The following is a 64818-nucleotide window of genomic DNA, read 5'->3' as shown; positions in this document are numbered from 1 at the left end:
TGCTACGAACATATTTCGCTCTCTTTTAAATATATATATACTAGATTAGGACCCGCCCGATGTGCGGGTTTATAGTTTTTAAAATAAAATTAAATTTATCAAAGAATATAAAGTAAATATTTTTAGTAAGTAAATAGATACACCGATGTGTCCAATGTGATATTTGATGCAAAAGATGTGACTCTACGGTTGAAACTATTAATCACGTTTTTATTTTGAATGTCCTCGTTTGTGTGAAGTTTGGGATTTATCTCTGACTCCGGTCTTGTTAGAGGGTTTACCATATAAGTCGGTGTACTCGAATTTAGATTTTGTTTTCTGGAGGGTCGCCTCTCAACAGGGTGATCATGATCAACTCTTCAATTACCATGGATTTTATGGGCAATCTGGAAGACCATAAAAAAAATCAAGGTTAAGAGATAGAGGGGAATGATATAATTACTCAGATTTTGGCTGACAATTTAGCCTGGGAATAGGCGCTCTCTTTTACGGCAGTCATGTCAGCTCCATCTTCGTATTCAGATGTCCAGGTTTCTTCACCTCGTTGTCAGATTGATGGTTCTTGGAAAGCAACCAATGTGCATTCATGATTGGGCTGATGGTGTTGCATAAGTGAGGAGCCAATCTTGTTGTTGGAGGCCAAGTGTCTAAAACAGAGCCCCTCCCCCTGCATTCGGAGTTAAAAACGTTGTTGTGGGCCATTGAGCGGATACGTGTTGAAAGGATCGCTTGTCAACGTTTTGAGAATGATTGTGCTGAGTTACTCACTATTGGTGCAGTCTTCTGAATATTGGTCGTCCTTCTCCAACTTGCTCGATGAGTTTAACTCGCTGGAGTCTTTCCCATTATTCTCCATCTCTTGGATCCCGCGTGCGTCAAATACGAAGGGGGATTATCTTGTCTGTGCTTTGTGTTCTCTTATCTCTGAAGTTTCTTTTGTAAATCATTTCCCTCATGTTTGGGCAGCTAACCGAAAAATTTCCTTTTAATTGTTTGATTGAAAAAAAAACAGTAAATAGATACACTTTTAGTTAAAGAAAATAGATGTAGATGAGTTCAAAGTTATTAAAATAAAATTAAATGTTACAAAGAATATATATTTAGATATTTTCGTAAGTAAAAACAATATGTAAAAGTAAAGAGATAAACTTTTAATTACAGAAAATAGTTGTTTTTTTTTTGCTATAATACACTAATATATATCCATTTACAAATCTACTATCTACATCACCATTAAAAGTGTATTTGTACACACAAATATATTTTACTGTTAAAATATATTCTTTAGTCTTTACTATTACCAAAAAATTGTCTTTATAAACACATTAAAGAATATACTATATGTCTCTTTACTTTAACATTTGTGTAGTTACAAAAACGCATATGTTAATCTTACATACTCCTACCATATATATTACAATAGCAGTCTTTTTGAATAAATTATTTGATTGGTGAAAAAAATATGAGGCAATCTATTTTTCTATATGTTTTTTTTTCAACAATATTTTTTTTGTGTAAAGGTGAGTATTTACATTTTTTTTAGAAACAGTAATTAATTATATAATTTTCACAATCATTTATTCTTATATAAAAAAAATAATATTTTTTCTTGTAAAATTAGCAACTTAAAATTAAAATAAGTAAACAATATTATAATTTCGAATTTTAGGATATATATATATATATAATTTCCTTATAATGATTTTTCTAAATTTTAAAACTGTTTAAATATTTTAAAAAAAATTAGGGTTTTTTCTCTATTTTAATTTTATATAAAACCTTTTTATGGTAGGTTTTGAATTTTTACATTTTTATTTTTTATAACTTTAATAAATTTAAAATTGATATGTGTCAACATCTAAATGATACAATTGACACATGTCACGATCTTGTTAATGAGTAATTTTGACATCAAACTTTATATAATAATAAGATATATTTATATATATATATATATATATATATATATATATAAATTTATCAAACTTGAATTAACGTGAAGAAGATGAATGAACTAACAAGTGAAAGAAATTAGAGTAGTTGATGGAGAGGTAAAGAGCATGTCTAACAAGAAGAAACATAAAAAGGTGTTATAACAACAAGATCGAATATCAATATCCTCTCAAGAGATAGTAAACCTAAAATGACAAACTCAAACAAAAGATTATTTGAGAAGGTTGCGATAATAACCGGAGGAGCAAGAGGAATTGGAGCGGCCACGGCTAGATTGTTCACGGAGAACGGTGCGTATGTGATAGTTGCGGATATCCTTGAGAATGAAGGCATTCACGTGGCGGAATCGATCGGTGGGTGTTACGTTCATTGTGATGTGTCCAAGGAGGCTGACGTTGAGGCCGCGGTGGAGCTAGCTATGAGACGTAAGGGGAGGCTGGATGTGATGTTCAACAACGCCGGGATGACGTTTAACGAAGGTAGCATCATGGAGATGGACGTGGACATGGCTAACAAACTTGTCTCGGTCAATGTCAATGGTGTTTTGCATGGCATCAAACATGCCGCTAAGGCCATGATCAAAGGTTTGTTATTACTACCTTAGCTTAAACTCCACATTATGTAAGTGTTTTAATTATAATTAAGACAACTAATTAAGTTTAGCTGTCCGAGAAGGAGGAGGAGGAGGATCGATAATATGCACATCGAGCTCATCAGGGGTAATGGGAGGACTAGGAGGGCACGCATATACACTCTCCAAAGGAGCCATTAACGGGTTAGTGAGGACAACGGCGTGCGAGCTTGGGTCTCATGGCATCCGTGTGAACAGCATCTCTCCTCATGGAGTTCCCACTGACATCTTGGTTAATGCGTACCGTAAGTACCTTAACAATGACAAACTCGATGTTGCTGAGGTCACCGACATTGTGGCCGAGAAAGGGAGTTTGCTGACCGGTAGAGCCGGTACTGTGGAGGATGTGGCTCAAGCAGCTTTGTTTCTTGCAAGCCAAGAATCATCAGGGTTCATTACCGGACATAACCTGGTTGTTGATGGTGGTTACACGTCGGCCACTAGTACCATGAAATTTATCTACAACTAGTTTTCGTTCTGGTGAATTGATTGGAAATATCCTGGAGATGTTTCCTTTTCAAAGTTGTTCTTTAATTTTCATGTTTTTATTCTTAACATGAAACCAAGTATTCCTCTTCTTTCTCGTGGTTAAAAGAGTGGACTATGTTTTTCATTTTTCTTTTTGCCGTCTAAAATTATTAAAACTCTCAAAGAAACCCGTTCACGAGGAAACATAACATTGCAGCTCAAAACAGGGCACAAATGCTTATAACAAATAGAAGATGACTAAGATTATTAAAAAGATTACTAACCCAAAGAAATTATTCCGCGCTTTTTTTCTTCAATTAATACGCATATGTAACCAAGTAAGACCTCCACTAGCGCTTGATCAAAAGCGTCCATTTCTTGTAAATTGTTTGGCAATGTCTATTGCAATCAGCTGAATTTGTTTTTGTTGATGAGAGTTAAAGGTTACAATAAGAAAACCTATAACTAAGAGATGAATCTTGAAAAATACATTTAAAGAGTAGATGATGTTTAGAATTAACTAAGCTCATAGTTTCCATAAGATGGAGGTACCGTCTAGACGAATGACTTCGTTCTGGTATGATATATGGTGTCCGCTGGCGCTGGGGAAGCATTGTGGGTTCACGTGCCACCATTAATATGGGAACAGCTGTTCATGTCTCTGTTGCTGCTGCTGTCGCTCTGCATCGAAGACGGAAGCATTAAGTTGCAAAATAATTAAAAGTCAAAGTGTTAAAATTAATTAGTAACTCTTTAAGGCTTTCCAAATGAATGCTAAAACAATTCCCAGGTTCGTGGTTCTTGAACGTTGATCTTCTTCATGCTTTCCACCTACGTCTTGTGATTATGAATTCACTGTGTCCATAGGCTGCCATAAACTCTTACCAGGACTCAACACCCTCGGCCTCTCCATGTTCACCATCGATTACGCCCCAAACAGCCTAAACCCACCTCACGCATTTCGTCCGCCGGAAAACTTATCGCAGCATTCGATAGCCAATTGGCCGGAATACAATCAATTGTCGCCTCTCTCTTTGGAGTTCTTCCCGATGACATTCTCGTTAAGTCATTGCAGCTGGTCTCAAAATGTAAACACTAAGCAGAGTAGAATGAATGGAGACAAGTTTGCAACTTTAAGCTATAACGAGATTTAAAAAAAAATTAAGCAAACTGATAAAAGCTCTGTTTTTCATTGTCTTGAACCTAACGAGCAATTTCTCAACACAACGGGAAAATCAAAAATAGAGTTTTTTTCTTGTGTGCCACGTTCATTCATCACTTAGCCGCTCTACCATCTGGAATAGAGAACAGGACAATGGGCTTAGACGATTTGACAAAAGGCACATCACAACTGAAATAGCCTTTCCTCTCAAGCTGAATCACATCTCCACATTTCAGATTCCTCATATTCGAATCACCAAGTGCCAGTGTTTCCTTCTTCGTGTTAGGATTCACAAAATCAGCAACTTCATCATCATCTTCCAGCTGGGTTGCAGCAAACAAAAAAAAAAAAAAAAAAGAAAAGAGATGAGAGAGATAACGTATAATGTAGAGATGTATTGACAGAGTCTTACCTTCTTCTTGGTGATTAGATAATCAAACTCGGTTAGTGTGAGATTCACCAATTCATTGGTGTCAGGAAGCCATGTGAGCTTCAGCTTTGTAGTCTTTACAGATCCTTGGAGATTCAGAACGCCAGATAACGCAGTGACACAACCCTCCTCATCCTTTGTGATTTCCTTTACTATGGCATTTCCCCAATCCATCAAAGTTACTTCCTCACCAACGGATATCGCAATTGCATCAGCTTCCTCCATCCAAATGTTCTTGGTGAAAGTGGTTGCCTTTTCTCCAGCACCTTCAAATTTCTTGTGCTTTGGTATCAGGCGAACAAACGGCTCATCAGGTCCATCCGTTAAGGTAAATAGTACACGACGCTCTGCAATCACAGCCGTGTGTCTAGAGCACACAGGATCAATTATTCTCTTGTTAATAGACCAAAGTTTGTCCCATTCCATCAAATTTAGATTCTTTGAAGCCCCCTGGAAAAGTAAAAAACATCAACAGAATTACTATTACAGATCGTTCGAAAGAGACAAGCCTTTCCAAGTGTGATTTCTATATTATGTATGGCCGTGCCTAAGGGCATGTCGGTTGAAGTAGATTCTTCTTTTTGATCAATCAAAACCCAACAACACAAAAAAAAAAAAAAGGCTTACCTGCTCGAGAATGAATTGAATCAGAGCCTCGATTTTCAAACCTCTACGAACAATTCCTTGGACTGTCGGGAAGCGTGGATCATCCCAGCCATCAACCAATTTACTCTGGACAAACCAGAGAAGCTTACGCTTACTGAGAAGTGTAAAAACCAGATTTAACCGGCTGAATTCATAAAGCTGAACCTGTCGCATTCCCATGTCCTCCAGAACTTTAAAGTACTGAGCGTTCCGGTCATGATACTCACTAGACCGAAGGGCATGCGTTATACCTTCAAGGGAATCGACAAAAGGGCAAGCAAAGTCATATGTTGGATATATTTTATACTTATCCCCGATACGGTGGTGAGACATAGGATTGCATCGATAATAAACCGGGTCGCGCATGGCTTTGTTGGGATCTTGCATGTTGAATTTCCCGCGAACGCAGCATTGTAAGCCTCTCTCACTTCCCTTAATCATTTCCTTCCACAGCTTCAAATTCTCATCGACGCTATGATTCCTGCATTTCGAATCAATCCCATCCATCCTCTCTTTCTGCATCTGCTCCCTCGGTGTGTCGTCAACATATGCCTTGCCCTCACGCATAAGTTTTTCCGCCATTTCCATCAGTTCAGGAAAGTAGTCTGAAGTGTATGTCACTTTCTCATACTTGATCCCCAAGGTCCCAATATCTTTCACGAGATTATCCACAAACTCACTGCTTTCTTTAGCAGGGTTAGTATCATCAAAACGCACAATGACTTCTCCTTGGTAACGCTCAGCAAAATACTTGTTCAGCCTTGGCATGTCCAATGTGAAGGTAACCACTTGGCTCCGGAGCAAACCGAAGTCGAACATTTCCAATCTCTGCTTCTGGCAAGTCTACTTCAGGTTTGCCTTTATCCTGTGCATCTGCTTTCGTAGTAGCCTGTTGTTGGCTGTCTTTAGAAGACTTTGGTGCAGCCACAGGCTTCCCTGACCCCTTCTTCTTCACATATGTTTCTAAAACCTTATTAAGCATCTCGCTGTACTCGTCTAAAATCGAATTGAACCATCTAACCAAACTCTGATACTTTTTCGATTTCCTCAAACTTTCCCATCTTTGGCCAGTTCCTATCAAAACGTTTCAACTAAATCAGACAGAGAAACTCAAAACAAAGATAAATGAAATTTTATAATTTGTTACCTGCAAGAGCTGACCAAATAGCAACATCAGCAATGGAAAGAGAATGGGCAACAAGAAACGTGCGACCCTCAAGATACTTATCAACACGACCACAAGCATTCTCAAACTCTGAACCAGAGGAGAAGACAGAAGCGTAATCCACCCACTCATCAATCTGATTAATCAATCACACACAAGAAAGGATTTAAAGCCAATTTACACTAGAAGATGATTATTGATATATTAGATGACTTCCATGAATCGAGCGACCTGGGAAGAATCAAAAGCATCGTGGCCATAGAAATCAGGAAGCTTGTTAGCTGTTCGACCAACAAATCGAAGAAGAACAGTGGTTCCACTCAATTTCCTCCTAAAAATCAAAGAATTCGAAGAACTCTCAGCGAAAGAAAAAAAAATAAAAATAAAATAAAATCAGACAGTGAAAAAGGAAAAAGTACCCGTCGGAGAAGACAAAAGAAGCGACGGTGGCTGCGGAGAAATCAACAGTTACAGGAGAGGCTGAGAGAGAGAGAGCAACGATGACTGAAAGTGGTGGACTTTCCGGTGGGAACGAAAGCTTCATCCGATCCATATTTGGATCCAAGACTTGTGCAAATGGTTCAGGGGTTGAGAGTGTTGGAAATTGATCCTTTGCTTAATTTAAAAGTTGCAAAAGAGAAAGCAAGAAGAAGAGTGAGGGGAAGAGGTTGAAGAACCAAGGGTTTTTGCTAGCCCTAGGGCTTCGGAATTTTCGGTATGTTCGGAAGGGTTTATTCGGTTTTCAGGGTTATTCGGATTTTTCAAATTGGTTCCGAAATAATCCGATTAAAGATTTTGGTCGGTTTAAATGGTTCTCGGATAATTCGGGTCGGTTTGCTGCCTAAAATTCTTATCCGAATAAAACCGAAATACAATGTAATTCGGTTTTTCTAAACCGAAATAGCCAAAAAAAAATGAGACTTTGCTCATCAATGTACCATTACAGACCATATTTGCCATGATATACATCAGAAAGTATGAACCAAATGAAGCCTCAAGAACAGTTTAGAATTGAGACAATACCATCACACTGTTCAAAAGAGAGAGAGAGGGTATTGAATGAATACAATAAGGCTGTTGGCTGTTGGTCTTGGTCGCATGCTCCTTATCCTAGTCAAAATGTACTAATGAGGTATGAGGAGCTTCCATTTCCGCCAATAGTTAAGTTAAAGCTGCTAATCCACATCAAAAAGGACAAAAGAGCAGCCTATGATTACCTGTAAACATTGAAAACAAAGAAGCCTTAGAACTTATAATCGGTTTGTTCCAACAGTCAATAAATTATTAAGTAACAAACAAGAACACATAAATTGAAATACTCAACGTATATAAAGAATTTCATTGAGTCTGTGCATTCTGTGAATCTACACAATGAAAACAAACAAGTGTGAGAACTTATAAGTAATATGGTATGAAGAAATGTATATAAAAAGAAATGTTATACTTACCAAGGGATTCAAAGAATGCAACATCCTCCATCATTTGGGTTATGTTTGCAACTTCATCATCTGATTCTTTTAGCATTAGAGAAGTTTAAACAAATTTACCATCAATAAAAGTCTACTCAATTCAATCGACTAACAGCATCTCTAGGTTGTGGTTAATTTCAGCTTAAAACTTCAAAACTAAAAACAACAGTAGTACATTTAACAACCTAGAAGAAGAAATCAAGAAACTAGAACAAAATTTGGAAAATAAATCGATTTGGAAAAATTTAGGGTTAGGGTTTTTTTGTTGTAAATCAGAGATTAACGAGATTAGGGTACTACAAATAAACATAAACCCAAGGATTTCAAACCATTTCGATTATAACAACAGAGATTGAAAGGAATGAGAAGTTACCTTTTCGATTTGGGGATTAGGGTTCACCAAATCTAAAGAACCAACGCCTATATACTTGTTAGAAGACGAAGAAGAGTAACATAAGAAGAGATTAAGAGAAGGAGGGAAGAAATGATGAAGAAGAGTGAGTGAGTCGGACTTTGGTGTTCACGGCGAAAGAATCGCCGTCGCAGTCGCACACAAGGGTTTCAGAGAGTGATTAATGTTAGGGTTAATGAGATTACGAGAAAACTAAGCTTTTATACCTCGGTTTACAAAACTGATCGGAAATCAGATTCCGAACCGAATTTACCCGAAACCGAATTCCCAATTTTATTCAATCCGATCGGTTTACTCATTGTTGTTCTCTCGGACCCGAATTCCGAATGTTTCGGTTTACTGGGTTCAGTCCGAACAAACCGAACCGAAGACCCTTTGGGGTAGTTTTTGCATTAAGAGAGAAGAGGAGTCGTTGTAGAAAAAGAAGACAAGGGTCGTAGAACTAGAACGGATTTAAATTTCTATAGCCCCTTTTGCTCCAATTCCATTCTAAAAAACCCCTACTTATTCTCACTATCTCATCTTTAATGATAGGACGAAACTACCCCTCTAACAATTTTTGAATTAAAATTGAACATTCTAATTGTACTAGATATTCCCAGTTGCACCTAGTTGTACCTATTTGTACTCAGTTGTACTCCGCATAAAAGGATTCGAATTCTGGGCGCGCGCTTGTGCGCATGAAGCTCGCAACCACTGAGCTACTGTGTTTTTCGTTGAACACTTACTGGTTTAATTATATTTAATTTAAAATAGCCAAAAACAACCTTCATTAAAGATAATATTATCTTTTTACAAAATAAGTTTAGTCCAACTAGAACACATCAAGTAAAAAATGTGAAAGACAAAAAGGCCTCTAGGCCTTTTTCGTAAGGCCCCATAGCTAGATGGGCTCATTTTGTGTGTAATTTTGGTAAGTAAAAAACAGGACTATGTAAAGTGTTGTGTTGGTGGTGTAATATTACACTTTTAACAGATAGATGAGAGAAACAAGAGAATGAATGGAATTGGCGGCGAAGAACTGATAAAAAGAACGTAACTTTTGTGTCTCATCAGGTCTTGAATAATAACACCAAAAATGCGGATTTCAAAGCTCCATTTGCCAAACGGTTTTAGAGTTCCTGCCAAACGGGTCAGGTCATCGAAAAAACTTTTGACAAACGGTCAAAAACAAAAGCAATATCTCAGCTTCCCACCATAGCAATATACTCGAATTTCACTATTCCCATTTTATGTGTATAACAACAAAGCTAGAGAGAGAAGAACCCACTAGATACATAAGATTATCAATGCAAAAAATTCTTCTTTGTGAGAGCAAATAAAATTTAAAAATTCTTCTTTGTGAGAGCAAATAAAATTTAATCTGATTGTGACCGTGATGACCTGCTTCGATCGGTTTCCAAATTACCTCTGTATATGTACAAACTCCAATGAAACAAATTTGCTGCAGAGGCCAAACCCATTTCCGTTTTGCTCAGATCTCGTAGTCTATATCTGTTGCATTCTGGGAATCAGATTGCTTCACCAACCGTTCCTGCTCATCATACCGATCAAGGTTCTCACATGGAGCCGGGAAAATTGTGCCAATCACACGCCCCTCCACGTATGCACACTGGAATATGTGTTTTTTCTTGTACGTTATCCCCACTGACATGTCCCTGAAGGTTACATTTTTAACCGGAATCTCTTTACTACCTTGGATACGTACTGGTACACGTACTCCCTGCCCGTAAATCCCGGTGTAGTTTATGTTCTCGAGTACTGGGAAGGCTTGGGGATTGAATCCACCATCTGGGTGCTCGTTGTAGTCCGTTTTAATGACAATGCCAACTCTCAATTCATCCAATGTGACATTCCGGAATGTTATATCCCGGACATACCCACCTCGTCCTGGTGCGGTTTTAATCCTAACTCCACGCCGGGAGCTCCAAATCAGAATGTTCTCGACAGTGATATTCGAGACACCACCAGACATCTCACTTCCTATAGATATACCCGCGCTGTTTGTTTTGCACAGATGCTTTAGGTACAAGTCAATTATTAGATCAAAATTTGATTGGGGAAAGCAATACTCTCTTACCTAACCATGGAGCGGATGATGAGATTACGGATGAGTATGTTCTTTGATGGTCGTCCGTAGGTAGTTCCATACTGGTCCCAGCCACTCTTTATTGCAATTCCGTCATCCCCAACACTGATGTAAGAGTTCTCTATTAACATGTCCTCACACGAATCTGATGCACACAAGCAGATATTGTTAGTCTATTGAAACCAAGTAGTGCACCAGAAAGCCCAAGGGTCACACTCTGATCTATATCAGTAAGATTATGTGTAAGGTACCAGATGCTTATTAGCAACACTCATATACAACCAAAGACCTGTGTCTCTCTTCAGCATGTGAAATTTCTCAAATTTACATAATTAGTTGCGCTAATTTAGAGGCCTAGTGTTATCACTACTAGTCAAATTCATCTTCCCATCTTGTATGTTTCTGTTTCGTTATTATCGGTACCACATGCGATCAGAAATTCAATCCCTTATTAATTATCTGAGTTGCATCGTCCAACGCAAAGTGGAAATTACTTACCAGGATCAATACCATCAGTGTTTGGGGCTTCAAACACGGGTGCCAAAATGGTCATATTTGTGATGGTGACATTTTTGCAGTCATATGGGTGAAGTGTCCAAAATGGAGAATCACGCAAAGTGATGTTGGCGAAAACAATGTCACTTGACCACATTATCTGTACCAGTGGTCCTCTCGTGTGGTTAAGCAGCTTTTGGCGATACTTCTTCCACCACGTTTGCCCCTGCCCGTTGATGCTACCGTTATTCCCTGTTTCCATCATTAATTAGCTATACCAATCATACAGTTCACAGAATAAACTTCCAGGCTTCGTAAGACTGTTAGCCACATAAGTTGAGTAAATATGTGTCAACTGAAAGAAGGCTTTGATTATCTAACACATGAAAACTTAGTCAATTCTTGTCCCAAAACTACTACACTTATAGCTCTCTCTAGTCCAGTCCAGTCCAGCTAAGAGAGACATAACAACTTTCAACCAGCTTATAGATTTATCCTCTTTAGATTTTGCTTCTGCCTGGAAGTTCTTAATCTCAATTCAACTAGAGCTTAAACAGTAGATTTGTGGTCGGCCATCTAAATACGGGGAAAGCCCTCATTTCAGCCACTGCCTAAAAAGCTTAACGAAGATAGTGCAAGCACATTTTAAACAAATCACTGAATTAATAAAAATTACATGCATCCACAGGAAGAGTCACATATGAAACTCAGTTATTACGAGAGAAAACAGTCCCCACAAGCAAAATTTAGAAATCATCAATTGACCGACCTGTGATAACGACATCTCTAAGATTCTGTCCATGAATGAAACTTCCATAACGAGGTCCAGGATGCTCCCTTCCATAGCCATATGAAGGTAAAGGAGGAAGCAAAGGCCAATACTTTTCATCCTAAATATGTTTAACAAGAAAACCAATGTTAATATATATATATATAAAAAGAGAAAACAAAAACCGCCTCAACTAAAAAGCTTCTTGGAATCTATAAGACCAACTCAATAGTGAAGCAAATCAATGAAAATAGCACGCAATAACATTGTTGACTCTAAGTTGAACAAGAACAACGGAAACAAGCAACCTCAAGCTACTCTCTCTCTCTCTCTCTCTCTCTCTCTCTCTCTCTCTCTACCTCTCTACTAACCTTGCAACTTGAGGGCCCAACCAAAATCAACAGTAATAAACCATTCCAAAAACGAGAAAGATCCAAACAAAGGTAGAATTTGTCTCATTGTTGAAGTCACAAAACAAAAAACAAAAAAACTAATCTTTCCATAAACCCCATTCAGGCAGGTTAATAAAAAAGAACCACATCTTTGCCTGCAACAACTGAACCAATGATTTAGAAAAGATCTCTTCATATATAATCCCTAAAAACTCATCACAGATCACATATAAAAATGAGAAAGCAGAGCAAAACAAACCTGGAGAGCAAGAATCTCAGCGTCATGATGAAGGAAAAGCGTCAAGTAACTAGTGAGATTAAACGGCGCAGTGAGCCACCTACCAGGAGGAACATTAAGCTGTCCACCTCCTTTCTTGGAAAGCTTCGAGATCTTATAAACAGCTCTCTCAAAGGCCTCAGTGTTGATTGTGACACCATCACCAACCGCACCGAAGTCCGTCAAATTGAAAGCTACAGGTCTGAGCTTGGAAAATCCCCCGGCGGCGGCGGCGGCGGTTGAAGACCACCGGAAAAAGGAGAAACCAGTCCCGACGTTGTAGAGATTGGTCGAAACGCCGCCGAATTGCCAGATGAATAAGGAAGCGAAAGTTGCGATCCAGAAAACAGTGACGAGAGACTTGTGGGAAGAGAGGAAACGTCTCGGTAAGGGATCTACCATCATGGCTTTTGAGATTCAGAAGAACATTTGGGAGGATGTTTAAATTAAGAGATTGGGTGAGATGTTACGAGTCAGGATTTGTTTGTGTGTTGCGAGATTTGAGTGAATCTTAAGGGAACGAACGAATACACAGACTTTGTGTGTTTGTTCAACTTGAAACTAACGTCTTAGAGAAAGCGATTGAGTGAGAGAACTGTGTAACAAACATATCTTCTCTGATTTACTATAGATACAGGAAACAAACAATTTTTTTTTTTTTCCTCGCACTCCGGACCGGAAAACAACAAACACTCAACCGGAAAAATATTTTTTGTTAAATTGAATTCAAACCCAACCCAAACCTATTTATAAACCGTTTAGTTTATTATAAAGAAATTTTCACAAAATACACCCAACAAAACATTTTCGACTTAATAAAGGGAAAATTTCCCAAAAAAAAAAACCTCATGTTGTGGTGCAAATATCTTCAGATAGCGTGAATGGCGGGAATGGTTCAGAAGGACAAGGTCCGAGACAGGAAGAGCCAAGTCATAACAACGGGTACCTTTGGACTGAGTCAAATAGTACTCATGCGACGATAGACCCAAATAATTGGAGTTTTGATGGGTTGTTAGACAATTACGAGGAGGAGGTGGACTAATCTATTGAGTCTGATCCGTCCGAATGTTTGGAGGAGGATGAGAAAAAGGAGAATGGGAATGGTTGGGACGATCAGTCAGAATCCACGGAGTTCGAAGTACCGAGCCAGATCCAAATCACTATAGATGGACGTGGCATGACCGTGATCATACCGAACGAGGTGCTAGAAGGGGAAAGAGAGGAGACCAGGAATCAAGTCCTGAACATGGAGGATTCGGATGATGAGGAACATGTTGGAGTCAAGACCAACGATGGAGTCAAAACCAACGATGGAGCCGAGATCAATGTTGGAGGTGGAACCAATGTTAGAGCGGAGGAAGCTGAGGGTGATGGGGACCCTAGTTCGAGTGATAGTGATCAGGAGGAGTACTTGGAGATCCAAGATATTCTATCGAGCGATGAGGAGGGGATGCCGACTCTCATTGTGGAAATTAAAAGGAGACCAAGGGAGGCGTCTAGAGAAGAACGCCAACCTGAGCCAGTACCAGCACCGGTACCAGTACCAGACCAGGAGGAATCAGTGGTTAACCAAGTATCAAGGGTAAGCCGAGTTCGTGATGGACCAGACCAGGGTGAGGATGCGCGAGAGAATGAGAATCAAAGAAACGAAGCAAGGAGAATGGGCAAATGGGATATGATGTTACTCGAACTTCAATTAAACAATGAGGCATTACTAAGTTGGTTGAGGGAGGCAGACACTGAACCAGAGAACGAGAACGAGAACGTACGTATGGCCGAGACAGAACCGGAAAGTGATCCTGTGCATATGGCCGAAGCTGAAACAGAAAATGACCCTATGCCGATGGCTGAGACTGAACCAAGAGAGGACCCATAACAGGAGGAGGAAAATGAGAACATGGATGGTGGTACCAGAGAAGTCGGGGGTGAACCCAAAGTGGATCAAGAGATACCCACCAGAAGTGACCCAAGTGAAGGCTGTCTAAACATGGCCACTAACGAATCAAGGTATGACCAAGAAGTAGTACCAGACCAAGAATTGGGAGGTGAACAAGTAGAGGGAGTATACCAAGAACTAAAGGACTACATGATGAAGTTAGTTGAGAAGCTAGTCGAGGAGGGAAGGTTGAGGAAGGAGATTGTCCGACTAGAACACGAACAAGGGAGTGAGAAGCGTTTAAAGAACTTAAACAAAATCATGGAACCAATGAGACGCGAGGGCGACCATTGAGGGGAATTTCGAGAACTCGAGCATAGGCCAGGAAGCGAGTGACCTATCCTTCTCGAGTTCACTTGAGGAACACGACATATTGTGTGGCGTGCGGAGAAAACGAACATCAAATTCGTAACTGCTAGAGGGAATTGCTTTGTACTCTAGGACCGCAGGATGTTATCGTGTGTTGGGAGTATCGAGCGTATGGGCATCAAGGACACAACTGTCCAACCCAAACTGCGAGACTGGAAGAGAGTGGACCAAGCGAAAGTGAAGGTGCGGAGCCTGTGTCCTCGACCTTTGTGATTCCACCCGCTGAACCAAGTACCGACCAGCTGCCTGAGCAGTGTGAGTGTAACTGTAGGATGTGTAAGTTCCTAAGAGAACCCTAGGCACCTGTTAGCCTTTTATGTAGGGTTATTTGTAGATCTTTGGAAGAAGGTTGGAACTTAATTGGTTTGTAATATTTTATCTAGGTCTTTGCGACTAGATTTTGAACCCGGATAGCAAGCAAGTAGAACCCTTAATTCTTTTTGGTATATGATATTAAAGGGAGGTTGTGCTAAGTCTTTAGCCAAATTGTGTGTTGTGTGTTTGATTGCTAATCTTTTGTGTGATTGCTTGTGTGTAGTTGCTTGCTAATCCCATATTTGTGTGAATACATGTGTGATGGTTTAGATTGCATATAGGTTGCATAACTAACCATACGTTTGAGTTTGTGTTTGAATTTGTAACATCCGCGAACCGAATCCCGGTTTAGGCATTGCATCGGTTGATGCATTATGTGCATCGGTCGATGCAAAGTTGTTTTCTGCGGACGAGTTTATGTGAAACGCTGCGTTTTAGGCAAAAGAAAAGGGGAAAAACCCTTAAGTCGTTTCTTTTGTCTCATTAGTTGTTTTGGCCGCTTTTGAGAGAGAGAAAAGAGAGAAAGAGTGTTCTTGGTGTTCTTGGAGATTTCCTGGAGATTTGAGGCTGTTCCTGTAGAGATCTGTAGCTGGGATCGTTGTAGGAGCTTCCTAGGAGCGTTGTTTTGCTTGTTTGAGATTCAGATTCGTCTTGGCAAAGGTAAGTGCATGACCATGGCTTATCTAAACTGGAGATATCTCTGATTTGTTCGTTATGTGTTGTTAGGCTTGTTAGATTTTTGTTTGGGACGTTGGGAAGCTTTCTTGTGGCTTGGGATCGAGTTTTGTGGTTGTAGGAACAAAGATCCGGCGAGAAGCTTCGGGGGAAAACGATGCTCGGCATTGCATCGGTCGATGCACTTTGTGCGTCGGTCGATGCAAATGCGAGGACGGTGCGTAAATTCTAGGGTTTTCGTGCAATGTCGAGCATGCGTCGGTTGATGCAATGGGAGCATCGGTCGATGCAATTTAGCCTTGCATCGGTCGATGCAGATCTTGCGTTGGTCGACGCAACCTCCAACTGATGTCGGTCGATGCATGTTGGTATCGGTCGATGCTGAGTCCTGGTTTGTTATTGTTGATTGTTGATTGTTTATTGATGGTTAGAGATGTCTCTATTGCTTGTGTGTATAGCCCAGTAGATGGGAGGATTGTCTTACTGAGTGTTTATAAATACTCATGCATTGCAATTTGTGTTTATGATGTAGGTAAAAGCAAAGTGTGATCGTGGAATCAAGGCAATGAAGAGGAGGATGTTCTATTGGTTCGCTTGGTTGTCTGGCTTATGTTAGGTTGCTAGAGTTGAGTCCTAGAATGTTGTTTAGGATTGCTGGTTCTCTGGTTTATGTTGTTTGGATCATTAGTTTATGATTTGGAATTAATATTGGTTATTGCATTATGATTGGATTATTAATTGGTTATTGGTATCTGTGTTCCGTTGTTGGTTGTGTTTGTGGATAGGTGGCTAGTGGGTATGGGACCACTAGCTGTAGTGAATTTATTATTATTATTTATTATTTATTATTTTAAAAAAAAACGGGTGAGGTCGTTTCAGTTTGGTATCAGAGCCCTTACGGTTCTAGGTTTGGGTTCACTAGGTTTCTGTTGTTGATGTTGGGATTGCATGTCTTGATCGATTATGTGAGTTAATCAATTGTGTGTGGCATGCAGTCCTAGAACATCATCTTCGAGCCTAAAGTGTGATTCCACAGTGAGTTTTTGATTTATTTGTGTTATGTTAATTGGGTGCTTAGCCTTCTGTTCTCGGTAGTGCAAATGGCTAGAGAGGGTGCTGTTGCTGGTCGTGGACGCGGACGTGGTCGTGGTAGGGGCAGAGTCCCATCAGTTAGTGAGACTGCAGACCTGAGTGTGACAGTAGAGGGTGTCGGCGAGTTGCAGGGTGTCCAAGGGGATTCCGTGAGTGTCGCTGGAGGGGGCGGTGTTGATGCTCCAGTAGCCGGTGATGTTAGGACCCCAAGTGCGGGTGTCCCAATGGGTGGAGTCCCGGATGTCGACCTTGCGGGTTTGCTGGCACAGTTGATAGCGCGGTTGCCGCTAGTGGCACCGACTCAGGCTCAGGTAGTGCCACCAGTGGTGGCAGAGGAGCGACAGCCAGTGGCTGCGGATGTGGGGGTCCATTCTCGTTATATCAGCATGTTGACAGAGATGGGTTGTATTTGTACCGAGCGGTTTCCGGGAGGTACAGATCCTACCGCTGCGGAGGCGTGGAGGACAAGTGTGGAACGTAACTTCCATAGTCTGAGATGTCCTAAGGAGTATTGGGTGGACATTGGGGTTCACCATTTGACTGGTGATGCTCACTTGTGGTGGAGTATTGTGGCAGCCAGGAGAGTGCAGAGGGAGATGACTTGGGCTGACTTCATCTTTGAGTTGAACCGCAAGTATTTCCCTAGAGAGGCACTGGATAGGTTGGAGGTACAGTTCCTTCAGCTAGCTCAGGGAACTCGGTCAGTGCGGGAGCTTGACTTGGAGTTCAGTCGACTTCTGAGGTATGGGGGTCGGGATATGAAGTCTGAGAAGACTCAGATTAGGAGGTTTTGAGGGCCCTACGTGATGACTTGAGGGTTCACTGTAGAGGACGGAGTTACGCTACGCGTGCGGAGCTGGTTGACACTGCAGCAGGGATTGAGGAGGATATTCGGGCACAGTCAGTGGCGGCTAGCCCAGCAGTCCAACCTAGCAAGGCACAACATGAGGCAGGTTCTAGCAAGGGCGGCAAGCCTGCGCAGGGAACCAAGAGGAGATGGGAGGCTACGCAGAGGCCGGGTGGTCCGAGTTGCTTCGGGTGTGGAGGCAAGGATCACAAGATTGCTAGCTGTCCCAAGAGGAGTGCTCAGACGGCAGCAGATCGTGTGTGCTATCATTGCAGGGAGCCAGGGCACATCAGGCCCTATTGTCCCAAGTTGCAGTCGGTAGCAGTGGCAGCGTTGCAGCAGTTGCAGCCTGGAGGGCAGCAGGTGGCACGGATTGAGCAGGTGCCACGGGTTTACACGACTGTAGAGACTGGTGGAACCAGTGCCGGGGTGATCACAAGTATAATTTCTGGTACTTTGTTTTTGTGAATTCTTAGTAAGTTCAGATTTTATGTTGTCCTGTGATATAGTGTTAGGTTCTCAACATATGAGGTTTGTGTAGGGACCTTGTTGGTGGGAGGGTTTAAGTCCCACGTTATGTTTGATTCTGGAGCTTCTCATAGCTTCATTACCACCGGAGTGTGCAGAGAGTGCGGGTATCATGGGAGATACCGGAGAGTGTACGGGAGTTGTCAGAGTTGTTAGAGGCAAGTTTCTGAGGGTTATTGGTAGAGCGAGGGGTATCGATATTCAGATCGCGGGAGAGTCTTGGCCTGCGGATTTGCTTATCAGCCCAGTGGAGTTTGAGTGCTCAGGAGGGAAGTTGGTTTATCAGGGGATTAGACCGACTTCGGGGAGTCTTGTGATCTCGGCCATTCAGGCTGGGAAGATGATTGAGAAGGGCCGTGAGGCTTATTTGGTTACTATATCTATGCCAGAGTCAGTAGGGAAGTCTACCGTTAGCGGTATTCCGGTTGTGGAGGAGTTTGAGGATGTGTTCCAGTCATTGCAGGGATTACCACCTTCACGGTCTGATCCTTTTACGATTGAACTGGAACCAGGGACGACACCGTTATCCAAGGCTCCTTTGCAAGGCTGAAGGAGATGTTGACTACTGCTCCGGTGTTGGCTTTGCCTGAGCAGGGGGAACCCTATGTGGTTTATACAGATGCATCCAGAGTTGGTTTGGGGTGTGTGTTGATGCAGCATGGGAAGGTGATTGCCTATGCTTCGCGGCAATTGCGGAAGCATGAGGACAACTATCCTACTCATGACTTGGAGATGGGTGCTGTAGTTTTTGCCCTGAAGATTTGAAGATCTTATCTTTATGGTGCAAAGGTACATGTGTTTACAGATCATAAGAGCTTGAAGTATATATTCACTCAGCCCGAGCTGAACTTGAGGCAGAGGCGGTGGATGGAGCTGGTGGCGGATTATGATCTGGAGATAGCCTACCATCCTGGTAAGGCTAACTTGGTTGTAGATGCTTTGAGTCGGAAGCGGGCGGCTTCGGCTCAGGAGTAGGATATGGATTCTCTGGTAGGAGAGATTAGTGCGTTGAGCTTGTGTGCGGTTTCTCAAGAGCCGTTGGGATTGGTTGCAGCTGATAGAGCAGATCTGTTGAGCAGAGTGCGGTTGGCTCAGGAGAAGGATTTGGGGCTGGTGAATGCCTCAAAGGATGTTGATTCAGAGTATCAGGTTTCGGCTAATGGTACTATTCTGGTGCATGGGCGGATCTGTGTGCCTAAGTATGAGGAGTTGAGGCAGGAGATTCTAAGAGAGGTTCATGCGAGCATGTTCTCTATTCATCCAGGAGCGACTAAGATGTACCGTGATCTCAAGAGGTATTATCACTGGGTCGGGATGAAGAAGGACGTGGCGAGTTGGGTTGCGAAGTGCGATGTGTGTCAGCTAGTGAAGGCTGAGCATCAGGTACCAGGTGGTTTGCTGAAGAGTCTTCCCATTCCAGATTGGAAGTGGGATATGATTACTACGGACTTCGTGGTTGGTTTGCCAGTGTCCAGGACGTTTGATGCTATTTGGGTCATTGTGGACCGGTTGACTAAGTCGGCACATTTTCTGGCCATTAAGAAGACTGATGGAGTAGCGGTCTTGGCTAAGAAGTATGTGAAGAAGATAGTCAGGTTGCATGGGGTGCCAGCGAGCATTGTGTCTGATAGGGATTCCAAGTTCACTTTGGAGTTTTGGAGGGCATTTCAGGCAGAGATGGGCACTAAGGTGCATATGAGTACATCTTATCATCCCCAGACCGATGGACAGTCAGAGAGGACGATCCAGACGTTGGAGGATTTGCTGAGGATGTGTGTGCTGGATTGGGGTGACCATTGGGCAGATCATTTGAGCTTGGTAGAGGTTGCTTATAACAACAGTTACCAGACGAGTATTGGCATGGCTCCTTATGAGGCTTTGTATGGGAGGCTGTGTCGTACACCGTTATGCTGGACTCAAGTGGGGGAGAGGAGCATTTACGGGGCAGATTTTGTTCAGGAGACCTCAGAGAAGATTTGGGTTCTCAAGCTGAACATGAAGGAAGCTCAGGATCGGCAGAGGAGTTATGCCGATAGGAGGAGGAGAGATCTTGAGTTTCAGGTTGGAGATAGAGTGTACCTCAAAATGGCCATGTTGCGGGGTCCGAACAGGTTATTGACTGAGACTAAGTTGAGTCCGAGGTATATGGGTCCGTTCAGAGTGATTGAGCGAGTTGGACCAGTGGCATATAGATTGGAGTTACCTGAGGTTATGCGTGCATTCCATAAGGTTTTCCATGAGTCTATGTTACGGAAGTGTCTCCGCGAGGATGATCAGTTGTTGGCTAAGATTCCTGAGGATCTTCAGCCTAACATGACTTTGGAGGCGAGACCAGTGAGGGTTTTCGGGAGGAGGATCAAGGAACTTTGGAAGAAGAAGATTCCTTTGATGAGAGTCCTTTGGGACTGTGATTGTGTTGAGGAGCAGACTTGGGAGCCTGAGGCGAGGATGAAGGCAAGGTTTAAGAAGTGGTATGAGAAGCAAGCCGCGACTTGAGCTTGCCTTGCCTGGTCCCATCTGTAATCCGTGGCTGGAGCGCGAATGGAGTATTCCAACCCATCTCTCTTGTTTACTTGGTCGCTTGGGGTGGTTGGTTGTGCGACTAAGTAACAAGATGAGGTGGTGTTTGGGGTACAAAGTTTCCGCCAGGTTGTGTGTTGGAGGAAAGTTTCCTGTTTTGGAAGTTCTATAAGTGGAAAGTTTCCAGAAGTGGAAAGTGCTAAAAATGGAAAGTTTTATGTGAGTTAGAATTTGTCCATTTTTTTGTGGCGGAGAGCCTTGGAGAGGGCTTGTGTGGCCTTTGTGGCGGACTTTTGAGTCATTGCGCCGTGTGTGGCGGTCTTTTGAGTTATTGTGTGGCCTTTGTGGCGGGCTGTTTAGCCATTGTGTGGCCTTTGTGGCGGGCTGTTTAGCCATTGTGTGGCCTTTGTGGCGGGGTGTTTAGCCATTTTGTGGCCTTTGTGGCGGGCTGTTTAGCCATTGTGTGGCCTTTGTGGCGGGCTGTTTAGCCAGAGTGTGGCCTTTGTGGCGGGCTGTTTAGCCAGAGTGTGGCCTTTGTGGCGGGCTGTTTAGCCAGAGTGTGGCCTTGGTGGCGGTCCTTTTTAAGACATTTGTTTGGCCTTGGTGGCGGTCCTTTTAAGGACATTCGTTTGGCCTTGGTGGCGGCCCTGTTTAGGACATTTGTTTGGCCTTGGTGGCGGTCCTGTTTAGGACATTTGTTTGGCCTTGGTGGCGGTCCTGTTTAGGACATTTGTTTGGTCTTTGTGGCGGCCCGTTGGGCAGTGAGATGATCCTTGTGTGGTCATGAGGTATTCTAGTGAGGGGATATGTTGTTGGTAGGGCATCATGTTGTCTTACGCGAGCCACGGGAAGGAAACCTGGATAGGGATAGGACTCAGACATGTTCAGAATTGTTTGCTCGCGACTCTTGGGGGACTTAGGTCCTCCTAGTACCGTCATATTCTAAGACTTTGTGGCTTGGGAGTATGGTTGGTATATCGACTTCAGATGACAATCCGGGGGCGCTCTGTAGGGTGGCAACCCGAGAGACGAGTATTGGGCTCCCTTATATACATTATAGTATGCGGGCTTAGGCCCGATGAGGAGCCAATATTATGGCATGCAGACTTCGGTCTGATGAGGAGCCAATAAAAACTCAAGGTTTAGGCATGTGAGTAAAAAGAAGAGTCCATAAGTCGAGAGCGAATAATGCCTGGAGCGTGAGTTTATCGCCTAGAGGTGACCTTCTGTAGATCGGTCGGAGGAGTGCGGGCCGTGGAGACAGTAGCACGGGAGTCCTTGGCTGAGGGTTGTTCGAGATTCGAGGACAAATCTAAATTGGTTGAGGGTTGTTAAATAAGCCATGGTCATGCACTATGTGCATCGGTCGATGCAAGGTTGTTTTCTGCGGACGAGTTTAAGTGAAACGCTGCGTTTTGGGCAAAGGAAAAGGGGAAAAACCCTTAAGTCGTTTCTTTTGTCTCATTAGTTGTTTTGACCGCTTTTGAGAGAGAGAAAAGAGAGAAAGAGTGTTCTTGGAGATTTGAGGCTGTTCCTGTAGAGATTTGTAGCTGGGATCGTTGTAGGAGCTTCCTAGGAGCGTTGGTTTGCTTGTTTGAGGGTCAGATTCGTCTTGGCAAAGGTAAGTGCATGACCATGACTTATCTAAGCTCCAGATATCTCTGATTTGTTTGTTATGTGTTGTTAGGCTTGTTAGATTGTTGTTTGGGACGTTTGGAAGCTTTCTTATTGCTTGGGATTGAGTTTTGTGGTTGTACGATCAAAGATCCGGCGAGAAGCTTTGGGAGAAAATGATGCTCGACATTGCATCAGTCGATGCACTTTGTGCGTCGGTCGATGCAAATGCGAGGACGGCGCGTAAATTCTTGGGTTTTTGTGCTATGTCGAGCATGCGTCGGTTGATGCAATGGGAGCATCGGTCGATGCAAGTTAGCCTTGCATCGGTCGATGCAGATCTTGCGTCGGTTGACGCAACCTCCAACTGGTGTCGGTCGATGCATGTTGGTATCGGTCGATGTTGAGTCCTGGTTTGTTATTGTTGATTGTTGATTGTTTATTGATGGTTAGAGACGTCTCTATTGTTTGTGTGTATTGCCCAGTCGATAGGAGGATTGCCTTACTGAGTGTTTATAAAATACTCATGCATTGCAATTTGTGTTTGTGATGCAGGTAAAGACAAAGTGTGATCGTGGAATCAAGGCAATGAAGAGGAGGATGTTCTAGTGGTTCGCTTGGTTGTTTGGCTTCTGTTAGGTTGCTAGAGTTGAGTCCTAGAATGTTGTTTAGGATTGCTGGTTCTCTGGTTTATGTTGTTTGGATCATTAGTTTATGATTTGGAATTAATATTGGTTATTAGATTATGATTGGATTACTTATTGGTTATTGGTATCTGTGTTCTGTTGTTGGTTGTGTTTGTGGATAGGTGGCTAGTGGGTATGTGACCACTAGCTGTAGTGAAATTATTATTATTATTTATTATTTAAAAAAAAACGGGTCAGATCGTTTCAGAATTGGCATGATTGATTGAGGATTCACAAACACGGCAAGAGCGCAATCTGACAAATCAAAGACAGGACAAGACTGATCGAGAAGGACACTCGAGTCAGTTGCGGGAATTCGAGAGAGAATGATGATAAAAAAAAGATTGCTAAGGCTAAATTCATGGGCAAGAGGCGGAGCCAAACCAAACTAAGAGAGTGGCCTAAAGATCAAAATGGTGTGTAAAACTGAAAGACCAAGTAAGGATCAAGGGGGTGGTTAAGAATCAAGGAGGTGCAATTAGTTGGATGCAAGAATCGACTAAGTAAAGAAAGAGGGTGCAAAAAAAATAATGGAGGTGGAGAAAGCAAACTCTATGCAAGGGGCAAGATTCAGTAATTTTCATTGAACCAATTCGAAAGAGGCAAGCAGAACAATTGGACCAAGAAAGAGGAGTCCATACCAAGAGTCACGAACGATTAGATCAAGTCCTCATGATTAGATGAGACAATAAAACTCACCAGAGATATGGAGGTTGTGGAGCGAGATAATGGGAGTCAAACATAACGAAGGGAAACGGTTTAATACCAAAGGCATAGGCGTTTGATAAGTTGATGAGCTAGAGTAACCAAGCTAGAGCTAGAGAAGTTGGTCGCTCATGTATTTCTCTTTGATTGTTTGTTTGTTGCATGTTCATCTTATTAGATTGCATGTCAACTGAGCTTAAGATCTAAGAGTAGACTATCATGCATTCATTCGTTTAAGTGCACGTGGTGTTAAGGTGGATTGAAATGAACATGCATGCTTAAAAAAAGATGAGAGTGAAGTCAGATCTGGATGAGAACTTGAGATTAAAAATTGATTTGCATAAAAATGATTGTTGAGCTTGCATGCATGATAATTTTCGAGTGGATAAACATGCATGGATAATTTTATGAATTTAAACTAATTTAAAAGAAGTGAAATGAGGTGATTTAATGAGTTAAAAATGCAATAATTTTTCTTGCATAATTTTGGGATAAAAATGGATCGCATGCATGTTAAAAAGGATAAAATTTGCGAGTAACACATGCATGTTAAGGAAAAATATTTAAGAATTTGTGCACAATATTTTCTTGTGCATAGAATAATCTTAAGATGCTTGATTTAAATTTCTTGCTTCTTTAGGATTTTTGGTGAAATTTCTTGCTTTATTTTCTTGCATGCATTGCTTGATTTCTTGCCTGAAATAATTTTGTGGAGTTTAAGTACTTAATTCTTTTTGTCGGTAGATTTAGAATTTAGTACTTCTCTAGCTAGTTCACATAAGTCATGTTGGACTAGTAAATGATTTTTGTCCCCAAAGAGAATGAGATGTTCCGGCGAGTGAACCTTCACGGTCTCGTGGCAAGGACAATCGGTGTCTAGCTGGCTACTATCCCGATCTAATGCATGGCAATGCAACTAAGTGGTGAACCGGTTGGTAGCCTTTGTAGTTTCAACGCGGAGTGGGTGTGAGGGGATTGGACAGAATATCACCGGGCCCTAGGTTGTGTATGTGTGGAAACTCTAGTGGTGTACAAGTTGTCTTGATACATCGCTAGTACTCTTACCTACTGAGATTCAGGTGTTGTGTTGTGATTGTCTAAGGTGGCTAAGTGTCTAGAAGTGTCCAGTGTCTTGGTCATTTCTAGTCTTGTTTGCATGAGTGTTTGCCTGCTTGTTAACGCTTCTGCATTGCGTGTTGGTTGTTTGTTATTTGGGGGTAGTTGGGTGGGGAGATTGCATGTTAGAGGGTTACCAAACTCACTGAGTAATCTTCTGCATTGCGTGTTGATTATTTTTTGTCTTGCAGGAAAGACTAAGTGGGTAGAGTTGGACGGCTAGGAAACTGGATAGGATGTTTTATGCTGTGTTTTTGCAAAAGAAAATCCTAAGTTTCCTTTGACATGTTTTCTTCGAAATGGATCCAACTGTTTTACTTGAGTATTTTTGTTTTGAATTGTAAACATTATACTAACTAATAAATCGAGATATTTTCATATATATTTGGACAATTGGAATGGTACATGGTCTAGTCCGGGCCAGCACAATGCCGCGTGCGTCCCAAGGGTTGAAAAGCCTAAGGTACATACGTAACTGGTAGGCATCAGCCAATGAACTAGCTGAGGAACCTAAGTTGTTGGTGGAACCTCTGCCGGATCGCGGGCAGTTGTCCTCTAGTGATGTCTTCCGGATCGGTCCGCGGTTTGTCCGGCCGTAGGGACGGTTCGGGGGCGTTACAATCGGCCGACGCGTTTTCACTCTTGGGATCTTCAATAAAGAAAAAGAGACAAACTGGCCAATTGAAAACGCGTTTTCATTCATTCGTTCTTGGCATCGAATTACCCGCTGAATTGAATGACTACCAATTGCGAGTCGCAAAAAACCTGAAGTGATTTACCCCGAGTTCTTTTGGCAGCCGCAATCCGGCTAACACTGCCTCATACTCAATTTCATTGTTGGACGCCTTAAAGCTGAGCTTTAAGGATTGTTTGAGGATTTCCCCATTCGGAGATCGGAGAATAAGCCCCACACCGGATCCTTGATGGGACGATGATCTGTCGACCTACAACACCCACCTTTCTTCTTTGGGTGTTGTCTCCTCGAGCTCTGGTGAAAGATTAGTGATGAAATCGGCTAGAACCTGTGACTTATGGCTTGGTCAATAACTCTATCTGTTATGAACGCAGTTTTTCCCGATCCTCTGGGCTCATCATAATTTGATTGTATTCTGGGAAGGGGTCCATGAACAATAAAAACTGATTCCCGGCGGTGGCCTCCAGTAGGCGACTAATGTGGGGTAAGGGAAAACACACAGATTCTCCACTTGTCATTCTTCTTTTTGACGACAACCGGATTGGCTAGCCAGTCGGGATATTGTACCTCAATTATCTGATCTGCTTTGAGAAATCTTTCAACCTCATCTTTTACGATCTTTTCCCAATCTAGTTCCAATCGCCTGCGTTTCTGCCTGAATGGCTTGAATGTTGGATTGATGTTGAGCTTGTGGCAAGTGATACCAGGATCAATCCCGACCATATCCTTGGTGGACGAGGCGAATGTGGTGGATCTAGACTTCAAAAAGGCGATTAGTTTGGTCTTTATGTTATCCTCTAGTTCGACCTCGATTCCGATTGTCCGAGATGGATCTGTATCATCAATATTGACTTGGACGATTTGGCACCCCAAGGATTTGATCAGGTCGCATTCCAGTTTATGGGGATACGTCAAATAATCCCCGTTCTATAATTGTTATGCCTCATCCTTTCAACTTTGCTTCTTCTCGATGATTGAGTAGGTTGGTGCCATCTTCTGGTCACCGTACAACGTGTAGATGCCAGTTGTGTTTGGAAACTTGATGCAAAGGTGGTAGGTTGAAGGGATTGCACTCATCGCATAGATCCAGGACGAAACCAAGATAGCATTGTAGATCGCAGGTGCATCTATCACCACGACTTGGTTTTTCTCGTTATACCACCGGCTCGCACCTGCAGCTTGACATCACCCATCGACATCTTCGCGATGCCGTCATATCCAGTCAAAGTCCGAGTTTCCGGCTTGACCTACTTCAGCCTGATGCCCATCTTTTTGAGCGTTTGCTAGAACATGACATTGATCATGCTCCCGGTGTCCACCAAGAATCTTTCAGTATCAAACTCTCTTATCGCTACTTCGACGACCAAGGGATCGTTATGAGGGTGCTCGATTCCCTTGGAATCCTCCTCCGAGAGTGTTTGCATACTGCAAACTTGTCGCGCTCGCTGATGATCATAGTAATTTGCCTATGAGGGGGAGAATTGACGCGTTCAGGTCGTTGCCCCCATTGACGCTTTGGGGGGCATGGGAGGTCGCCCGCTTGAGCTGGATTTTCTTGGTGCCCTGCAGGGGGCGGGCTTTACGTGTCGTTTTAGAAGCCCTGATTGTCTCTATTGCCATTAGGTTGATCGTCGTTACTGTAGGCTCGATAATTGCTTCCCGGTCCCCGATCTGTTATATCGCCCAGGCCTTCCAGCATTAAATTGTTTACCCCCATGAAAGGTCTTTGGTCGGTAGATTGTCTCGATCTCACCGGATCTGTACTTTTCGAATAGATAATTTGACAAGTGTTTACATTCGACTGTCGAATGTCCAGGGACCTTGGGGTAATCATAGAACAAATCCCTCAGATTCAGTGGCGAATTGTCCTATCCATTGGTTTCGGATATCGAATGAACCACACCCTGTTTTGTATCCCTAGGCGTAGTGTTTGTGGGGCTTGTGATAGTCTGGGGGCTGTTTTTGCGGCAAGCTTGGCGTCTTCCTCCTCCACGAGTGTAACCCGGGAGACCCAATGAAGCGAATCGTGTAGGTCCTTAGGCTCGCAAATGTTTAGATCCTTCTGCAAGGGAGATCCGGGAAGGAGTCCCTTCCAGAAAGCATCGATCGCGGCGTCTTCTAAGATGGAGAAGTTGCATAATTTTTCTTTGAGTCCGGTTAGGAAATGGTTCAGGGACTTGTCGGGGTCCTGGGTCATCTACCACAATTCTGAGATGGAAACGCCGTGTTCGATGAAGATATGATAGTTGATATATCATGGTTTTTAGGTGTTTTTAGCCATGATATAAGTCTTATTTATAGAGTCTTTTTGGTATTTTTAGAGTCTTTTGAGTCTTTATTAGGATTTAGCATGGATGGGCGCATAATGAAGCTAAATAGGAAGATTTGGAGCTTAATCAAGCATTGAGGCTGAGTTACGAAGTTGAGAGGCGAATTCAGAAGTCAGCATCGATCGATGCAAGTGATGGTGTCAATTGATGCATCATCCAGCAGAAGAATTGGATGTTTTCTCACAAGTTTTGAAGATTTGCAAAACTGCCCCAAAGTTTTCCATATTTGCATCATTAGTCTATGGACGTTTTTAGGAATATAAATAGGTTTTCTAGGTCATTGTTTAGATCTAAGCTTTATTTTCCCTGCAACTTTTGAGAGAAAACCCTGAGAGATTTTTAGAAAGCTTTTGGAGAGAAGAATCAAGACTCCTTCAGAGAAGATTCAGAACTCCTTTTATTCTTCCTTTAATCTCTTAATGCTATCTATTTGATTCATGATTTGTGTTCTTACAATTATGTGTGAGTAGATCTGCTTGTTAGGTTTAGGGTTTCGCATTAGGGATTTTATGGATTATTAGATCTGTTTATTTTGGATTCATTATCTTTCTTGTTCTTCACCATATGTTGTTCTTAATGCTAGATCTTTGATTAGTTATCTGGATTTAGATCTTAGGATTATTGATTGATATGAGAATATAATTGATTTTCCTGACAAAAACCTTTGGTGAGCAAAATTACTTTTTGCAAAGAGATTTGAATTAGTGATTTTGTGAACTTATCTAAACTATAATTTATTGCTGGTTTTTTAACTTGAATTTTGCAAAGAGATTTGGATTTTTGGGTTTTTAAACTTGGATAATATTTGCAGTGAGAACTGATTTATTTTACAATTGTGTTTAGAGTTCAAGAACGGTGCTTAATTATTGAATCATGCTTGTTTAATTAATTGATCTAATTTTCCATGATTTCCTGAGAATTTCCCTAGACCTAGCGTTTCATCCATCTGAATTTACATCTCTTTTATTTTTGTGTTTAATCTTGCAATTTAATAACAATATTTTGGTCTAGCATAATTAAAAGATTATTAAATCTATTTTGTGAATCTGGAGTTTTTGTGGATTTGATCCCTAAGTACTACAGTTGATCTCTTAATTTGAGAGAGTAGCTCACGATTAAATTTGAGCATATGAAATTTTGGCGCCGTTGCTGGGGATCGAACCCGGGTCACTCGCGTGACAGGCGGGAATACTTACCACTATACTACAACGACAGTGGCTTAAGAAAGCTGTTGACACCTGGGTGAAACTGTCAATTGAGTTTGCCTTGAGTCTGGAGAACCAGGTCAATGCACTCCCTGATAAACTCTCGTCGAACAGTTAGCAATACCCGACATCTTTCTGTTCCTCGGTGAAACGGGCTTTGGCCACTGTGGCCATGAAAAACGTCATGTATTGCACTGGATCCTTCTTTTTCTTCATAGTTTTGAAGCTTCAGCTTGACGTGCGAGACTCCGGATCACATGACTCATTGAGTACAAGGGGTTTGCTGCGTTTCCTCAAACATCCCATCAATCTTAGGGGTGGTGCTAACATCCCGGTGGATAAGGGAGCCCATGTTGGGCAAGTTGGAGTGGATCTCGTCAAGTTCGTGGCGAGGTCCTTCAATAACTGGCAAGGTCAGACATGCAACGGGAGTTCCATAGTCGTGTGAAGATTTCCCCGCGAAAGGGCAAACTCTTGAAGATAACTATGATGGGATGGCACTGACGACGGGCTGGTTAACGGTGACCGTAGTTTCAGAAAACTCGAAGCGGCGATTTAAATCACCCTCCCAAAATGGTCGTCGTTGCGTGGTACACTGTTGGGGAGGAGGGGTCTCCTGGTTAGTGTTTACATCTACCCTTCGGTTAGTGTCGGAGATCATCTAGTATATCTCTTTGGTCATTGTGACGACCCTGGGTACACTTTGGCGAGCATGGAGGCTGCTACAACCTCCTTCTTCACCAATACATGAGTAACCACCTTCATCCGCACCATTGTTTATACTATTGCATTATGTTTTATTTTCTTTGTGTGATTCTCAGATTTCTTTTTCAGACATTTATTTACACAAGGGACTGTGTAATTTAACTTTGGGGGAGGGTCTGAGAATGTATTTAACATTGTTTGATTTTCTTATTTCTTATTTTAAATTTTTGCATACTGGCTTTATTCATTTGAGTATGCATCTATTTGCATAAAAAACCCAAAAAATTTGAAAAAATTTAAAAACTTACAAAAAAAAGAAGAGTGTTCATGTAGTTGCATTTACATAGTAGGATTGAGTCTAGATTGCTTTATATAGGATTGTTGCATATGCATTTTAGGGGGCAATGATTAAAACTCTTGAAGATAACTATGATGGGATGGCACTGACGACGGGTTGGTTAACAGTGACCGTAGTTTCAGAAAACTCGAAGCGGCGATTTAAATCACCCTCCCAAAATGGTCGTCGTTGCGCGGTACACTGTTGGGGAGGAGGGATCTCCTGGTTAGTGTTTGCATCTACCCTTCGGTTAGTGTCGGAGATCATCTAGTATATATCTTTGGTCATTGTGATGACCCTGGGTACACTTTGGCGAGCATGGAGGCTGCTACAACCTCCTTCTTCACCAATACATGAGTAACCACCTTCATCCGCACCATTGTTTATACTATTGCATTATGTTTTATTTTCTTTGTGTGATTCTCAGATTTCTTTTTCAGACATTTATTTACACAAGGGACTGTGTAATTTAACTTTGGGGGAGGGTCTGAGAATGTATTTAACATTGTTTGATTTTCTTATTTCTTATTTTAAATTTTTGCATACTGGCTTTATTCATTTGAGTCTGCATCTATTTGCATAAAAAACCCAAAAAATTTGAAAAAATTTAAAAACTTACAAAAAAAGAAGAGTGTTCATATAGTTGCATTTACATAGTAGGATTGAGTCTAGATTGCTTTATATAGGATTGTTGCATATGCATTTTAGGGGGCAATGATTAAAACTACTTTGTTATGTTCAACTTAGGATTGAAGTTATAGCTCTTAATCACAGTTCATTGTTGCTTGATCAATCTCTGGAAAAAAAATGAAGAATCTTTGTTTAAAACCTTGTGTCTTTTGAAAGCCTCTTCCACTTGTGTGAAACTTGCTTGAATACCTTCTCATGGTAACTCTAAATTCGGGTTAGCACTTCACTTTTGCCAATCTTTTCATTTAACCCAAAATGTTTTTCCCCACCCTTGAACCTAAGCCTTTTTTTTCAAGCCTTGTTGTGATTTGTTGAGTGAGGCATTTTCAGCTTTGATAGTGCTATAGGTTATGAAACCTTGAAAGTATTGAGAACGACAAGAACTGGCTCTTGTTTTAGCTAAGTTTAGAACCATTTGAACTAGCTAATAGAATCGGTTTTGAAAGATAACTGGTTATCATGTTTATTTGGGGTTGGGTTGAGGATCAAAAGAGAAATAAAAAGAAGAGAGTCTCTAAGGTTCAGTTTATTTAGCTCTAAGTATCTAAGTATAAAAAGAGGTAAGAGTCTTGCTATAGTCTCCTAGAAAAAAAAAGAGAAAAAAATAGTAGTATAGCAAAAAAAGAAAAAAAAAGTTGTAAAGAGAGCTAGCTGTTCCATATATAAAACTCCTCCTTATTTTCTCGCCCAGCAAGCCGCAGACACTCACGACCAGAGAGAGAGAGAGAGAGAGAGAGAGAGAGAGAGAGAGAGAGAGAGAGAGAGAGAGAGAGAGAGAGAGAGAGAGAGAGAGAGAGAGAGAGAGAGAGAGAGAGAGAGATTTTACACTTTTTCAAGCTTTGTTAGGATTCAATTTTTACTTCTTTTTACTAATCTTTCATTTCCGATTTCTGTAATTGGATTACTTCGGTCTTCCTTTTAATTCAATGCAATTCTCATTCATTTGTATTTTTGTATTGCTTACTATGAGATCTGAGTAGTGAATCAAAGTTTCTAGGGATCAGATAGGCGAGTATGTGTACTTGATCGATTAGGATGTCTTAGCTTGATTATTTTTTTTGAAATTTCCTTTCTAGATTAGTATGCTTAATGCTAGTTTCAGACCAAGAGCTTGAAATTAGATCTAGGGTGTTTTGCCATCGAGAGATGTTTGTTGAAATGCTTGAACCAACTAATGCTAGAGATCTACTCACTTAGCCTAAGAGATTAGATGTGTAAGGAGTTTATTGACAATATTTTAATGCTTGCTTAGTCATGTTTTTCCAACGAGAGTTGGGTAAGGAAGTGATTAAGGTTGATTGTTTCTACGGCGAGAGTGGATTTACAAGGTTTAGAGATTCATTGTCTAGGGAATATTTTGCTTGAGGCATGTGAGACATCTCAAATTGATCAGGAGCACTTATGAGTCAATTACCCTATCCTTAGGAGCTTTCGCATTTGATTGTTTAAACTTTTTATCTCTAACTCGACCCCTTACCCGAACTGGTACTCGATCACCTACCCTCGAGTTGTTTATCTTTGTGTTCTTGATTTCTCTGTTATCCGACCACCTACTCGATCCAATACTCCATTGCTTGCATCGTGTACTTAGGTCGAATGGTTCTTGTTTTATTTCCTTTATTTTTGTTCACTTTAGACTATTTGATAAAACCCCTATTATTACTTGGCTTGACTTGCATTGTTCAGATCACATCTTATCTGCTAGCATAACAACCATTTGGATTGATAACCCATTGTACTACAACTGCATAGGCAATTGATACCGTGAGTGAAAATCCTGCTATCAATAGTTATTATGCAAAACTCTATTTAGATCAAGTATTTCCACATTGAACTATTTTTTGAAATCGAACAAAAATATATCTAATACATGTTCATGGTTCTTTTGTATAAAAATCCATCTTATATAACACAAACATGGACTTATATACATCAAAGTTTCTTGAAGAAATAAAGCTACTAAGATGATTACGTAACGTAATTTTGACAAAGAAAAGTGGAGAAAGTCAAAAAACAAATAAAAAGAAAAAAAAGCTATGAAACAACAAAAAATTGGGTCTTTGCCTCTTCCTAATGAACACACACAACAAAAAAATCCATGTTGTTTCAATTGAGCTAGAGGAAAATAATGTTTCATTCCTATTTACGCAACATACCATTTTCCTCATTGTTTGTTTATCTACAGATTCCAAAGGTTGCGTTTACATTTCTGAATCTCCTCAAAGTGTCACTCGTTCTATCCTTCTAACAATCTCCTTCATGTTTTGTCTCTCGTTCGGGTTACTTGCGATACACACAGCCCCGATCTGCAACAATTCCACCATTTGCTGCATCGAATCAGTATTAATTGCTATCTCTGGATCTATTAGCTCTTCTTCTTTATGTTGTGCGATAGAAGATTGCACCCACTCAACTATATCGGTCCCCCCTTTACCATTATTTAGGTATTGAGAAGGAAATTTCCCTGTCATGACCTCAAGAAGGATAATTCCAAGACAATATACGTCTGATTTTGGGGAAATTTGCTGGTTTTGTACGAACTCAGGGGATTTAAATGCGAACAAAGCTTGTGAGGCGTTATTAGGCTGAAGAAGTGGGAGGAAAGCGTAGTCGCTAATCAATGGCTCATAGGTTTCACTTAGTAGAACGTTACTGGATTTTAGATTTCCATGTGGGAGATCGTAGGACGCAAACTCCTCATGCAAAAAGTCCATTCCACGCGCCACTCCTTGTATGATTTTCAACCTTATTGCCCAAGTTAGCTCTGAGTGATAAACCCCGCGATCCCCTGAAATTTTCAAAAAGAAAAAAAGGATTTAAAAAAGGTTTCATGGTAAATGTAAAAGTATGCATCTAAAAATCAATCAATCGAGAAAAGCAAAAATGTTGTAATACCGTGCAAAACATAGAGTAGACTACTCTTAGGCATATATTCAGAGACGACAAGCTTCTCTTCTCGACGATAGTGATAAGCTAAAGGGGTTAGAACGTTAGGGTGACGAATTTTCCCGAAGTGTTGCATCTCAATATCAAATGCATCACGCGCAAGTTTATTCATATCCCTAATCCTCTTCACAACCACAGATAATCCATTAGCCATCACTGCTTTATAGGCCGATCCAAGGCTACCGTTTCCTAGCACCTCAGCTGCAGCCTTCATGAGATCGGGTAAACCAAAGGAACCTTTCTCGCTATTAACCATAATAATGTCTCCCATGCCTCCTCCTCCTGGACCCCCACCTCCACCTTTCCCATGTGATGAACCTTTTTTTGAGGAACCGTCTGTGTTACTCCTCTTCTTGCTTGACTCGATAGGCTTCTTTATTGAGTCAGGTACACGGACTTCCACGCTTTCTTGATCGCTTAGATGGTCCTTGCCGAGCATTCTAAACTCGGGCTGCCTCTTTTTCTTCCATCTTGTTATGATCGCCACCACAATCAAGAATATCAAAAGAAACAAAATGACCATAAAGATAGCTTTCGTCGTAACCTCATTCTTCTCTCCTGTTGATGAAGGTTTATCCTCACATTTTGTACTCAGAGGTGGCCCGCAAAGCTTCTGATTCCCTTCAAATTTCATCTCTAGATTCTTCCTCTCGGCAATGCTTTTTGGGATCTCTCCCTCCAGGTTATTGTTGGAGAGGTCGAGAGATTTTAGAATTGTGTTGCCCTCTGCAGGAGGAGGTATCTCACCCGAGAACTGGTTGCCTTGCATGTGAAGCTCCTCAAGACCTGATAGCTGCATCAAAGAAGAGGGGATTTTTCCAGATAGCCGGTTGTTATCGAGAAAAACCCGCTTGAGCTGTGGGGTTTCCTTGAAGTAATCGTCAGAAATTTCACCGGAAAAGCTATTGTTGGAGAGCAAAAGCGATTTCAAGCCATGTAACATGAAGAAAGGAGGGAGTGGACCTGAGAGGAGATTGTTGTCAAGCCTGATCGTCCTTAGATTTGGGAGATCCTTTAAATCTTCTACATTGATGGTCCCGGAGAGACCGAGCCGGGTGACATGAATGCCTGAAACTGTTTGACCCTTTTGGCAATAGATCCCAAACCATTTTCCATTGCAAGGATCGGTTCCTGTTCTCCATGAATTCAAGTCTCCTTTAGTTATATTAACTGAGCTCTTGAACCGCACGAGCGGCTCTGATTCACTAACGTGTTGCAAAGAAGAGGTGAATAAGATACAGAGGAGGATGAAGCAGAGAAATAGAACAGCAGTCATGGGTTAAGGAGAAGTAGAGGAGCTGCTGTTCTTGTTGTTGTTTTGGTCTCACCTAACGATCTAATAACCAAGATAATCTTAAAAATGATGATGTATGTTGTTGTCTCTTTGCCTAGGAATGTTGTTTTTCTTGGATTTGGTTTATGGTTCAAAAGTTTGGACATTGTTTTTGAGTATCCGCAAGGAAAGAGAGACATATTTTCTTGTCTTTGAGGGGGTTAGCCGGTAAAGTTTAGGCTTCCATTTACCAAAAATAGCTTTCTATGATTTTACTAAATTAAAGTTTTTCTTTTTCTTTTTTAATTAAAACAAATTGAGAGCTCAGAGACTTTCTTGGAGAATTTCTTACGACCATAATTTTTTTAAAGGTTTTGACCTTTATTCTCTCACCAAAATTGTCGGACTCTTTGTGTGTGTCAAGTCATTCTTTGAATATAATTTATTTCATTATTATCAACACTAAGATAATACCCGCAAATACACGTACATATTTTTTATAATCATAATTTTTGTTTTACAATTTATGTTGAATAAATTAACTTGATGAGATTATATATATATATATATATTAATTTTCATGAATCATCTAATTTAATGCTTATTTAGGATTACTTACCTAATATATCTTATTATATAAAGTTGGGTTTTGAAAGTTAGTCATTAACAAGATTTTGACATGTATCAAATTATCCATCTGAGATTTTGACATGTGTAAATATTTTAATAGGAAGAATTTGATTACAACGAAAAGAAAATATTTTGTTTTAAAAAATATTAATAAAATAAAAAGATAATTATAAAAAATTTCAGAATTTAGAAAAAAATACAAAATTTTTAAAAATAATTATAAGGAGATTATATATATCTTATTATATAAAGTTTGATGTCAAAAATACTAATTAACAAGATCGTGACATGTGTTAATTGTATCATTCAGATGTTGACACATGTCAATTTTAAATTTATTAAAATTATAAAAAATAAAAATGTAAAAATTCATAAAAAACCTACCATAAAAAGTTTTTATATAAAAGTAAAATAGAGAAAAGAAAACTTAATTTTATTTACAATATTTAAACAGTTTTAAAATTTAGAAAAAATCATTATAAGGAAATTATATATATATATCATAAAATTCGAAATTATAATATTGTTTACTTATTTTAATTTTAAGTTGCTAATTTTACAAGAAATAATATTACTTTTTATATAAGAAAAAAATGATTGTGACACAAGTAACATATTACCTTTGAGAATACAAGGTTACTTTTTATATTACAATTAATTACTGTTTCTAAAAAAATATGAATACTCACCTTTACACAATAGATTGTCTCATATTTTTTTCACCAATCAAAATAATTTATTCAAAAAGATTGCTATTGTAATATATAAGATAGGAGTATGTAAGATTAACATATGCATTTTTGTATTTACACAAATGTTAAAGTAAAGAGACATATAATATATTTTTTAATATGTTCATAAAGACAATTTGTTGGTAGTAGTAAAGACTAAAGAGTATATTTTAACAGTAAAATATATTTGTGTGTACAAATTCACTTTTAGTGGTGATGTAGATAGTAGATTTGTAAATGGATATACATTAGTGTATTGTAGCAAAAAAACAACAACTATTTTCTATAATTAAAAGTTTATCTCTTTACTTTTATATATTGTTTTTACTTACGAAAAGAACTAAATATATATTCTTTGTTAAATTTAATTTTATTTTAATAACTTTGAACTCATCTACATCTATTTTCTTTAACTAAAAGTGTATCTATTTACTGTTTTCTTTTCAATCAAACAATTAAAAGAAAATTTATCGGTTAGCTGCCCAAACCGGAGGGAAAGGATTTACAAAAGAAATTTCAGAGATAAGAGAACACGAAGCACGGGCAAGACAATCCACCTTCGTATTTGACGCATGCGGGATCCAAGAGATGGAGAATAGTGGAAAAGACTCCAACAAGTTAAACTCATCGAGCAAGTTGGAGAAGGACGGCCAATATTCAGAAGACTGCACCATAGTGAGTAACTCAGCACAATCAGTCTCAAAACGTTGACAAGCGATCCCTTCAACACATATCCGCTCAATGGCCCACAACAACGTTTTTAACTTCGAATGCATGGGAGGGACTCTGTTTTAGACACTTGGCCCCCAACAATAAGGTTCGCTCCTCACCAACGCAACACCACCAGCCCAATCATGAATGCACATTGGTTGCTTTCCAAGAACCATCAATCTGACAACGGGGTGAAGAAACCTGGACATCTGAATATGAAGATGGAGCTGACATGACTGCTGTAAAAGAGAGTGCCTATTCCCAGGCTAAATTATCGCCCAAAGTCTGAGTAGTTATATCATTTGCCTCTATCTCTTAACCTTGATTTTTTTTATGGCCTTCTAGATTGCCCATAAAATCCATGGTAATTGAAGAAGTTGATCAGGATCACCCTGTTGAGAGGCGTCCCTACAAAAAAAAAATCCAAATTCGAGTACACCGACTTATACGGTAAACCCTCTGACAAGACCATAGTCAGAGATAAATCCCAAACTTCACACGAACGAGGACATTCAAAATAAAAACTTGATTAATAGTTTCAACCGTAGAGTCGCATCTTTTACATCAAATATCACATTGGACACCTCGGTGTATCTATTTACTTACTAAAAATATTTACTTTATATTCTTTGATAAATTTAATTTTATTTTAAAATTTATAAACCCGCACATCGGGCGGATCCTAATCTAGTATATATATATATATACTAGATAAGGGCCCGTATGATGTGCGGGTTTAAATCCTAAACTTAAAAAATATTTTTGAAAATATATAAAAAAAATATTTCGTAAAGTAATTATATAAATAATTTAAGTTAGAGAATATTTGTATTTATCTTCATACATTTATTTATATTTCTATATTTTTAATACATTATAACAATTATTACAATAATCTAAACCCTAATTATATCCCACTAAAATTTTTGCCAAATACTCATCATTACAAATATTATTATTGTCAAATTTCAAAAACGTTTCACAACTTATTCACCAAATATTTGACATGCAACAAATTCATCAAAGCAACATTTAATAAGTAACCACATATAATTTGACTCTATGTTTTACCATTAAAAATATGTTCTTATACCCAAAATAATTTTATTGTTAAAGTATGATCTTTATCACCACCACCTATAAAATGTCTTCTAAACAAATTAAACAAATTTTATGTTCCTTTACTTTCATTTTGTCATAATAATAGTTCTTATAATTACTAAAATTGTTTTGTGACATAATTTCTATAACCATGAAGTTTTTGTTTACTCCAAAGATATTTTGGATGAACAACTAGTGAAAGTTATCAACTCGATTACAATGATTTTATGACTAACACAAAAAAGTTGAGAAATTGAAAGAAAGTTAATATAATATAATAAAAATACAGATTTGAAAATTATAATCAGGATGGTAACTCATATACAAAATAGAAACTTTATATACAATCCAAAAAATGACATATGTCATAATCACGTTAATGATCAACAACCTAATTTTCTTCAGAAATATCCAATTGTACCAAAACAACTTAAAGCTATGACCTCGTCTCAAATATTCTCGAATCATAAATTCTCAACTTTTTTTTTACCTGAGTCAAAAGTTCTCATATATTTTTCTATATACCTTGTTTAAACGGTTGACGAACCTAATCCGATAGAAAACAACAAAAATCCGATTTGAAACTAATTTTAAAATGGTATACCGTTCCAACTTCCCAAATTTGTAACCGTTTCTCAATTACTCGATCAAGCAGCTCTTGTTTCATTTCCGGAATCATCAACATTATTCAGAAAAGACAACTCTAAATTTTGACCAAATACATCAACGACCGACTTATCTTCCAAACTTATAATGCTACTAACTATAGAATCACTTTTGGAACCTCCAGCAGTGTCTCTATCCTTGATTAATTTAGCGGGCTTATATACTTCGATTTCATTTCATTGCATCTGATAGCTTCCATTAAAAAACTCGCACGAATCAAAGACCCACACAATAGATCGAAAAAATTAGATCAGATAAAAAAATCAAAGATCAAAGCTTTCGATATAAACATGTAATGTTACTTAGATCTAATGTTATTTTCTTAATTAGTTGTCCTATTATGTTTCAAAAAAAAAAATCTTTTGGCATAACTTATGTTATTCTTTTTAATTTTGTTATTCACTATTTATTTATTAATGATAATATACATGCTTAGTGAATTACTTTTTTGTTTATACATGTCAAAATCTTATTGAGAAAACACATATAATAGAAGTAACGTACAATGTAAATAGATTAGTTTTGTTAATTTTTTTTTTTGATTTAATTTGTTTTTAGATATAAATATGTAAATTTTATCTAGATTTGATGTTATTTTCTTAATTAGCTGTTTTGAAAAATAATAATTTTTTGACACGTGTCAGTATCTCATCAATGTACTTAACATGTTAATGACTAATTTGAAAATCCAATTTTATATAATAAATTTTTTAATATAATAAAAATATTAGTTCAGACTTCTATTTAAGCTTTTTTCCTAAGACTGCCAATTGGTTCTTCACGATCTTCGTTTTCTTTGCATTTGCGTTCACAAATCTTGTTGTAGTACTCAGTGTTCAAAATTGGCTAACCATAGAGACATAAATATTTTTATTTTTTGTGTGCAAACAAAGACATAAAATTTAATGTTTTAGGTTATATAGTATAATTATACGACCAAATATGAATGACACATAGTATATTTATTTTACCATGTAGTGGTTGAGAATTTTTGTAACAGTGAAACTTTGATATGGATGCACATAGTATATTATCTTAATTATTTTATTTTTAATATAATAAGATTACAACTATCTTATGTTTTCTTTTACCAGGCTTGAAAATTGTGATTTTTAATCGTTAAAATTGACACGTGTCACGATCTGATGAGTTACTAACTTTGATTTTTAATCGTTAAAATTGACACGTGTCACGATCTGGTGAGTTTTTAATTTTGATTTCTAATCGTTAAAATTAACACGTGTCACAATTTGGTGAATTACTAACTTTGAAAATCAAGGTTTATATAATAAGATATTTTCTCTTTAAAATATTTGTAAATAAAAAAAAAAAATCTTGATTTGGTATCTCATATTTTTCTTGAAATAACAAGTACATCGAAATATAAAAAATAACAAATTCAACTAATATTCATCATAACTAATCCTATATAAATTATATGAAAAAGTAAAAAAATGGTAATGCATATTTATAATGTTTGTACTTTAATCATTAAACTTAGGTCTCTATTCGTTTTAATTGTTCCTTGTGCGGGACTTTCGATATTTACGCATACCTTTATAAATTTAAATTACTTTATCGTTATGTACAATTACAAATCATATATTAATATATATATATATATATATACAGGTAAGAAAGAGTTAATGCATTCTTAAATTGTGTTTAACTAAAAATATTACAAAATGTAGCATATTAACAAGTGAATGCATTTAAATTCTTACAAATTTTACTGTCGTCTAATTCATTTTGTTATCATCTCTTCATAAATATTATTTGTCCAAAAAATATTATTCTTCAGGAATCCTAATACATATATAGTTTTTTTTTTTTTTTTTTTTTTAATTGATAGAGGTTTTACTATATATTTGTTCAAGCTGGTCTTTCACTACTAAACTTATGGTAAGTTTAATGTAACAAATCAAAAATCAAATGAGAACTTCTAACAATCGTTACAATCCGCTCGCTGTGACGGTGTCCACTCAGCCAAAGAAACAAACTCTCCCTTCCCTTTTCTTAATTGATGATGAAAATCATGAAACGTGCTTCTTCTTTCGGTTCAATTATTGCATGCATTTGAGATTTTTTTTTTTTTTTTTTTTTTTTTTTTTTTTTTTTTTTTTGTATCAAACCATTTGGTTTGCATCAAGCGTCTTAGCCATTATAAACTTCTTCATGTAACTCTAAAAAAGCCGAAAGGAATGAAATACAAGACAACACTCATAGATTTCAACAACACCACAAAAGAAAACGTTTATGTTGTTGGCCTTGAAGATCTCGTATGCCAATGAGACAAAACACATGAGAATGATGGTAAAACATGCAAAGATGGAAGATTCAGAGGATACAATTCTATGGAAGGGTAGAGGTGGAAGATTCACTACGACATTCACCACCATGGAGACGTGGGAACATATACGACACTCTCGAGGAATTAAAGATTGGACAAAGGGGGTTTGGTTTGCAAAAGCAACGCCAAAATACTCTTTCGTCGCTTGGCTCGCAGCCCTGAAAACCACTGGCGATAGAATGCAGGCATGGGGTGGCAACGTTAACACATCCTGTGTCCTCTGTTCAGACCCGAGTCACCCGACTGAAACACGGGACCATCTATTCTTCTCCTGCCCGTTCTCCACGGAAATATGGACATGTCTTACACGCAAACTCCTCACCACCAGGTTTTCAACCTCCTGGAGTGACAACTAATCTCTCATCACTGATGCGACGCTGAGCTCTGTCACACTTTTCCTACTGCATTACGCTTTTCAGGCCACAGTCTATACCATCTGGAGGGAACGAAATAGTAGGCGACACAGGGACACTCCAATCTCAGCTCCTCTGCTTCTCAAAACACTAGACAGACACATAAGGGACAGATTGCTAAGCATTTGCACTCAAAGCAAAGGCAAATATGCAGCTGCCATGACACGGTGGTTGTCCTCAAGATACTCTGCAGACTAATTCATAACTTCATACTAATGTTTCTTTGAACTATTCAATCGCAAGTTTAGATTGCAAATGTAAAACAATATTTTTTCGAATAAATTTTACATTTTATTCAAAAAAAAAACATGCAAAGATGGAGAAAAGATCCCTATTTGGATGAGATTTTCTGAAAATACTTGTGCATTAAATAGCAAAGTGGAAAAGATAAAAAAATATGACCAATGTTAATGATAATAACTAACAAGAGAAGGTGGGCTTTATGAGCTGCCTCAATCCTCATTGCCAGGAGATTTCCTGGTGAAGTAAACTCTAACGATCAACCTATCCACAAAAACTTCTCAAGTCAGTCCTAGAGAACTCAACCTCGTGTCAACCATTGTTGTCTGTAGAGAATCTAGGACTCTGCTAATGAATTCAATTATTATGTTATTTGTTCATGATTTATACAGTTTTTTCACAAAATAAAATCGTGGAAAATATCACAAAATACAGAGATTGTTTGAAGCATTTTAATTTTTTTTTAGAAAACTAATTAACAAAATTATAGAATACGCTCTCTAGCATCATGTTCATGTTGTCTCTGCTGCTCTGGAGTTTGTTTTCACCATGGAGATTCACTCACCCAATCTCTTTATCCGGAAGGTAATTTAGTAATTTTCACAGAAATATCTGTTATGAGTTTCATTTTGATACATACAAAGATGGATCTTTCATTTAAGAAAACAGAAAAATGTATGGAGGTGATATTTAGGTACTGTTGGATAATGGATCTGTACAAGCTGATGCTTTAACCGTATATCATCTTGCTTCCTTGGAGAAGGTCTCTCTCTCAGTCATCATCTCTCTTAGATGTTTCTTCTTTCTCCTCGACACCATTGGGTGTCTAGCTGAATCATTCTTTTTTTTCAAAATTTGCATTATTGCGAGATTGCAATTGAACCTCGTGACTCTATTTTAGCCACAGAGGTTGACTGGCTAAAGTCTATCAACGCCAACCTTATGGTACTTCAGAAATGCATTCAATATATAATGTTTGCATATTTCTTCGAGTGTGTGGGTTATAAATTAAATAAGAAGATATTGGTTTCATCAGGTGTCAGATGTTGTCCCAATCGCTTGTCGTGCCGGAGCAGATGCCGGAATCCGCTCTATTTGCATCACCAACTTCAGGTCAATTAATGAAATTCTCTTGGCTGATTTACTGGTGTATTGCTAAGTTTTATGGTACAATGCATACATATCAAGAAAGTTAGTTTTCTCAGAAATATAACATGTGATCATTGCAGTTGGGACTTCATATATGCAGAATATGTGATGGCAGCTGGACATCATCACCGATTCATTGTTTGGCAGGTAACTCTATATTTGATATAATAAGTATAAATCATTTTTCTCTATTCATCGATATTAATTTCTGCAGATAGCTGAGGGTTATTCGCATTGCGAAATTCTGATACGCCTCCCTGAATACTGTCCTAGTGAGTTTTATATATATATCCAGTAGTGTTTCTTTTTAGCATACCAAAACAAACTCAATCTTGTGTTTTTCCACAGTGCCTGCTTTCCATGATGTTATCGATATTCCCCTTATTGTGAGGCCATATCATAAATCTAAACATGAAGTTGGTTTTCATCGGTGCTCTTGATAACTTTTTATCAAATCTGAGTCCAGTCACATTTCAGGTTAGGAGAGAGCTTGGAATTCCAGACAATGTGAAACTACTCATCGTTAACTTTGGTGGGCAAGTAAGCAAATTCTCTTCTAACTTTTAATATCAATATCCAAATTCGATTTATTTTTTACAATATATTATTGCTTCTGTGATTTGCAGCCAACTGGTTGGACACTGAAGGAGGAATATTTACCATCTGGTTGGTTATGCCTGGTAATATCGAGATTACGTTATGTTGTTATGGTATTGTTGACTGGTATTTTTAAACAAGATGACATATTATCATTCTCTCTGTCATATATAGGTTTGTGGAGCTTCTGCTAAACAGAAACTTCCCCCAAATTTCATAGCACTTCTAAAAGATGTCTATACTCCTACTGGGATTGATGCTTCGGACTGCATGCTCGATATCATTGTAACATCAGTGAACCAGAAATTGGATTTCTGGTAGGGGTGTCGATCGAGTGTCGGTCGACACCATTCGCGGTTGGTCAAATCGGTTTGATTTAATTTTCCGGTTTGCATGGTTTGTTTGGGGAAACCCTAAACTTGACTATTAAAGAAAGAAAGTCGACTTCTTCTTTCTTTTTCAGCCGTTTCTTGTGAGGTTCATTGCTTGTCTTTGAGAGATCTGTGCTTGGGAAGTGAGATCTAAGGCTAAGGACGTGAAAAGAGCTTGCTGTGGAGCTTTCTTGTCCTGGGTTTCTCATTGATTGGCAAAGGTGAGTGCATGACCATGGCTTATCTAAGCTAAGATCTCTGTTTCTGTGATTTTTGTGTGTTGTTTGGTTGTTTGTGAGTTTTTTCACAGCTCCTAAGGTTTGGATTCATTCCTGGGATCGTGTGGGACGGAAATGAGAAACTTGGAGGAGAGATACGGAGGTTATGTTCGAAGGAAATCGCTGCTTGGCATCGGTGTCGGTTGACACCAACGCGAGGATGACTCGGGGACTTAGCGAGCGTCGAATGTGGAGGTTTCGGTCGAAACCGTTAGGGTTTTGGGAGTGTCGAGCAGGTGTCGGTCGACACCAGATGATCAATGATGGTCGACACCCTTCTACAGTGACCGGTTTATGCTGTGTTGCTTTGTGCATGTTCCTGGTTTGTTCTATTGTTGTTGTTTGTGGCATGGGAGATCTTATTGCTTGTGTGTATAGCCCATTAGATGGAAGGATTGCCTCACTAAGTATTTCTGGTAATACTTACGCCTCTCTTTTGTGTTGTGGCGTAGGTAAATGCAAAGTGTGATCGTGGAATCAAGACGATGAAGAGGAGGATGTTCTAGCAGCTCGGTTGTTTGCTCTGGTCTTTGTTAGGATGCTAGAGAGGAACTTAGTGGTCTAGAACGGATGTTAGGAATGCTGGTTTATGATTTGTTTAATGTTATGGATTGTTGTTGGAATGATATGATGTTATTTCTTTAATGATTATTGTATATACTATTTGTTATCCGCTGTCGTTGATGATTGGGGGTAGGTTGGTAGTGAGTATGGTATCACTAGATATTAGGTTATTAAAAAAAAAAACAGGTCGGGTTGTTTCAATCATCTATGAGTCTTTTCGTATAACATTGTGCTGATAATCTAATTCACGGCTACTAATTGCGAAATACTTCAGGAAAAATTGGATATGAAACTGTGAATGAAGCACTTGCATACAAATTACGGTTCATATTTGTGCGAAGGGATTATTTCAATGAAGAGCCATTCTTGAGAAAGATGCTTAAGGTTATCATATACCGAGTCTGCAATATATATATATATATATATATATATATATTTAAATATTTTTTATTCTCTTGGAAATTCTCCATTCTTGCGTTAAAGTACTACCAAGGTGGTGTTGAAATGATTAGAATAGATCTTCTGGCTGGATGTTGGGCGCCTTATCTCGAGCGTGCAGTTACACTGAAACCATGTTACGATGGAGGCATTGATTGCGGCGAGGTAGAATGTGCAAACTCTTTATATTAGCAGATCATTCTTTCTTGCACAATTATACTGTTATATAAAGTAGCTCAATTTCCTCTGTTGATGATGTCATTGCTCATGCTTGTTTCTAATTTCAGGTGCCAGCTAAAATACTGCAGGACACAGCAATGGGGAATAAGCGTTCCAAACTCAATGTGAGTGATACAAGCAAGAAAATGTTATCCATACTCTAGATTCATGTAGACAAAAAATATAGAAATTTGTTATTCATTTGTTACTAATCAATGGTATTCATCTTGATAATGTAGCTTAGCGGGGCGATGAGACTTACAGATAGCTCCAGGAAGAGATCTTTCCATTCCATAATGGTATCAAGTTGCCGGAAACGAAGCTGAAATTCCTTCCGTTGATCAGACACAAAAGTCCTCCAAGTGTGTTTCCTTGTGGATTTGGACATTTTCAAATGTTACTTAATTGATGGACTCACCTCTTATGTGTGTTTATTAACAGGTTTTTAGAAGGCTTTGAAATTTTTTATGGAGATCACCATGGCTTTTCTGATACAATCTATTTCTTGAATAGTCTGGCAACATTAGCTAAAATAGGAGGCCATCATCAAGAAAGGGAGCATTTGGCTGCTTCTGCACTTTTCAACTGGGAAGTTTGTTCCCTTAATTGGATTAATGAAGTTTGTGTGTTTTGAGGGACTAATGAAGTTTGTCTGGCCATTCAGGAGGATATTGTTGTTGCGAGAGCACCCGGTAGACTTGATGTAATGGGAGGAATTGCTGATTACTCTGGAAGGCTTGTCTTGCTGGTTAGTTCCTTCTACAAGATTCATCTTTTCGTTGGCATTAATTATTCACCTTTTAACAAAAGAGTGTTTCTTTATTATATGTTAGATGCCTACACGAGAGGCATGTCATGCTGCTGTGCAGAGGAATCATCCTAGTAAACAGAAATTCTGGAAGCACGCTGAAGCACGACATCATTCAAGAGACAATCCCATACTTAAATTTGTATGTTCTTCTCTATACTCGCTGGGTCTCTACATTGCTTTCCTCTATAACATTTTTGAAATTTAAGGTTTCATTTGGATCAGAATTGAGCAACAGAGGGCCAACTTTTGATATGGACGTTTTGGATTTTGTGGAAGAGGATGGGAAACCAATATCCTATGAGAAAGCCTCCATTACTTTTCCTGGGATCCATCTCAGAAGTTGTTTCATCTCATTCTCCCCATTTTTCAGATACTTCATCACAAAATCTATGATATAGTATAACATTTGAGTCCATTTCTAGGTGGGCGGCATATGTTGGAGGTACAATTCTGGTACTAATGAGGGAGATGGGTGTTCAATTTGAAGACAACATAAGCATACTGGTAAGAAAACTTTAATTAATTTCATGAACTGTGTTGTATCTAACTCAGTTACATACACTCTTTTAGGTTTCTTCAACAGTTACTGAAGGCAAAGGAGTATCTTCCTCTGCTTCAGTTGAAGTTGCTACCATGTCTGCTGTCGCTGCTGCTCATGGTCAGTACTTACTTCTCCGCGATAACTAATTTAATGAGTTAAAGATTCATTGAGCTGACTATGCGCATGGCTTGAAATATCTCCGCGAGATGTGGCTTTGCTTTGACAAAAGGTGGAGAATTACGTTGTTGGAGCACCTTGTGGAGTGTTGAATCAGATGGCTTCTGCTTGTGGAGAAGCTAACAAGCTTCTGGCTATAGTCTGTCAAGTACTTACTCTCTTCATTTTCTTAAAAAACATGATTCTCTTAAATGAGTATTAACTAGGTTGTCTACTCGCTGCAGCCAGCTGAGATACTAGGACTTGTTGAAATACCGTCTCATGTTCGATTTTGGGGAATCGATTCCGGAATACGACACAGGTGCGGCTGTACATTTTTTGTTTAGAAAATGCAAGAGAGGATCTTATATTTTTTTCTTAACACATCCGTTAATCTGCAGTGTTGGTGGTTCAAACTATGGTTCTGTGAGGACAGGAGCTTTTCTTGGTAAGACACTAAAGTCTTTTGCATCTTCCTTTGCTGAAGCCAACTCAGAAGAGGCTGAAGAGGAGAGCTCAGAGTTGATTGAATCTGATGCTTCGTTGGATTACTTGTGCAACATTTCTCCTCATAGGTATTATAGATCCCTCTTATGTATATAACATATGTGTTACTCAATTAGAGCATAATGATATTATCAATATTTTGCAGATTTCAAGCTCTTTACGCAAGTAAGCTGCCACAGTCTATCACCGCAGCAGAATTCATCAAAAAGTATGGTGATCATGGGGATTCTGTCACAACCATTGACAGAAAAAGTACATACGACATAATGGCGCCACCTGGACATCCAATATATGAGAATTTTCGTGTCCAGGTGAGCTAACCTAATTGTATGTATAATGATGATGTTAACTTATAGTAGTGGGGTATCTAAGAAAATGTTTTCTCTCTCTCTCTTAGGCTTTTAAGGCATTGTTGACAGCAACTCCTTCAGAAGAACAAGTCATAGGTCTTGGGGAGCTTATGTTTTCTCTCTCTCTCTCTTAGGCTTTTAAGGCATTGTTAATATTTTTACAAAAAAAAAAAGCGGTTCTTATGATCGAGTTTCTGCTAGTTAGTTAACCGTGAATTACGTGTTTACTTGGCAGTGCCACGACAGCTACTACGCGTGCGAGATTGGCTCTGATGGAACAGAAAGATTAGTGAAATTTGTGCACAATATGGAGAAGTTGAAGAGCTCTAAAACCGAGAATGGGACTCTCTACGGGGCCAAGATTACTGGAGGTGGTAGTGGCGGTACAATTTGCGTTATTGGAAGGAGTAGCTTGAAAAGCAGTGAACAGATTCTTCAGGTCAAAAGAATCATAACTTTGGTTAAGCACAAGGTTTCCAAACCACAAACAAACACGTAAATGGGGAAGACGAGGTGCACCACACGAGCTGCGAGATTCTCGTGATAAAACACAAAGGTTCTCTAGCTATGGAGTTTCGGATCTTAACAAAGCTGAGAATGAAGCGGCTACACAAACTAGGGCAAGCTTAAGAGAAAGTTTTTATTTTATTTCAACGTGAAAAAATAATGATACACACAGTTGCCTTTATAGGCAATTACAAAAAAAAGAAAAAATAAAGAAAAATATTCCAAAAATAAAACAAAAATAACAAAAATACTCTCTACTCTAGAGTTTATTGTGCAACAGTTTTATTTGAAATAACTAAATATGGGTAATTAATCCTGCAAAATCAAAGCAATAAACTCGTTAAAGTAAAAATGAAAATTGATGTTTATATATTTTACCCTGTTTTCTCTTAATATATTCACATCTTTTGCATCTTTTGCTATCCATTTTGACCATTATTGCATAGCTTTAGGACTGTTCTTGCATTAGAGTTTAGTTGCATTGCATTTGCATCTTTTCATGCATAAACAGGTGAATTTGGAGCTTAAGGAGCATGGAAGCAATGCTGAGGAGAAGTGAAGCAATCATGAGGAGAAAGCAAGAGAGCTAAGACTGAAGAACCAAGGTCCGGAGTCCAACTCGACTGCCCACTCGACCAGACACTCGACCGTGTGCTGAGAGGGACTCGACCGAGTGGGAGGAGCACAAGAGGAGCCAACTCGACCGGTCACTCGACCGAGCACCAGGTTGAGTTGGTCGAGCCGCCTGGCTATTTTGTCTTTTAGCGTTTTTAGGGCTTCCACTACTTTTTCTATATAAGGGCTTGTACCTGCAGCCACCAAAAGAGTCCAGCTTTTTAGAGAGTCAAAAACGTAGTTTTTACCTTTTTGGGAATTATTCCTTTTGCACTTTTATTTTTAGATCTTGTACCTCCTTGAAGGAGAAAAACAAAGAATTCTTGGATTTTGTTGGTTCCATAACTTTCAAGATATTAAGAATTCGTGTTTGATTCCTTCTTCAATATTGTAGATCTTTGCTTTATCTATCTAATCATGCAAGTTTCATCATTTTCTGGGTTTATGAATTTGATGTTCATCATGTGTTCTTTTGAGTAGTTGCTTAGGATCTTGAGGATGGGTTAGGCTGGGTTGTGTTTGAGGTTTGTTTGATTTGGTCAAGCTTGATTGTTGTAGATCTCTTCTAGGCTAGATGTTCTTAATGCTGATCCTATATCTGAGAGGGTAGGATCTGATTTCAAGCCTCTTAGCATCACACCAATGTCTAAGGAGCATAGATAAGGCTAGATCTAGAGACTATCATTAGGCTTGCTAAGAGATTAGAAGTCTTGTTTGATTTTTTGACATATTGCTTAATGCCTGCTTGTGTAGATTCTTTACTTTGTGAGAACAAGTCTAGAGATGCACGAGTTTGATTGTTTCTTGCCACGAGAGTGGATTAAACATGTCTTAGAAATATATGTCTAGAGATTAGCTCAAGTTGTTTGAGATTTGTTGGCCAAGTTAGATGACCTCAATCATAGTCCAGCCCATGAATCCCTCCTCAAGACCTTCCTTGTTTATTGATTTCTTAGCCTAAATCCTGTTGTTTGATCGTTGTTTGATTCGTTTTGGTATTGCTCTGTTTTTCTTGTGTTGCTCTGTTTTGCGTATTTGTCCAGCTCGACCCTGCACTCGATCGAGTGCTTGCTCGAGTTCCAACCCAGAACTTGTGTTTATGATTTGTGTTTGTCCTGTTTCACCCTAGTTGCATTTCTGTTGCATTCATTTAGTATCCTGTTCATTACTTACCTTGCATTAGTTTAATACTTGCATTCCCATAGTTTCTATTTCTGTTTGTTATAATCACTCTGTTCCATTTGCATTTAGCTCCTAGTTTCTGTAGTTTTACTTTCTGCACTTTACATTTCATAATAGGATTGTTAGTGACAAACATCCTTTACATCTGGCTTGACTTAGACTCATATGCACATCTTAATTGTTCACAAACACTCAGATTGGATTGACACCTCTTATACTACAATTGCATAAGGGGAATTAAAACACCCTGACATCCATTCATTCATAAGTTATCATTCCATACGTCATTCACCACCATTCACAAAAATAGTTAGTTTCAAAAATAATTCAAAAACTTACACAGATCGGTAATGAAGGAAAGTCTTGAGCTTGTTTACCAAGCCTTGGTTTTAGACGTCCTCCTAGTCTTCATGCATCTTCTATGTTAATCACAAGGAAGTTGTGATCTTGGGCCTGCGAGCCCACCAGTGGCCAAAAGTCACCTCAAATTGAATCCAGGTCATGACTCATGGTAGAAGGGGGTGCAACGTCTTCTTCATGTTGGTCCTGAGTTGTTGAGAAAATAGCTCGACCAAACGGCTCATGTGGAGGTGGTGATGAGATGATGGCTTCAAGTTAAGGCTATTCCCATTTTCCCTTGGAGACAAAGCTCATCTATGGGAGAAGACTCTTCCTACTGGAGCTATAACCACATGGGATGCATGCAAGAAAGCTTTTCTAGCCAATTTCTTCTCCAATGCAAGGACTGCTAGGTTGAGGAATGAAATTTCTGGATTTGCTCAAAGGAATAATGAGAGCTTTTGTGAAGCTTGGGAGAGGTTTAAAGGATTCCAAACTCAGTGTCCTCACCATGGCTTCAGCAATGAGTCCCTTCTAATCACTTTGTATAGAGGAGTGCTTCCCAAGATAAGAATGCTTCTTGATACAGCTTCAAATGGCAACTTCCTGAACAAGAATGTGGAAGAAGGATGGGAATTGGTTGAGAACCTTGCTCAGTCAGATGGTAATTATAATGAAGATTATGATAGAACCATGAGGATCCCCTCCACTGATCAGGAGGACAAATACAAGCAGGATTTAAAGATGGTCAATGAGAAGCTTGACAATATTCTCCTAAGCCAGTCAAAAACCATTCACTTCATTGGTGAAGAAGAAGCTCCAGTCCAAGAAGGAGATAAGGAGTTTGCTGAGTTGTGTTATATGCAGAACCAAGGAGTAGGATACAAAGGCTACAACCAAGGTGGAGGATTCAAGCAGAACAACCTCTCTTATAGGAGCACCAATGTAGCCAACCCTCAAGACCAAGTCTATCCACCTCCTCAGCCTCAACAACAACACAACTATGCACCCAAGCAGCAACAACAGGTGTTCCAGCCCCAATTGTGTTCCCCACCAGGGTTTCAGACTAACCAAGACCAGGAACAAGACCTAAGAGCAATGATACAACAGCTGTTGATTGGGCAAACCAATGGGAAAATTGAGGAAGCCAAACAGTTTGCTGAGCTGAATAAGAGGTTAACATCACAATATAATGATCTCAATATGAAGTTTGAAGGACTTAGCTCAAGAGTGAAGTATATGGAGAGCAATATAGCATCTACTTCAGCTCCAAAACCCACCCAACTACCTGGAAAAGCAGTTCAAAACCCAAGGGAGTTTACTGCCAAAGCCATTCATCTCTTTGAAGAGGAAGTCACTGGGGCCAGTGAAGTTCAAGTTGGGGAGGATTGATCATTTCTTGAAGCTCAGAGTGAAGTTTGTGCAAAGCAGACTGACTCCGTATTGCACTCGACCAGCTGCTCGAGCATGCACTCGACCGTGTGAGTGTTCGAGTGGTCGATCGAGCTGAAGAGTCAGAAGCTGTCAAGCCTGCTAAGTACATCCCTCCTGCTTACAAACCGCCTCTACCATTCCCAGGACGTTTCAAGGCACAAAAGCTTAAGGAATTAAGGGAAATCATTGAGAAAAAACAAATGTTGACTTTGCAACAAAAGGAAGAGAAGGCTTTGAAGGAAGTGGTTGTGGTTGAGAAACAAGAAGAAGTGATGGCCATACAAGAGATCATCATTGCTTACCAAGAAGAAGAGAGAGGACCTGCCTTGGAACAGTATGATCCATATTCTCTCTATAAGGATTTTTTGCTTGATTTATCAAAGAAGAAGGCTCAAGCTCAAGATGAGAAAGATCTTGAAGACCTTGGAGGAGTAATCATCCCAATTAAGCTTAAGGATCCAGGTCCATTCTATCTGCCTTGCACACTCAGCTATCTTCATTACAACCAGTGCTTATGTGACTTGGGAGCATCTATCAGTGTGATGCCCTATTCTATAGCACAAAAGCTTGGGCACACTGACTTCAAGTCCATCAACCTTCATATATGCCTAGTTGATGGTTCAAACAGAGATGTGGTTGACAAATTGGAGAATATTCCAGTCAAGATAGGAAGAGCAAGGGTTCATACAGATTTTGTGGTATTGGAGATGTACAAGGAACCTGAAGATCCTATCATCCTTGGGAGGCCATTCTTAGCCACAATTGGAGCTGTTATTGATGTTAAGGAAGGTCTTGTGACCTTGAACATTTATGAGGGTATAGCTATGAAGTTTAACATCCATAACCCAACCAACCTTCCTACCATTGACGATCAACCTTTTACTATCAAGGACAAAGGTGGTCATGAAGGTTTAAGTGAAGTGGCAACTCCCAAGGACAATCTCCCTCTTCAAGAAGATTCTGTGGAAAAGCTTAAGAGGTCAGTTCAAGAGTTGACTGGTATGGTTAAGGATCTCCAAGTCAAGCTAAACAAGAGGTCTTTGAGGAAAGAAAGACCAAGGCTCAAAATCAAGAAGAAATATGGTTTGTGTGTTAAGGGTGAGGTGATCAAGGATCATACTCACAATGATCAAGAACTGCCAGGGAGCATTTCATCACCTCCTTGGTATCTAAACAAAGCCTAAGAAGGCAGCCAAAGTCAAGCTTAGTGACTCTAAACAAGCTCACTAGGGAGGAAGTCCCTAAGGTATCCTTTGTAAATATGCTTTATTTTCTTAGTAGTTTTGATGTGTTTTGTTTTATGTTTGTGTTGGGCAGGCCTTTCAATGAAAGTGTAGATGGGTATGGAGAGATTTGGACTTGGGGAAGGAGATTCGCAAGCCCACTCGACCAGCCCACGAGAGGTACTCGACCGAGTTGGCCAAGAACTAAGGCCCACTCGATTCTCATTTCTCTAGAATGATCGAGTGGAGGGAAGAACAAGAAGAAAAATTTTGAAATTTCAAACTTTGGTCAAGGAGCTCGACCACGTGCTGGTCGAGTGTGGGGTCGAGTGGCAGCAAAAAGCAGGTCAAAGATTCTCATTTCAAATTTGAATGGTATGGACACTCCACCCTTGTCTCCTTGCCCCCTTAGCTTCTTTAAATAAAGCCTTACACGATCCAATGTCTCTCACACTCTCTCACTTGCTCAAAACAACTAAAATCAAGTTTTTAATTCTCTCTCAAAGTTCATCTTTTGCTCAAGCTCAGCTCTTTTAAGTTTTTGGGTCACTAACCTATTAAGCTTAAGCTTTGAGTCTATTCCCTTCAGTTCTATTCGAAAATGTCTTCAAGGATTACAAGGAAGTCTCAATAAGCGGCTTCAAGCTCCATGGAACGTTTTGATGATCGCCTACAATCAAGAGGAGAAGCTGGAAGAGCCACTCGACGCCCCACTCGAGCATGCACTCGATCGAGTGGTGGTCCGAGTGGTCGATTGAGCCAGATGCCGTGTTCAAGAAATCAGTCAGTTGAGGAAGATCCTGAGAGAACTGAAAGTGAAGAAGAAAGGGAGCCAACTCTTAGTGATTTCATGAGGAGAAACAAGGCCAAAGGGAAGAGGCCAGCAGTTGAGATTGAACAAGAGGAGGTTGAGAGTGAGAGTGAAGAAGAAGGTGAAGAAGAAGAGGGAGAGGATGATGGAGAAGCAGAATCTTGTGGATTGACAAAGAGGCAACTTTATGAAGCCTTCATGAGAATGGAGTTCCTGGGAACTAGGTATCCACACAAGGAAACCATGGAGAAGCTAGCCATTGATAAAGATGTGGAGTACCTTTTTGAGAAGAGCAACCTAACCAAGTTCATGGGGCTTTGCATTGAGGGGTATAAAGAAGAAAGTTGTGATTTTCTAGCCACAGTCAAGCTGCACACATATGCAAGGAAGGATGATGAGTTTGGAGCTAGTCATATTGCTTTCACAATCAAAGGGAAGAACTATGAGCTTTCTTTGAAGAAGATAGCAAATGTGTTTGGTTTTGAAGTTGGTAGTAATAGGAGCTTAATGATACCAAGAGAGGAGCTCTATGCCATTTGGGAAACCATTGGAGACAACATCACCTATTCATCCTTCAAGACCAAGAGTTCAAAGATAAGAAGCCCAATCCTAAGGTACTTCCACAAGGGCTTAGCAAATACATTCTTTGCTAGGAAGGAGACTGGAAATCTCAATGAGGGTGAGCTCAAGGTAATTGACATGGCTCTCAATGGAATCATCCTTGAGGCAAGAAATGGAACCATCATTCTTGGGACCACTGTGGAGACTGACCTTGCAATGGTGCTCATTGACCACATGATATATTTGAGAAGTTGGGTAGGCAAGTTACAAAACAAAGGGTCAAGAGGAGCCTTAGCCATTGGAGGCATCATCACTCCAATACTACAAGCTGCCAAGGTCCCACTTAGAGGAGAGAAGGTTTTGCCAAGATGGATTGACTCAAGCTACCTCACCTCCACTCTCATATTGGCCAAGGAAATGCATCAAGGAAATCACATCTTCAACTTTGAGCTTCCAACAATTGGGAAAAAACAGTTGATCTTACCTAACCAAGAGCTCACCACCATTCAAGAAGGAGCAAACATTGACTTTTGGCCAGGTGATGAGTTCTTGTTTGATGGGATAGTTCAACCTAGAGTTGATGAAGCTGGAGATGTGCAAATGGCTTATGGGGAGGAGCAATTTTACTTTGAAGACTATGAGCCCAACCCAAGGGATAGTAGAGGAGTGAGAGAGACTAGCAAGAGGTTAACTCTCCTACAAAAGTGGAGCAAGTGGCATGGGAAGAGGTTTGATAAGCTTAAGAAGAAGGTGACCAATATGGCTAAGTCCATCAAGGGCCTAAAAAAGGAGGTTGCTGAGCTGAAGAGTGCAAACTCATCTCCAAGCCATTCAAGCCCTTTGAGGAGGAGTAGCTCAACTAGAGCACTCTCAAGAGTTGCAAACCCTTTGGAACCAGCTAGAGCTTCAATGTACGAGCCAAATCAGAGGAAAAGGAGTTCAAGTAGCCGAGAACAACAATTTTCGAGGCACTCGACCGGGTCACTCGAGCACCCACTCGACCGAGCACCCCAGATGCACTCGGCGGAGTTCCAGCCCAAATCACCTTATGGCTTCCCACCTCCAGCTGCTTATCCAGGATATCCATGTTACCCTCCCATCCCACCCCAATACTTCATGGATCCAGCACTCTACCAGCAGTTCTACCAGCAGCAAGGTCAGAATTTTGACACTCGTGGTCCAGCTCGACCCCCCCCACTCAAGCACGTACTCGACCGAGTCCCGGTTGATTCCCATCGTCGAGCTACCCCAATCTCCACCTCCAAGTCATCAACAAGACCCCAATTACACCTTTGACAGCATGCAAGAGGATGTGGACACTTTCTTCTCCAATCCTTGAGGTACCACTATCACCTTCACTTGTAAATACCATTGCATTTGATGTTGTGTTTTGTTTTTGATCTTGAAACCTCTTACAAATTTCTTTCACACAGAGGACTGTGTGATTTAAGTTTGGGGGAGAGTTTGAGATAGCATTTGATGTTGTGTTTTGTTTTCTTATTTCAAATTTTTAGCATCATCATGTTAATACTTGCATAGCATCTAAGGCATAGAAAAACCCTAAAATTTGAAAATTTTTGCAAAAATCTTTAAAAAAAAAAAAGATTGTTCATGTAGTTTGCATTGCATAATAGCATCTTGTTTAGCATGTTTCATGTAGGATTGTATAACATTTGCATTAGGGATCTATGATGAGTTTTGCCTTGTTAGCTTGTTTAATTCACTAGACTAGGATCAATGCCCAAGTTAATAGTACTTTGATGCTAGTTGAGTGGTTAGAAGCATAAGATTGAACCAAGCCTTGAATTCATGCATTGAATTTGGTCTAAATTGAAGCATGTTGTGATTTGATGCCATTTCCTACTTATAAGAACTTAATATTGACTGTTAAATATCAATGTGTGCATTGCTTTAAACTCATGGATACAATATACATATTTGGATCATCTTTCTCCTTTTTACCACTCTTGTTGATCCAAGTAGCTGATTGAATCATTAAAATCAGTTTCCAATACCCTTAACCAACCCTTCTTTCAAGCCATGTTTATTCGTAAGTGTGTGAGGCCTTTTTGGGATTGAGCTTGGTAGAAAGTGTTAGGTTTGAACTGACAAGAATAATGCCTTGTGTAGTTCTAGTTTGCATTTTCCAAACTAGATAGGACTAGGTGATTTCATTGTTGGGTTTGGGATTTGCTTGTTTGAAAAAAGAAAGAAAAGAAAAGAGAAAAAGAGAAAGAAAAGGTTAGAGTCTTTAGGAGGGGAATGTTTTTAAGTAAAATCAAAGTCTAGTGAAAGAATGGGAAGTATGATATTGTTTAAAGATGGTTTCAATCAAAGAAAATAAAGAAGATTTTAGCAAAATGCTTTTATGCCTTAAGAATAAGAAGAAAAGAGAACCATAGCAAATAAGTAAGAATCCCCCATTCCACTAGAAAGATCAAATAAGAAACCTCTCCTAAGACTTTAAAATCAAAAGAGAAAAGGGTGAAAGAGAAGAGAAGAAGTTAAAGGGTAGCACTAGGATCAATTGGGTTTAGATTAATAGGATAAACACTTTGGGTGCCTTTGGGTAGAAAATATTTTGTTCTTGTATGTGTCTAAGTGTTCTTACCTTTAGCATTTTTCTAAAGCTCAATTCATTTTTTATGAGAGAATCTTGATATTGACAAACCCCACTCTAAAGAGAGACCATCATTGTCTCTAAACCTTTTACTGCCAAGCCAAATGAGTTTAAGCATTGCATATAATTGATTAATGTTCTTGATTAATGAATGTTAAAGGAAATGGTTGATTTGAATGCATGTGGACATCTAAGGCTCAAATCAGTAAAGGTTGTGATATGCTTGTCTAAAATCTTTAAGTACAGCTCATTCAACTTGCATCATAGTAATAGTAACTTGGACATTGATTCTAGATGGTCTATTTGCAAGCTTTAGGAGCTGAGATCCCACTTTCAAACCTCACCTACCTTCTTATGTCTTGTTAATTTGCTTAAGGGCAAGCAAAGACTAAGTTTGGGGGTGTTGATGTTTATATATTTTACCCTGTTTTCCCTTAATATATTCACATCTTTTGCATCTTTTGCTATCCATTTTGACCATTATTGCATAGCTTTAGGAATGTTCTTGCATTAGAGTTTAGTTGCATTGCATTTGCATCTTTTCATGCATAAACATGTGATTTTGGAGCTTAAGGAGCATGGAAGCAATGCTGAGGAGAAGTGAAGCAATCATGAGGAGAAAGCAAGAGAGCTAAGACTGAAGAACCAAGGTCCGGAGTCCAACTCGACTGCCCACTCGACCAGACACTCGACCGTGTGCTGAGAGGGACTCGACCGAGTGGGAGGAGCACAAGAGGAGCCAACTCGACCGGTCACTCGACCGAGCACCAGGTTGAGTTGGTCGAGCCGCCTGACTATTTTGTCTTTTAGCGTTTTTAGGGCTTCCACTACTTTTTCTATATAAGGGCTTGTACCTGCAGCCATCAAAAGAGTTCAGCTTTTTAGAGAGTCAAAAACGTAATTTTTACCTTTTTGGGAATTATTCCTTTTGTACTTTTATTTTTAGATCTTGTACCTCCTTGAAGGAGAAAAACAAAGAATTCTTGGATTTTGTTGGTTCCATAACTTTCAAGATATTAAGAATTTGTGTTTGATTCCTTCTTCAATATTGTAGATCTTCATCATTTTCTGGGTTTATGAATTTGATGTTCATCATGTGTTCTTTTGAGTAGTTGCTTAGGATCTTGAGGATGGGTTAGGCTGGGTTGTGTTTGAGGTTTGTTTGATTTGGGCAAGCTTGATTGTTGTAGATCTCTTCTAGGCTAGATGTTCTTAATGCTGATCCTATATCTGAGAGGGTAGGATCTGATTTCAAGCCTCTTAGCATCACACCAATGTCTAAGGAGCATAGATAAGGCTAGATCTAGAGACTATCATTAGGCTTGCTAAGAGATTAGAAGTCTTGTTTGATTTTTTGACATATTGCTTAATGCCTGCTTGTGTAGATTCTTTACTTTGTGAGAACAAGTCTAGAGATGCACGAGTTTGATTGTTTCTTGCCACGAGAGTGGATTAAACATGTCTTAGAAATATATGTCTAGAGATTAGCTCAAGTTGTTTGAGATTTGTTGGCCAAGTTAGATGACCTCAATCATAGTCCAGCCCATGAATCCCTCCTCAAGACCTTCCTTGTTTATTGATTTCTTAGCCTAAATCCTGTTGTTTGATTGTTGTTTGATTCGTTTTGGTATTGCTCTGTTTTTCTTGTGTTGCTCTGTTTTGCGTATTTGTCCAGCTCGACCCTGCACTCGATCAGCACTCGATCGAGTGCTTCCTCGAGTTCCAACCCAGAACTTGTGTTTATGATTTGTGTTTGTCCTGTTTCACCCTAGTTGCATTTCTGTTGCATTCATTTAGTATCCTGTTTATTACTTACCTTGCATTAGTTCAATACTTGCATTCCCATAGTTTCTATTTCTGTTTGTTATAATCACTCTGTTCCATTTGCATTTAGCTCCTAGTTTCTGTAGTTTTACTTTCTGCACTTTACATTTCATAATAGGATTGTTAGTGACAAACATCCTTTACATCTGGCTTGACTTAGACTCATATACACATCTTAATTGTTCACAAACACTCAGATTGGATTGACACCTCTTATACTACAATTGCATAAGGGGAATTGAAACACCCTAACATCCATTCATTCATAAGTCATCATTCCATACATCATTCACCACCATTCACAAAAATAGTCAGTTTCAAAAATAATTCAAAAACTTACCTTCACAGATCGGTAATGAAGGAAAGTCTTGAGCTTGTTTACCAAGCCTTGGTTTTAGACGTCCTCCTAGTCTTCATGCATCTTCTATGTTAATCACAAGGAAGTTGTGATCTTGGGCCTGCGAGCCCACCAATGGCCAAAAGTCACCTCAAACTGAATCGAGGTCATGACTCATGGTAGAAGGGGGTGCAACGTCTTCTTCATGTTGGTCTTGAGTTGTTGAGAAAATAGCTCGACCAAACGGCTCATGTGGAGGTAGTGATGAGATGACTTGTTCCATGAGTTTTTCCACGTACTTGTTGAACTTGTGTTGAAGCACTTTAGCTCGTATGTTGTCGTGTTATGGCTCAATCAAAGACTTGTGGTGTTTGTGGTTTAGATTCTTTGTCCGGTTTTGATGGACCATCCAGTTCAGTTGGGATGTCCTCATCACTCCCACCCTCTTCAAAAGTTTTTGACCTCAAAACTTGATCTCCTACATCAAAACGAGTTAAATCAGTACCAATAAACGTAGGAATTACGTTAAACTCACCAGGCAAGTCAATGCGATACGCATTTTTGTTGATCTTTTCTAAAACTTTAAACGGTCCATCCCTGCGAGTTGCTAGCTTTGAACTCCTTTGGTAGGCCTGGGCAAAAAAACCGATAACTGATAACCGAACAAAAAACTTAGTTTTGGTTCGGTTTTGGATACTTTTAAATAACCGATTGGATTATATATCTTTTAAGAATCGGTTTCGGTTCGGTTTCGGTTAGCAACCGAATAACCAAAATAACCGAAGTAGATCATATATGTATATGTATATGTATATAATCCCCTACATAATAAAACGGAAGTACACAACTTTTTTTGTAGATTATATAATATGGGTTATAAAACTAATTATTTGATATGTTATATGTTATATGGGTTGTAACCATTGATTAATTTAAATATCGATTTAAGATTCTCTTAAAAAGGATATCGAATGAATATGATCAAATCTCCCAGCAATATCTAATTAACCATAAATAAGTAACAAAATCTCTTTGACTAAAAAAAAAGGTAACAAAATCTCAATATCTAAGCAGAGGTGAAGAAGGAGGATGTTACAAAATTTAATAAACTTCTCACAAAGGGGGATTGGAAAATCATTGAAAATTTTTAGTCACTAAGGTGCTAGAGCACAGGTTGATTTTAATCGCTAGAATTTAACCGCGTACGAGCACGGGTTAGATTATAGACAACCACATATTGTCCAAAAAACATTTTTAAAAAATCATATAAATTATATTTTGTATAAAAAGTGCAATAGAAATAAAATGAATTTCAACTCATGCTCTAGCACAGATATCATTGTTTGCTTTTCCTGACTTCAACGTTAATACAGTAGCCCTAATTCCCTAGTAATACACATAACACAAACCGGCGGCAAACTTCGGCTCCATCATTGCCTCAAACATCTTTGACAGAAGAATCGAAGGTAAGGATTCAAATCATCTCTGACTGAGTCTCTCTCTTTTAATTTCTTTAATCGATATGTCTGAATTTGTCTTTAAAGTGAACCATTACTACATTAATTTTGCAAATTGCAACTATACAATTTGTCGTTTATGATCCTTCTATAGAAATATTTTTTGTTCGTTGACCATTGTGTTTGACGCTTTCGCAATTGTGATTGTGGCTTTACATATATGTGATCGTACGTGTCTACGTGAATAAGTGGTGGGGTAACATGAGTTGTATTATATGTATTTTAATTATGATAAAAGCAAGTCTTTGATATACGAACTGTTTTTAACTTCTCTTTGTTACTTTGTAGATGGACTCAAGTAATTTTCCACAAGAACAAGAAGGAAACGAGGAGGCTGAAAACATTACTCAAAGTCCAGCTACGACAAGTGTCCACAAAGGCAAACGAAAAGAGAAACCTGGTGAAACTACTTCCAAGCCACCACAATCACAAAAACCAATGAATCCAAGGTCTCCTGTGTGGGATCATTTTACAAAAATTGAAGGAAAAAAAGGCAAGTGCAATTGTAACTACTGTGGAAAGGAGTTGAGTTGTCTTGCAACTTCTGGGATGTCAAATTTGCATACACATATGCAGACTTGCAAGGAATACAAGGCATGGAATGAGGCAAAGCAAAAAAAATTAGAACAAGATGGTGCTGAAGGCAATATGAAATTAGCGAAGGTTTCTAAAGAGGTATTTAGGGAGGCTACAAACGAGATGTTGGTATTAGCTGAATTACCTCTATCATTTGTTGAGTGTCTTGCTTGGAAACATTTCTGTAATAAGTGCAAACTCTACCAGCCTCGTTCGCGCAGAACAGCCACAAGTGACATTGTGGAGTTTTTTGTAAAGAAGAAAGAATCTCTCAAGAAGCTGTTCAAGTCTACAAAGCAGAGAGTGTCTCTTACAACATACATTTGGGTTGCTAACACTATAGGTGCAAGTTATATGGTCATTCTTTGCATTTTGTTGATGCAAACTGGAATTTAAGGAAGTTTATTATTGGTTTTAAGAATGTTTCTGACCACAAAGGATCAACTATATCAGCAGTTCTTTTGGAGTGTTTAGCTGAATGGGGCATAGAAAAGATCTTCACCCTCACAGTTGACAATGCCACAACCAATACTTCAGCACTCAAGAAGTTCACAGATGGATTTAAGTTATTGGGAGATGACTCATTGGTGTTAGGTGGAAAGTATATGCACATATGGTGTGCTGCTCATATTCTGAATTTGATAGTTAAGGATGCTTTACATGAGGTGGAGGCTAGTGTGACTGTTATCCGTAATGGGATCCAGTATGTGAGGTCTAATAATTAGAGAAGGAATGCATTTGAGCTGCGTGTTGACAACGCTAGGATGACCCGAGGAAGCATGCCTTTGGACGTAAGGACCTTTGGTTAGGGAACCTCTCTTGGCGCATATGCAGCCAAACCCATTCTCTCGGCTCGAAGGTTATCTCCTTTCTTCCTTTGTTGGCGTGCTTCACGTATTGTTTGGTCTTTGCTTCAATGTTTTCCCGGACCTTTTGATTTATCCTTTTAACGAATTCGGCCTTTTCTAATCCCTTGTAGTTGATATCTTTGACTTGTAGTAAGGCCCAAAGTTGTTAGCGGATTTACTCCTTAGACTACTTCGAATGGCGTCTTCTTGGTGGCGTAGTAAGAAGTGCGGTTGTAGGCGAACTCAATGAATGGGATACACTCCAACCAATTCTTCATGCTTTTCCCAAGTGTGACTCTTAGTAAAGCCGACAAGGTGCGGTTCACCACTTCGTTTTGGTTGTCGGTTTGAGGGTGGCATTCATGTAGTCGAGAATAGAAGTTAGTTCCAAATTTTCTCCATAGTGTCCTCCAAAAGTGCCCTAAAAATTTTGTGTCAAGATCCGACACAATGGTTTGTGGTACTCCATGTAGTCTTACAATTTCCCTGAAAAACAGTTCTGCGGTTTGTGTGGCATCATTCGTTTTAGCGCATGGAATAAAATGTGCCATCTTAGAAAAGCGATCTACGACGACAAAAGTGGAGTTTTTGTGGTGGATCTTTGGTAGGCCTAGCATGAAGTCCATGGAGATGTCTACCCAGGGTGCGTTGGTGATAGGAAGAGGCATGTATAATCCAAGTTGGATCCTCGACTTGGCCTTCTTGCAAATCACACATCTCACACAATGAGCTTCTACAGTCTTCTTGAGATGAGGCCAATAGAAATGCTCCTTAACAACAGCTAACGTCTTATCGACTCCAAAATGGCCCATAACGCCTCCTCTGTGGGCTTCCCGAATTATGAGCTCCTTAAAGGATCCTTGTGGAACGCAGAGCCTCTAATCCCGGAAGAGAACCCCATTTTAAATGTAAAATTTCCCGTTAGCTCCTTTGATGCTTTCCTTGAATATTTCTCCGAGCTTCGGGTCTTCTCCATATAACTCCTTGATTAGTTCAAAGCCTAGTACCTTAGCTTGCATAGTGGCGATCAAAGCATGCCTTCGTAACAAGGCGTCAGCTACAATGTTGTCTTTCTCCTTTTTGTATTTGATACAATAGGGAATCGTCTCTATAAACTCCATCCAGAGACCATGCCTCTTCTTTAGATTGGTTTGACCTCAAGGTGCTTAAGCGTCTTATGGTCCGTGTGGATTACAAATTCCTTGGATAAGAGATAGTGCTGCCATGTCTCCAAAGCTCGAACTAGTGCATACAGACTCGATCCCAATACCGGACGCGTCACACTCAACCTCAAACACGACAACTTGCCACGTTGGTACAAGATCCACCATCAATAATTAAATTACATAACTTTGCTTTGATAGTACAACGGGTGTGAAAAACATTTTCACCTTGCATGGTTTCAGTAGGATCCACCATTGCACTTAAGACTCGTGGTGCCACTAGGAGCTCTCCGATGTCCGGGTATTCAATGTCTCCATATTCACCATGGGGTTATGTGTCCTCCTCATCATGGGACTCATAGTCTCCGGCGTCGGTAATAAGCATCATCCTTTGGTTTGCGCACTCCTTAGCCAGGCGACCTCTCCCCCTGTACTTAAAACATGTAATGTCTCTAGAACGTGTAGGGTTAGCTGACTTACTTGATTCAACTTTAGGTGGTTCCTTGTTAGTCTCGTACGATTTTCCTTTAAAGCGAGAGTCTACTTCCACTGCTTTGCCTTTGTCTATAGGTTTGTTGTTACTTGAGGCCCAAGGAAGTTGTTGCTTGTTACTATAGTGGTATATTTTCGTTTGACTTGGCCTTCCGCTTGAAGAGCTAAATGGAAGAGTCCTTGCAGATCTTGGTACACTTGCATCTCCACCTTGTGGCCTGCCATGTGTGACTCCTAATCCTTGCGTAGCACCAAACGGTTTCTTAAGCGCTCAAACTCTTCGAAATACTCCTCCACCGATTTGTTTCTCTGTCTATGGGTTTACAAATGAGATTGTTAGCATTTAGATTTTACAATTAGAATAAAATTATATGTCGGTTTGAGTTTACAAATGAAATGGCTAAGGTTTAGATTTTATAATTAGAATGAAATTATATACAAGTTTGAGTTTATAAAAGAACTGGTTGAGTTTTTAATTTTCTAATAATATATACAGATTTTGTTTCTTTATTTTATAAAAAAGTGAATAAAAAAAGTTCTTAATTGTATTATGACATGTCACATTCTCATTGGTTTAATTAAAGAGAAGTGAACAAAGGGGTTGAACCCAAGAATTGAATACTTGGGTTCACTCCTAGGGGGAAACTTGTTCACTTCTTCCTTTTCAACCAATCAAAATCTTCTATAAATTATTTCATTTAAAATTAAAAATTAAATTACAAAAAGCAAAACAAATTAATGAAACAAATTCTGTATACTTTTAATTAAGGAAAGTTAAATATTGGTTTGGTTTAGATTTTACAATTAGAACAAAATTATGTGTCAGTTTGGGTTTACAAATAATATGATTATGATTTAGATTCTATAATTAAAAAAAAAATTATATGTCGGTTTGGGTTTTCAAATAAATTGGGTAAGGTTTAGATTTTTCAATTAGAACGAAAATTATATGTCGGTTTGAGTTTACAAATGAGATGTTTAAGGTTTAGATTTTATAATTAGAATG

At 39.3% G+C, this 64818-nt stretch overlaps 5 protein-coding genes, 1 long non-coding RNA gene, 1 other non-coding gene and 1 pseudogene across 9 annotated transcripts; 2 read left to right on the top strand and 6 right to left on the bottom strand.

The window, feature by feature from the left end:
- The first annotated feature begins 2019 nt into the window (after positions 1-2019).
- On the top strand, positions 2020-3199 carry LOC104780220 (short-chain dehydrogenase reductase ATA1). 2 transcript variants are annotated; one of them, XM_010504721.2, is made up of 2 exons: positions 2020-2537; positions 2629-3199. In XM_010504721.2, exons 1-2 carry the CDS (start codon positions 2144-2146, stop codon positions 3051-3053), a joined length of 819 nt encoding a protein of 272 aa, XP_010503023.1. In that variant the 5' UTR covers positions 2020-2143; the 3' UTR covers positions 3054-3199. The 2 variants fall into 2 exon arrangements, with proteins under 2 accessions (XP_010503023.1, XP_087366294.1); XM_087510168.1 differs by having other exon boundaries at positions 2107-2537; positions 2617-3199.
- A 985-nt stretch (positions 3200-4184) lies between these two features.
- Positions 4185-7204, bottom strand: LOC104780219 (glutamate--tRNA ligase, cytoplasmic-like). Its single transcript, XM_087510167.1, has 6 exons — positions 6874-7204; positions 6686-6785; positions 6437-6590; positions 5272-6363; positions 4627-5094; positions 4185-4537 (listed from the first exon to the last, which is right to left on the bottom strand). The coding sequence occupies exons 4-6, from the start codon at positions 6106-6108 to the stop codon at positions 4328-4330; spliced, it is 1515 nt and encodes a 504-aa protein (XP_087366293.1). The 5' UTR covers positions 6109-6363; positions 6437-6590; positions 6686-6785; positions 6874-7204; the 3' UTR covers positions 4185-4327.
- Positions 6306-7007, bottom strand: LOC147945749 (glutamate--tRNA ligase, cytoplasmic-like). Its single transcript, XM_087509349.1, has 4 exons — positions 6874-7007; positions 6686-6785; positions 6451-6590; positions 6306-6363 (listed from the first exon to the last, which is right to left on the bottom strand). Exons 1-4 carry the CDS (start codon positions 7005-7007, stop codon positions 6306-6308), a joined length of 432 nt encoding a protein of 143 aa, XP_087365475.1.
- A 1884-nt stretch (positions 7205-9088) lies between the features above and the next one.
- On the bottom strand, positions 9089-13141 carry LOC104780217 (putative polygalacturonase). 2 transcript variants are annotated; one of them, XR_766666.3, is made up of 6 exons: positions 12340-13096; positions 11689-11809; positions 10923-11171; positions 10416-10569; positions 9744-10335; positions 9089-9456 (listed from the first exon to the last, which is right to left on the bottom strand). XR_766666.3 is itself a non-coding variant. In XM_010504719.3 (5 exons), exons 1-5 carry the CDS (start codon positions 12760-12762, stop codon positions 9810-9812), a joined length of 1473 nt encoding a protein of 490 aa, XP_010503021.2. In that variant the 5' UTR covers positions 12763-13141; the 3' UTR covers positions 9446-9809. The 2 variants fall into 2 exon arrangements, 1 of the variants encoding a protein (XP_010503021.2); XM_010504719.3 differs by having other exon boundaries at positions 9446-10335; positions 12340-13141.
- Positions 13142-32604: 19463 nt separating this feature from the next.
- Positions 32605-35148, bottom strand: LOC104790624 (pollen receptor-like kinase 3). Its single transcript, XM_010516405.2, has 2 exons — positions 33617-35148; positions 32605-33509 (listed from the first exon to the last, which is right to left on the bottom strand). The coding sequence occupies exons 1-2, from the start codon at positions 34941-34943 to the stop codon at positions 32941-32943; spliced, it is 1896 nt and encodes a 631-aa protein (XP_010514707.2). The 5' UTR covers positions 34944-35148; the 3' UTR covers positions 32605-32940.
- Positions 35149-41107: 5959 nt separating this feature from the next.
- LOC104783731 (L-arabinokinase-like) lies at positions 41108-48262 on the top strand (annotated as a pseudogene).
- A 2555-nt stretch (positions 48263-50817) lies between these two features.
- On the bottom strand, positions 50818-50924 carry LOC147945748 (small nucleolar RNA R71). Its single transcript, XR_015597817.1, has one exon. It is a non-coding gene; the product is annotated as a small nucleolar RNA R71 (small nucleolar RNA).
- Positions 50925-61899: 10975 nt separating this feature from the next.
- On the bottom strand, positions 61900-64213 carry LOC147945747 (uncharacterized). The gene is made up of 2 exons (XR_015596141.1): positions 63549-64213; positions 61900-63460 (listed from the first exon to the last, which is right to left on the bottom strand). It is a non-coding gene; the product is annotated as an uncharacterized LOC147945747 (long non-coding RNA).
- Between the last annotated feature and the right edge of the window lie 605 nt (positions 64214-64818).

Source organism: Camelina sativa, chromosome 4 (assembly GCF_030686135.1).
Source record: "Camelina sativa cultivar CO46 ecotype springtype chromosome 4, ASM3068613v1".
NCBI lineage: Eukaryota > Viridiplantae > Streptophyta > Magnoliopsida > Brassicales > Brassicaceae > Camelina > Camelina sativa.
This window is presented reverse-complemented; position numbering and strand designations above follow the sequence as displayed.

What these genes read in the sequence shown, in the direction of transcription:
- LOC104780220 (XM_087510168.1), top strand. Translation starts at nt 2,144, where the DNA reads ATGACAAACTCAAACAAAAGATTATTTGAGAAGGTTGCGATAATAACC. An exon ending in CGCTAAGGCCATGATCAAAG is followed by an intron (nt 2,538 to 2,616) that starts GTTTGTTATTAC and finishes AATTAAGTTTAG; the next exon opens with CTGTCCGAGAAGGAGGAGGA.
- LOC104780219 (XM_087510167.1), bottom strand. Translation starts at nt 6,108, where the DNA reads ATGTTCGACTTCGGTTTGCTCCGGAGCCAAGTGGTTACCTTCACATTG. An exon ending in TTCAATTCATTCTCGAGCAG is followed by an intron (nt 5,095 to 5,271) that starts GTAAGCCTTTTT and finishes TTACTTTTCCAG; the next exon opens with GGGGCTTCAAAGAATCTAAA. An exon ending in ATCTAATCACCAAGAAGAAG is followed by an intron (nt 4,538 to 4,626) that starts GTAAGACTCTGT and finishes GCTGCAACCCAG; the next exon opens with CTGGAAGATGATGATGAAGT.
- LOC147945749 (XM_087509349.1), bottom strand. Translation starts at nt 7,007, where the DNA reads ATGGATCGGATGAAGCTTTCGTTCCCACCGGAAAGTCCACCACTTTCA. An exon ending in TCTTTTGTCTTCTCCGACGG is followed by an intron (nt 6,786 to 6,873) that starts GTACTTTTTCCT and finishes TTTGATTTTTAG; the next exon opens with GAGGAAATTGAGTGGAACCA. An exon ending in ATTGCTGATGTTGCTATTTG is followed by an intron (nt 6,364 to 6,450) that starts GTCAGCTCTTGC and finishes ACGTTTTGATAG; the next exon opens with GAACTGGCCAAAGATGGGAA.
- LOC104780217 (XM_010504719.3), bottom strand. Translation starts at nt 12,762, where the DNA reads ATGATGGTAGATCCCTTACCGAGACGTTTCCTCTCTTCCCACAAGTCT. An exon ending in TAGAGATGTCGTTATCACAG is followed by an intron (nt 11,172 to 11,688) that starts GTCGGTCAATTG and finishes TGATGGAAACAG; the next exon opens with GGAATAACGGTAGCATCAAC. An exon ending in ATCATCCGCTCCATGGTTAG is followed by an intron (nt 10,336 to 10,415) that starts GTAAGAGAGTAT and finishes CAAAACAAACAG; the next exon opens with CGCGGGTATATCTATAGGAA.
- LOC104790624 (XM_010516405.2), bottom strand. Translation starts at nt 34,943, where the DNA reads ATGACTGCTGTTCTATTTCTCTGCTTCATCCTCCTCTGTATCTTATTC. An exon ending in TCTACTCTATGTTTTGCACG is followed by an intron (nt 33,510 to 33,616) that starts GTATTACAACAT and finishes TGAAAATTTCAG; the next exon opens with GGGATCGCGGGGTTTATCAC.